Here is a 56,295-nt window from a genome sequence, read left to right as displayed (position 1 = left end):
TAGAAAGCGTAGCAACTCTATAATCATTACCAGAATGTCCGTACGTCCATTTTAAACATGTTGATTTTTTTACATTTTTAACAACAAATTTGTATGTGACCTAATTATCCGATTGGTCTGATTTTTGGTATACTGATTCCTAGGACAACAAAGTACAATATTATAAGCGAAGCAACTCTATAATCAAGTCCTAAAAATGTAAGTATGTCTATAATCATTATCCTGTATCAAGCAGTTTTTCAACAAATTTACTTACAATTTTGCTTTGACTCTTATACATTCGCATTCTGATTATTCAGTTCTGACATTATACAAGTGTTAATGTCCATTTGTCCTTCCATTTCAGAGCTTCGCTTTTATGGATGTTGTCATCCTTGTTTCATATACATTTTTGTATCTTAGTTAGCTACTGCATAAGAGTTTATTTTTTTCTGTAATTTTTTCTGTTATAAAGCCTGTGTCACTATCTAATATTATTTTCCTTGTTTTCCTGTTGTTGTTTTTTAATTGTTATTCTTCTTAAACAAATAAAAACAGTTTTTGTGTTAAAAGGTTTCCAAAAGAATGTTTTGTGTATTTTTTTCTTAGAGATATATTAGAAGGCAAATAAATAGGCAAGGCTTTACTGTAACCGAAGCATCTGTGTAAGCAAGGTTTTTTGTTGTCCAGCCGCTGAAAAGCATCTTTATCAAAATAGTAATCAGCCAACAAATCAAAATCAAAGCTAGCAGGACGACTAGATATTAGTTAACTTTAACAACAACTATTCAAGCGAAGCTCTGCTATCGAAGGACATACTTGAAGAGTGTCTGAACTTAATAAACAGAACATTAGTTATGTAACTGAACAAAGTGTCTCAAAAATCAGCCAAGTTACGTCATGACGAATTATCCATCTCTTTTTAGGGGTTTTCTTTCCTACTTCTCCTCTCATCTCTCTCATTTTTATGAAGTTACATGGCTGATTTTTGAGACACTGTCCAGTTACATAGTTTTTTGGTTTAAACAAAATTGTAAATACATCTGTTGCAAAATTACATGTTTTAAATGAAAGTATGGAGTTTGTGGAAACTATTATAGAGCTGCTTTCTAAATCGTACCTAACTGTTATAGAAATATTCCTGTAAAGTTTAAAACCGGTAGGACAATTCTAACATTTCTAAATTAACGTATTGAACTAACCGATATGGACGGACGGACCAACCCTTATTACAGAGATACTCGCTTATAAAAAGCCACTAATACTTGAGATTTCTCGCCAGTTTTTGTGGACTTTACCAATAATAACATTAAAGTTAATTAAATTGTAGAAGCCTGAATTCTAAATTTGTGTTGTTCCACACTTTGTTTGTTTGTTTATTTCATTTACTTGGACACAACTTAATTATTTATCAAATATTTTTGGATACAATTTCCCTTATTAATTCATTTGGACCGTCTCTGTAATAACAAGGTTCATTATGACCACAAGCAGTGAAAACTAGGGTTGGACCGGATAATTTTTTGGCCGGATACCGGATATCCGGCTGATTTCAAACGCCGGATATCCGGTTATCCGGCCAAAATACCGGATATCCGGCCTGATAACCGGCCAAATTACCAGATACTAAAGTAGCAAAAAAAAATTTCTTCAGAAATCTCATATAAATTTACATAAAGTTAAACGCGTTCAGAAAAAATGTTCTTCTAGCTCCAATAATAAGAAAATTATAGCCATTTGAAATTTTAAAGTGCAGAGATTTTTGGTGTAAAGTATAAAAAATTATAGAGCCGAATAGTTTCAATATCCGGTATCCGGCCGGATATTGAAAATGGCCGGATATCCGGCCACACCGGATATCCGGCCCAACCCTAGTGAAAACAAATTTAACTAAAACAAAAAGGGATTTAAAAGGAAAGTAAGAGTAAAATACTGTAGAGTAATCCTTATACAAAAGTAACATGATGTCTATTTGTCTGTGTGTTTGTGTGTCTGTGTGTTTGTACCGAAGGATCTCGCTAATCGCTGAACTGATCGGGTTCTCCTTAACAGGGTAGCTTCTCATAGGTCCCGGGAGGGTTTATAACTATTTTGGGGGAGGGTACCACCACCCTCCCAAGAGAAATCGCACCTTGAAAAAAATTACCCTACCCAAAAAAAAAGAATTTTTTTCAATTTTTTTAACTAAAAATGAAAAAGTTTACCCCTCCCCCCCCCCCCAATATTTTTTTTTACTTTTTCTTTTCAAATCTAAAATAATAAATTCGGTTATCAAATTCGACTCTCCCATCCTTAAAGTGAGACTTGCAGCTTGCTAAAATAACTATACCTCCCATCCACCCCCTTAACTCATCCACTCTCCTCCTACTGGATTAACGAAATGATCAATAAATAAGGTTCATGTTAACAACCTAAATTGACGACAAAATTTCAATATATCCACGTACATTATATATCCACTAGCGGCTACGCCCCTAGAGGCCTCTAGGGGCACTTGAGGAGGAAAGAGTCGAATGTAATAATTCAATTTCTTATTTTAGATTTTAAAAGAAAAATTTTAAAAAAAAATTTTTTGGGGGGGGCGAAAAATTTCAAATCTATTATATTCATTAAAATTCTTTCCAATTTTTATAGCTTAATATCCATTGAGAGAATAGTAGTGGGGAAGAAAGCTGATAAAAGGGGTCGTTGTAACAGCACAAAATAAAAACACTTTAACAACGTATAAATGTATGCATGGACAGGCGTACGGACATACCATGATTTTGGTGTTGCTGCACTTCAACTTTTATAAGCACTTCTTTTATTACTGTTCATAGTTCTTTCTAATGTCAGCCAAACGCACTGATTCCAGAGAAAATTTTACTTGTCTAGGAATAGAACATTTATACAAAATTTTGTAAAAAAAGGGTGTGCAGTGCATGAGTTAAAAGTTGGATAGTATATGTTTTTTTTATTTAAACTTAAAATTGACCTTCTTCTGTTTGTTTAACTGCATTGACAATTATTATTTAGTTAGGTAAACCAAATAGATTTTGTTTATGTGTATAAAACAAAATTAATCTTTGATAAAATTTTAATTGCTCATGTTTGCTTGTCATTGATTTTTTAATTAAAATTAAGCAGAGAACATTTACATTTTACATTAAAAAAAAATAAATCTACAAATTCAAGAATTGTTTTTTTGTGTATTATTCTGTAAAAAAATGTTGATATATGTTTTAAGTTATTGAGATGTTACGCATGTAGAGACCAAACAATTAGAAGCATATGTCTCTGTATGTGCTCAGGGCTCTGCTGCAGCCATGCCTCATCCGCGACTATGCCTCAAATTTCAACCCGTTTGGATGCTTTAAAGACTTTTAGAACAGACGGATTGCCCTATTTAAGTTAAGTTTAGACTTCCAGCCGATTTATAAAATTGTAAAAGGTTGATTTCCCTGACGCTTACAGGCGGCTGACGCACGGCTGCCAAGCCATGTCTTTACTTTAGTCTAGTCGGTATGCAAAATATCAGAAATAGCCGAATAGGAAAATTCTTTGAAAAAATAAATAGATTTTCTTTAGAAAATAACTTTTTATCATAAACAGGACATTATATTAGCACTATCAATAACTTTATATTTTAGAGGTGGACTAACAATACCATCCCCTCGCTTTCTATGAAAAATACTTTATACTAATTTAGGTTGCTAACATGGACATCATTTATTGGTCAGTTCTTTCATCAAGTAGAAGGGGAGGGGATGTGCGTGAGGGTCGTTATATTAGCCAGCTGCAAGTTTTACCTTTTTGTAGTACATGATAATCTGGTGTAATATTCAAGTAATAATAAATACATTGAGAATTATTATTCTCGTATTCATTCGAATCCGGTGGATAGGAACCGGTTCTCATGAATACGAAAAAACTATGTCTAGCATCGTATTATATCCAGTTTTCTACGAATATAGAAATGTACAATCATAAAATTAAAACCAGTTTTTTTAGCCGGTGCCTCCGGCAACTCGGGGCTAAAAAAACTAGTTTTAATCTTATAATTGTACATTCTATATCCGCGGAAAGCCGTTTATAATACGATGCGAGAAATAACTATTATTTCTTCTTTATGATTATCCTTTTATTTTATGATAAGACATGCAACAGATTGATGCTATTAAATTAATGAGTAAATTATGCTGGGATGCGAAATACAAGCAGTATATAATGTATATACCAGTGTCGCCCTAACCGATTAATATCCGGTGAATTAGAGTCGGTTCTCAGCCATATTGAAAAATTATGTATAGTATCGCATTAGATAGTTTTCTATCAATATAAGAATGTACAAACATAAGATTAAAGCCAGTTTTTAAGCGCCGAGATGCCAAAGGTACTTTTATATCCAGTAGCTGTTTAAAAAACGATGCGATTAATAACTATTACAGTATATTTTATGTCACCAATTAAATTAGAGTGATACATTTAAATATGATGATAGTCTACAATATTTGAGCCGCAATGAAGCTTAAATATTATAACTGTTGAAGGTATTAAATTGATTAAACAAGTACAAATGTCGCAAAAAATTGCATGAAAATCTGAAAGTTATTTTTATTAAAGATATTAAATGTTTTTCTCTCTTAAAGTAGCCTAAAACTACCCCAATGCATTTACAAAATTCCCAAGAAATACAGTTCTATGGAAAATCTATTTCTCTTGGGAGGGTGATGGTACACTCCCCCATAATAGTTATAAACCTTATCCAGAACCTATGACAAGCCACAGTGTAAAGGAGAACCATATCGGTTCTGTGGTTATCGAGATCATTCGGTACAAACAAACAGATACAAACACACTGATCCTGCTACTTTTATTCCTCAAATTAGTTTTTTTGTTCAAAATAGAAATATCTACCTGCCATTTTACTTAAAGTAATTGATACCTTTCACAAATAATTATTAATTTTTAAAATTGATTTTCAGCCTTGAATAGTCACAGCATTTAAAAAACAGAATATAATAGTAAATGATTAAATTTAAAACGTTAAAACCAAGAGTAGAGCAGATATTATTGACAAAAATATTTTCCATATTCCAATATTTCCAGTACGCTGCAATTTTTTTTAGCAAGACGGAGCTTTTTAACCAATTTTGGAATATTAGCCGCCTGCCCTCAGTTTGACTATTCGCAGCGGAATCGCTAACTCTCTAGCTATCGCCGAATTTTCAATGTTTGTTTTAGCAATCTGGAATACAACCCCTTATGTAAATAGATGACTTCTTCTCGAACGTTTATTTTTAGGTTGCTTAAACGCCAGACAGGTTGAAGAATTGTAGAATTTCTAAGCTTCTCAAAAAAAGGGGAAAAGTTAAATTATAATTGCATGATTTGTGATATTGAAATTCAGAAGGGTTAATCAGTTTTGTTGAGGATCAATTGAAGGCATTCTTTATATGAACGGTTTTTTTTATGAGGTTTTGTGTACATATAACTGTAAAGCGTTGTCAAATGTCCATGTACAGTTAAATGTATGGGAGGTATTGGGTTCGAATCTCGGCTCAGCAGGGCGACAAAACTAAAGAAGTTACATGGTTCCTACTGCTGCAATATCATATATGTATATGGCATAAATAGTTAGAGTAGAGAGAATGCCTTGGCCCCAAAAAGGAGTAACTCAGTAAGGTTTCATGGAATTACTGGGTTGGATTTAAGTGAAACTAACAAGAACAATTCAATCCTTAAAAGTAAATCCGCAAAAAAAACTTTGCTTTTGGAGTAATTCTGAATATATTGTATAAAACATTAGTTCCAAACTTTGGTAATCGTTTTGTTAATTTTGAACATGAAACCCAAATGTCGCATGACAGAGGTTTACAATTAACGTCAAACCCACAATCAAACATACACAAACAAAATAAAACTCCTACGACACAGAAATCAAAGTTATACAGGATTTAGAAATTTGAATTAAATGATCGTGAATAGGATAACCACAACTATATATAAACAATAATTTGATCTAAACATCTTAAATAAAGGTTATTTGATTTTGAAATACTTTTAATGTTTATATCTAAACATATAAATAATTCGCTATTTTAGTATTTAGAAATAACCAATAATAAAAACATTAGGACAAGTATATCACGAAAAAAAATCGTCATGTTAAAGATGAATTATAGAGTTGCTATACTTTCCTAATTGTTCCTCATACAGAAAATATCAAGCAAATATAAGAAAAATAGGTCCATATTACTGTCACAAAAAGACAGACTTCGCTACTAAAAATTTTAATTAGCACATACAATAAATATTGTAAATTAGATTCGTATGTGTGATACGAAAGTTTAATTCAAAAGTTGAGTGAATTAACATGAACATTTGGTTAATAGTAATAATTACCACAATTTAATTCAATAATTAATTTGAAAACCAGGATTTTTAAAATTTAGGAATTGAGTTATTATTAAAACATGAATTTCAAGTGTTTAAAAACATAGACGATTACATCTATTGTTATTGAGTCAACACTGAGTAAGAGATATGGAATGAGGATTAATTCCTTATATAAAAGTAAAAGGATGTCTATCTGTACTGAAGCTGTACTGAAAAGAGGTATATGGATAAAGATAGAGAGAGAAAGTATTTGGAAAAAGAAAAGATAGGATATTGATATTGTTTAAATTAAAAAATTTACATAATGACAGACACGGCCATTTAAACAGTAATTTCACTCACAAACAAAGACAGAAATAAAATGCATAATATTGAAAAAAAAGTACAATAAACTGCAATATAAAAATATGAAATATCGTTGTTTATTCATGATACAACTGTATAAATGGCTCAGCAACGTCATCATTTTATTTCGAACACAGTAATAGTGTCTGACTGATTATGAAGTAACAAAAAAAATTAGCCAATGAGAGGCCACTATAAATTTTACCATTGGTCAATAACGGCCTCTCATTAGCTAATTTTTTTTGTTACGTCATAATCAGTCAGACACTATTACCGAGTTCTTAATTTTACATACAAATTTGTTGGCTTTTTATTGCTGCGTTATTTAATGACAAAATTGTCCCACTTATTTAATGTTTCTGCCACTATTATTTACTTTATCCTTGTCTACACACTAATTAATTGTTAAACTAAAAACAAAATTTCAACCATCTGAGTCTGTCAGGAATATTTTGAAGGAAACATAACTTTCTTGGCTGAGATTTAATATACAGGTGATTGTGGTGATTCCTCAGACAAAAAAGTATCTAGCCTATAATTTTTGTCATTTGTCTTTGTTAATGCTAAGGGTTACCCTTTTAGTTCTTTGTTTTGTATCATTCTTAATGCTTTTTTTTCATTTATTTATGTTGTTGTTTTCTATTACAGATGCGATTGATAATGTTTTTCCTTTGAAATATATTTCGTTATGAAGAAGCAATAGGAGTTACTAATTTTTAAATGTTATGATTGAGATACATTTATAACTGCTAAAAGTGCTTGGATCTACTGCAGTTCACGGTAAAATATTGCTGGTAAGCAATATTTCCAAAAATCTATGAATTTTAAAGGCTGCTAGCTGCCAAACGGCTGAACGTACAGATAATACCCGCACACCATTTTAAGCGGCATAAGAAGGCCTACAAATAATCTGGAATAGCAAAGATTCAATAATGCACAGGGAAAGATTTACTGAAGAAAAAACGCGTAAAATAGGTCTTTTTCGCGCATTTCTCTGCACTGCGAGATAATTATGCATTATTGATTTATGGCTATTCCAGATTATTTGTAGGCCTTCTTATGCCGCTTAAAACAGTGTGCGGGCATGATCTGTATGTTCAGCCGTTTGGCAGCTAGTAGCCTTTAAAATTCATAGATTTATGGAAATATTGCTTACCAGCAATATTTTACCGTGAACTGCAGTAGATCCAAGTGCTTTGTTTGATTTTGTCATCTTATTTTTTTTAACACCTACTTCTATTAATCAAAATATGAAACAAAACAAGGAAATCTATAATTACAAGAAAAAATCACACAAATAAAAAAAAAATTTAAATTCTTTTTCATTTGCTAACAAACATAAAACATAAGATATGATGAAAATACCGGCGTACGTAACGCAAATTTATTAAAGTTCACCTAAATTATTTAATTTTTAAGATTTTATGTTATTTGAAGCCATGCTGGAAAACATTTTCTCGTATTCATTCGAATCCGGTGGATAGGAACCGGTTCTCATCCATACGAAAAAACTATGTCTAGCATCGTATTATATTCAGCTTTCTACGAATATAGAAATGTACAATCATAAGATTAAAACTAGTTTTTTTAGCCGATGCCTTCGGCACCTCGGGGCTAAAAAAAACTAGTTTTAATCTCATAATTGTACTTTCTATATCCGCAGAAAGCCGTTTATAATACGATGCAAGAAATAACTATTCTCGTATTCATTCGAATCCGGTGGATAGGAACCGGTTCTCATCCATACGAAAAAACTATGTCTAGCATCGTATTATATTTAGCTTTCTACGAATATAGAAATGTACAATCATAGGATTAAAACCAGTTTTTTAGCGGGTGCCTTCGGCACCTCGGGGCTAAAAAAAAACTAGTTTTAATCTCATAATTGTACATTCTATATCCGCGGAAAGCCGTTTATAATACGATGCGAGAAATAACTATTAATTCATCAGTTTTTGGGTTTATTTTCACACAGAAATAAAGAAAAGCTTTCTTAAAAACTAAACTAATTAATATAGAAATAAGTTTGAATAACATTTGTACACTTTTTACTTCCTCAGGGAGGGAGGGGACATTGGACTATTTATTACACTAGTCCCCAAAGTTTTATGATAACGTATTTAACTTTGGGGACTTTTATTGAATATGATTGGTTGTTTCATTAAGTTAGGTGTTCAAACGTTTCAACCGCCAATTGCAATCACCTACAATAGAGATCATTTTGTGTGTCATCAAGGGGGATGAAAGTCAATTTATCGGCCATTGTCTTATCCCTTTAGATCCTTGATGTTTTACCGACATATTTCTTTTGACATGAGTTTGTTTGTTCAGGCTAATGTAATCTAAAAATCTAACATTTCACAGTAAAGGGCAATTTTCTGGCTAATGTAATGCGTTTCATAAATTATTAACAGATAAAAGATAAGCAAGAGTAATTTCGAAATGAAAAAGGATTTTCTATTTATCTATAATAGAAAAGGCTAGCATGTTTATCCGTCTATGTTATGATCTTTTAGTCTATCTATCCATCTCAGAAAACGCTTACGTCTTGCTTTTAAAAATTTTAGAAAATTCTCCAAATAACTTAAAAATTCCACTAATATAGTAATACTTGTGGTCAAAAGAAGACCCTTAGTTTTCACTATTTTAATCTGATATTTATTTAAAGGGAAAGTTTCAACAGATTATTTCTTTTCTTTTTTTGAAAATGAAACAAGTCTTTTTTAAATTTTATTCAAAGATAAATTTTAACATCGCTAATGACTTGTAATCAAATCTAAGAATTGATTTATGTCTGAAATACACAACGATGCTGTTATATGACGCTGTAATATAGGCCTAGATATTTTACATATGTACATACACATAAACTAGGCACATCAGAGTGCTGGCAAACCGTAGATTCTCTGCAGGGAGCCCTCCCGGTTCCCTCCGCTGTATCCCACCGGAGCTCCGGAGCTTGGTTTCCCGCATTTTTTTTCCGGGAATCACAAATAGAGAGGGGGGGGGGCTCGGAAATAGGAAGAGGGGCACTAAATAGTTATCAGTTTACTGCTGCGATCAAGTGAATGAAAATGGGTGTATGGAAATTTTTACTAATGTGACAATGCTTTTGTTGCGTGATTCCTCTGAATATTAAGACCATTGTAAAAGTGAATAAATTAGTCTATATATTATTATATTTGTATACTTTTAAGCTATGATATATGTTTAAAATTATCATTTTAATTTTAAATGATTAGGATTTTGATGCTCATGAATAGTCAAAAAGGGTGACTAAATTGTATAATAATGATAATGCATGATAATTAATAGGTTTTTATTAAAATCTAAGAAACCAATGACAATATAATATAAAGTTTTCCTCTGACTAACTTAATTAAATTAGATACCTTGCCCTTTGTCAAAAAAATCTTTCAAATATCATTAAAGCTAGTAAAAAGTGGCTGACTCAGATTATGACGTAAAAAAAAATAACCAATGAGAGGCCAGTATACACTGTAATTGACCAATGGTAAAATTTATAGTAACCTCTCATTGGTTAATTTTTTTTACGTCATAATCTGAGCCTCTTTTACTAACTTCATATTTCATATTTATAGTATTAATTTATGTTAGTTAGATATAAACAAAGCGTTTGATGAAGAATATATTTTAAAATTTAACAGAAACAGTATTTAATTTGTCTCAATACGTTAAACAATCTAAATTTAATTAATTTTCTCTAACAAATACACAAATTAAATAAAAATTGTCTTTTTTCTGAAAGGCTGGAAAGTTTTTATGATTTAACTTTTTAATATTTTTATCTCAAATGAAATAAATACAAGAGGTAGATTCTTTTTTAAAAGTAGGGCCGCTGCTTAGCTGCCTCACGAAAACTGCTTTTGTAAAAAAACATAGAAGTGTTACCTATTAACTAAGATTTTATATAATTTTGTAGATTTTTTATGTGATTTTGTAGGATTTTTCACAAAGGCATTTTTGGTGAGGCAGCGACCCTAATTTTTTAAAGAATCCACTTCAGTTGTTTACGAAATCTAACAATACTACAGGCAAACATAATAACAATATTTTTTAAATATTATTCCATATTAATTTAATATAATTTAATGTATATTTGATTGATGAATAGTAAACTATTATTTGGTATCCTATAGGTAAAAAAATACAGCAATTAGGATTAGCATTACCTCAACAAGCCTTTAATTGTACGACCTTTTTCTGGAAGTCTTAACAGAGCATTAACAGTGTTTTGGGCAAAGGCATTCTCCATACTCTAACAATTGATGTCGCGCACCTGATATAGTAGAAGTAGTTACAGCACGGTGTTATGCTGAGATTCTAACCTATCACCTCCCCGACAGTAAGCCGACACTTACGCTAATGCCGCGGTAATGAGGATAGGATGGGGATGTAATATATATTGTTTGATGAATGGAAGTCAATCAGCAAAATATTACTTGAAAGAAAACAAGAGCCTCACCCTTTATTATAAGCGTAGCTTAATTCAGTTTTATATATATAATTATCATAATTCCATATTATAAGATCAACTCTTTTTAAAACCTGACCAAGGAAAACTATTCAGCAATAACGTTTACGAGATCTTGTTTGACATGCATTGGCAAAAATACCGCCATTTTCGTATTTTAATTGTAAGGTTAACCATTGAATGACAACGTTTAATTAGATTTGCCTCATTACTATAAATTGTAAAAATTACTTATGAAAATATAAGAAAATGGGCAAAAATTGTTTTCTTTAACAAGCTGTTTTTTTTTTTAAAAGGAAGTATAAAAACAAATATTCCAATATTGAAGGAAGTAAATGCCTAAAAAGTTTGAAAAGGTCAGTTTTTATCATAAATCTATGTGATTTTAAAAGATTGGTTTCAAAAGAAAAGTTGGTTTTGCACCCAATGATAAATTGTCCGAACCTTTGGTAATTTCGACTAATTTCCCAGTCAAAAGGATATAAATACCCCGCCCCCCCCCCTCCTTGCAAGTTATTTCGTAAAAGTGTAACATAAAAGTCATAATTACTCGAAATACAAAGCATTGTTCCGTCTGTCAATGAACGATAATTATGTAAATAGACTACTTATTTTTTGATTTCTAGAATTGCTTGAAATAAAAAAAAGCATTTAAAAGGAAACCAAATTGTTTTCTCATTTTTAATTTTTTTGTTTGTTTTATCGGAGGCCATAATAAACAAATTACAAATATAAAAAAATCATAGTATGGAGGGGGTAGGATATGAGGTCCATTTAAAAATGCAGGTAAATTTCTGCAATTTCTCCATCTTTAGCATCAAATATTCACTCTCAGATAGAAGATAAAAAACGCAAAAAAATCCTTGTAATCAAAAAAGGATTAACGTAGTAAATTAAGATAAAAAATTGCATATTTTGTTCATAATTCATTTTGGTAGTTAATTGGGTTTCTAGATAGATAGGGAGTGATAGGTCATTGGCATTTTAATAATCTTTGAACAAATTAAAAAACAAGGAAAAGATAATTTATCATTCCCTGTTCTTGTTCTATCTATTCTAGTGTTTTTACAGAAAAAATGTAGTAAACATTTTAGGGATTATATTTTCTTCACTGCAAAATCCGTTGATTTCCAATGCCCATGCCTTTTCATGCTTTTAGCTTTTTGTTGTTGCAAAGCTACTCTTAAATCAAAATGCCTTTCTCTAAGCAAATTAAAAAAGAGTATAAAATTTGTTCAGTCCGTTGGTCGACACAACCCAATCTGTCCCGAACTTGTATCACTTTGAAAAGTGCGATTCCAGTTACGTCATATATGTTTTTGGAAAGAAAAAGGGAAGGGGGAAAGAAAATCTCTTCAAAAAGGATGGGAGAAAAGGGAAGATATTTTCTTCCCCCCTTCCCTTTTTATATGACGTCACAGGAATTGCACTTTTCAAAAGTGATACAAAATCGGGACAGATTGGGTTGTGTCCGTTGGTCTATATGACATGCCACAAAAGAAGAAATAAATGTATTTTTAGAAAGGTTTCGTGTTTTTTTTCTTTTAGAGGGCAAAAAAAACATTTACTCTGTGACAAACTTTGTCCGTTTGTCCAGCCACGCTTTTGTGCAACACTTCTGACGGATGTTGCCATCATTCTAGCGCAAGGCAAATATTAATGTTTTACTATTCCGAACATTTAAGTTGATGGGAATAAAATCATTTTTAAAAAATACAACGAATGATGAAAGAAGACATACAAAAATAATAATTTCGCTTGAATTCTTTAATATTACATGTTATTATTTCAACGTTTATTACTTTAACCTTGAATTTTCAAATGCTATTTATCATTTAAATCTAATACTCTTTAATTTTTATTAAACTTCAGTGGTGCGCTACATATGGAATAAAGAGAGGGGTAGGTTTCTGGTAAAATCCGTAAAGGTTATGTGTTATAAGTAAAAAACAGTAGTAGAACGATTAAAATTTAAGTTAACTTTAAAAAAAAAAATTTTGTCTATAGTTCTTTTTAATAAGAAATACACATATTTAGTGAATATTATCGTTCTACTACTATTTTTAAGCCTTAAAACACACCTTTACGGATTCTATCAGAAACCTATCCCTCTCTTTACTGATTGAAACATATAATGCTTAACAGACCTAGTTATTGGAATATTGGAATATAAAATTGAAATTCCTACTTACTTTATAAAAGAGTAGTTACTCTAATACTGGGGTATGTCTGTTTACTGCTTGGTCTCCGACCTTTGATAAAAGAATTATATAAAGTTAGAATTTATAATTTAGTCTACATTAGAATTTTTGTGTGACATTAACTTTAACAATTTTAAATATAAATTTTCAATATTCTTTCAGTACTATATGTTCTTAACTGTTCTTATTTAGAAAGTGATGTTATTTTTCTTTATTGTTTCGCTTGTTTGACTATTTCTTTTCTTTTTTACCTTATCTTTGGCCTTGAATGGGAAATAAAATAATTAGAAATTCAAAGTTGAAATCTTATTAAGATTTCTTTCTTGAATCTAATTCAACATTTTTTCAAGTTTTTGAATATCTGAAAAGTTTTCGTAGACTGATCTTAGACATACAGGGATTGTCAAATGAATAATTGATCTACAGTAAAAAAAACTTTTATTTTGAGATAAACAGATGCTTTGTTAAAACGAAAACAATTAATCCTTTTAAATATCTCAAAAATAATTATTTTTTATTTAGTTGATTGTAAAAAAAACCCAGCTTTTCTTTAGTTGCTGATTGATATACGTTAAACAAGAGACTACAAGCTTTAGGGGAATGGGAGGTTTTAACGTCCCCCCCCCCCCCCCCACCCACTGGAATAGGTTTAAAAGGCGTCGGTCTTAAGTAGGTTACTAATATAAGGAAATAAAAACGCTTCAACTTCAGATAGGAAAAAAACATTTACGATGCAATCTTTTTGTTGCTTAGTTAAAGGTTACTATATTTTAATACTGTTAAATTTTTACTTTTAGTATAATTTTTTTGTTTGACAATTTATCCTTTTATTTGAGTCTGATCTTTGTAAAATATTTTACTAGTGTCTAACACAAAAATAGAAAATACTCTTAAAAGTCAGATTTAAAAAAAAGAAAAACTGTAATAGAATTTTTTGGAAACAAATCCTAAATAAAAATCTAAATTTAATATTTAAATACTAAATTGAGTTAGAATTCTATTAGACTATTTATAAATAGAAGCTGCGCCTCTAGCACACAGGGTCTCTGTATTTTAAGAGTAGGTAAGAGCAGAAAAATAGCCTTAAACCATCTGAAAACGTTATTCTAAAAATGAAATATCCTAAAACCACCTATGGATTTATGTGAAACTTCCCTAAAAAGGAGAACTCAATCAATTAAGAAGTTATCGAAATCGTAAGCAACAGACAAAAATTTCTTCTAAATTTTTTGTTTCACAAATTTATTAAAGTCTAAACATTTGATTAATATTTCTATAATTAGATACTTAATCTATTGATTGTTAAAATAAATTTAAATACCTAATTTATCTTCTATTTCATGATTTTCTGTGGTGTCTGATTGAATCGAATTTCGAAATGTTTTCGCATAATTCACAAATTTGCATAAAACAGATGAAACTCATTTATTCTATTTAGAAAAGGATATTAGGTTGAGTTTCATATTTGGAAAGTGGTAATACAGACTTTTGCTACTTTTAAAAAAAGCAACAAAAAAATAATGATAATACTTCATTTTATATACTAAAAAACACGATAACGTTTTATTTAAGCTATTTGATGGATTAGGTAGATTATTTCCTAAAAATTAAGAGGACAGGTGCAAATATGAAATGTTAGTTAAGACATGTGCATATGAAAAAATGAAATATTGAAATTCAAGAACTTTTCACAAAGGCACAAATAAATGTAATTTGAGTGTATATTAGAAGTCGTTAAAGTAATCAGCTTTTACGAACATTGAAGGTAGTTAAGTAATACACAGGATCTAAACAGCTGGCATCATAGTCTATGTTTGTAACCAAAATTTTATTTAATAAATAATGAAAATAAGATATTTAGGATTAATTTCTATCAAGGGTAATTGGGTTAATTTATGTAATATTTAAAAAAAACACCCCGCTATGATTATCCATCCAAGAGTGCTTATCCTCTTTGCAAGTACGTCCAAGGGGGCGGGAGTAAAGTGGGGATTACCCACCCCCCATTTTTACTACTAAATATTTAATAGTATTTAAATTACCCACCCACAAAAATTTTACCCTGGGGGTAATTTTTTTGGGGGAGGTAAACAAAATTTATCCCTGCCAACAGATTTCATGGGGGGTAATTACCCTCCTCAAGCAAATTTTACCCCCGGGGTAAAACTTTTGGGGGTAAGAAAAAGTGTGTGGGTGGGTGTTCCTTTTGCACTATAAGAGAAATACCAAATACCATATTATTTACATAATGTAAGTCACATAAAGGATCTAAATAAAATTGATGTCTTTACATTTTATAAGACATACTAATAAACCTAAAATTGCATTTTTTTTTCTCTTGGATTTCTCATTATTTAAAAAAATATAGCTAAGGCTCGCTTTTTGATGTCTAATGAATACTATCAAAAAGAAGGAAATTTAATGATTGAATTTGAAATAATTTATGCAATCGTAATTTGCATAATAGAGTAATTAAGGTAATACTAGTTATAAAAATTGTCTAATTAATCATAGAGTGTTTTAGCAGTAATGGTATTCTTAAGTCTAGATTATAATATCCGACAAATGTTTGTATCGTTCGACAAATACGTTAAAAGACTAGTCTTTTTATTGTTGGGTTTACAAACTCAAAAAATTGCATATGATTAAACCTAACTTAGCTTTTATACTACCGATTGTAAATAAATTTGTTCTTTTTTGTTGTTTGTTATGATGACATATAAAAAGGCGATAACTGTATTAGAAAACTGAAAAATTGTACATTTCAAACAAGTACCTAAAACTACAGGAATATATACTAGGGGGGCCCGGATTCAGCAAATTAATTCAATTTGAAATTGCTAAAAGTTATGATATTTTTGTGGCGTTATATTGGCATAAAACTTGTTTTGTGTAGTAACTAATGGGAAGTGGGTAAAAGAAGGAAGTGGGTTTTAAATAAATTTTTACTTAGATTTGTTTGTCATGGTTATGGTCCCTTGTCCCTGTATATACCTAGAACACTGTATTTAGCCAACTCTTTCCCTAAACAACTTCTGGTTAAGCTTAGCCATGCAGCGGGTGGAAATCCTTTTTCCAAGTGTATAGACCTCTAATTATTCTGCCCTACTAATGAATTCTCTTGAATTAGTTACAGAAACCAGGAGGGAATAATTATTCTCTGAAAAAAGGTCTGTAGAGCAGACGCAAATTCTTCACATTTTTGTGGTGCCATCAAAATATAGTTTTGTTAAAGAAAGGGTCGATTTTAAATTTGAGACAGTGTCGCCATAAATATTCTAGCAATGTTGTTGAGAATCAATGTATTATTATTTGGATGTTGCACCAGATTTTCATGTATTATAATAAATTGATGATCGCAACTGGCTAAAATACCCCCATCCAACTCTTTACCACATCCCCTCCCTTTTAACTAGATAAATGAACTGGCTATATGAAAACAATAAATGGATCCATATTAGCAAGTGAAATTTACGATAATTTTCCCCTATATATCCTATTTCAATTAGGTCAGTTATGACGACTTTTTTACAAGTAAATCTTTGAAATTGTATGACAGCTTTTTGCTGAATTGTTCTATGTGTAAGATATATTAAAGTCTCTTAACTATCTTTTTTAACAGAAGTAGAACAATGCTCCACACTTTTTATGTATTTTATTCCTTAGAATATTTTTCCCAGCCCTTGAGGAAAACCTTCATTTGAACATAATTATCATGAGATTAAATTATTTGGCTACATTTACCTTTAAAAATGTATTTCATTTCATTTTTGGACGTATAAAAAGAATTCACTTTTTAATTAACTTTTTACCATTTTCCTACACCACTATGTTTAAAGGTACCCGTTGCATTAGCGTTAATGAATGCATGTTGCTCGCTGTCGGGGAGGTCTGGCCCGTGACACTAATTTTGAGAGGATATATGCGGAAATGCCTTGGCATTGAAACAGGCGCAACTCTTTACAGTTAACTAGCGTAAAAATTTTAATATTATAGCTTAGATTTTTAAAAATTAATTAAAAGTAAAATAATTGTCATATCGTATAGTGCACTGGATTAAATTCAATTTCAAACATTGATTTATATTGGTGTTTGATATAATGCATTTATTTTCATAACTACTCATAAAAATGAAGAAAAACAAGTTAATTTTTCCCTTATGAAAAAAATTCCTCCATACCCTACTTTCTAAATTAATGTGTAATTCAGAAATAAATGGTTAGTGAATTAGTTTTATAAATAAAAACATGGATATAAACATCAGGGCTCGGCAGGTTTGCTGCATTCAAATATGCAATTCCTACCGCTGCGCGGCATATATAAGACAACTAAAAAGCCTCAGCAACTGCCACAGTCTTGCGGAAGATTAAATCGCAGAATTCCATAGCTTTAAATAGTCTGATTCATCCTTAGATGAGCTGCCATTCTGCCATCCACAGCAACTTTCATCTAACAATCATTCTTAGGTTAGCCACCGGTAGCTTCGACTACTCTCATCCACACGCAGCCGCAACCTAAAACTTTCAATTTTGCTGCCTAATTCTAAAATTCATTGAGTGTGCTAAGCATGGCTCTGTAGCCGCAAGTCAGACGCGTGTAAGCCTCAGTAAAACCACGAAACTTTTAAATTCAGCTGAATGTCTAAACCTTTTCCTAAACAGACAATTCATATTTATTCAGAATTATATGTTTTGCACACAAGCGAGTTTAAATTTGAGACTTATGAGTGTTTTAGGCTGATGCTAAGGTCTTTGTTACCGCTATAGAGTAGTTACTTCTGAATATCTCGACATTATGCATTAAAAACCTTTAAATAAAGTAGGAAAAATATGAAATAATATTATCAATAGTAAATATTAATAATAATGTCACAAAACTAATTGTTTGATTTGATTAAAAAATGGAACACATATCTATTCCCTTATAGATTCGAAACCGATTTATATCCGCTGGATTAGAACAGGTTCTCAGCCCTTCTGAAAAATAATGTAAAATTAACACCTGTTTTGTTAGACCCGAGGGGCCAACAAAACTGGTTTTAATCTTTGAATTTTTGTTTTAATATCCGCGGAAAGCTGTCTATAATACGATGCATTAATGAATAAATAACTATTCCCGACAAGGAATTCATTTCTTCAACCACAAAACTCATTTAGAATTGAGGGCTGGGTGTAGTGGGTAGGTGTATTTTTCAATTAGTATCTTTATAAATCATAATTTTTTATTCATTCATATACAATAATATATGCACATACCATTCTAATTATATGTATTCTATTCCAGGACTTCTTGAGTGGTTAAATTTAACTAAATTATCAAGTACAGGGTGATATAAAAATGTTTAGATTTGCTTATTGACTATAAGAAAGATAGTTTCCATTAAGGTGGAAGGGGGTTAAATAGTTATTTTAATTTGAAAAAAAAATTATTTTAAGGGAGGGGTGGTTCATTTTGTAGAAGCGATTTCTCTTGGAAGGATGGTGTTATCCTCCCCCAAATATTTATAAACCTTCCCAGGACCTTTATTTAGAAGCTTCATTGATTCAGCGGTAAGCAAGATACTTTGGTACAGACAGATTCACAGAGATCCTATTGCTTTATAGGATTACAGTTACTTTTTAAGAATGAATAATGATTGCATAACTTGCATAACTGATATTTTCACCAGATTGAAATGTTCCTGTCAAAATTGGCATGCTTCTCAATAATTGAATGAATATTGACAATTTGAGCTTTTCAAACACAGTCAGGAACAAATAATTCATTTTGTTTCACAATACATTGTTTAGAAACATGTTTCCAGTATGGTTTGATAACTGATTGATAATCGCTGGATTAGAACCAGTTTTCAGTCATACTAAAAAATCATGTATGGCATAGTTTTATAGATAATTTTCTACAAATAATCAAATGAAAAATCATAATATTAATAACAGTTTTGTTATCCCAGACCTTTGGCTCCTGAGGGCTAACTTATCTGGTATAAATCTTATAATCTTTATTTTCATATCCACAAAATACTGTCTATAATACAATGCAATAAATAACTATTAATGGTTTTTTACTGTCCATGTATGACAGAGTCAGCCTTGAGCTTAATATTTACTTAACTACCTAGCAGTTCTTTCCGTTACCCAATAACTGGGTGGGAGCTTAACTTTATTTACATAATATTCATGCATAGAGGTATAAAGGTGTGCTTTTCTGTGTTTGCAAACAGTTTATCACGTACTCTGGGTGCATATAAGCATATTAGCAAGGCTCATTTTGCAATTGTACCTATTTAAAGTACAGCATTGTTTATGTTAATGTGTACTCAACAATTTATATTTATTATATAATTAAGATATTCAAGGTTTTAAAGCTAATAATACACAATAAAAAACAGTAAATGCATGGTTGGGCAATGGCATATACAGAATTAAGTATGGTTTTGAATAAATAAGAAATAGATTATTGGTTCACCACTTCTGGTATTGTAACCCCTCCACACCCCAGCTTAATTAGGGGTTTCAGCTCAATTTAGCCCAAAATGCTTAAATTTTGAGCTATACCTAAAATATACTTTGTAAAGGATAAGTGTCAATATTTTCTATAAAACAGTTTTATAGAAAATACAGTGTGTTTTTTTATGAGAACTTTTTTGAAAGCAATTTTACCCCCCTTATAGTTATCAGAATTTAATGATTAATGGCTTATTTTCTTCGTTTTTCAATGCAAATAATAGAACACCAAAAAAATATTTCAGTTTTTGTTTAAAAAGTACAAAAAAAATCTAAAATTCAAAACTTAGGTGTCAACATCTAAAAATGGTTTTAGCGCATCTTACGCTTAAATATTCAACCTTTTGCAAGAAAGGCTGCTAAACACTTCAAAGTTGAGATATAGAGCTAAAAATGTATACAGATACTATTAGGGACATATACTAGAACATAACAAAGTTTGAAGGTCATATCTCAACCAGGGAGGGAGTACTGGCCCCAACGATTAAGAAAATGCTATTATAAGACTTTGAGGACTGATGCAATAAACAGCCCCATGTCCCCTCCCTCCCTAGCTTCCAATTGTGTTTATACCTAAAACTGAGAACTTTTTAAAAACCCTAATTTTTTTATGATTTTCCAGATTAATTTAATTGACACTGTACATTAATAGATGCACGAATTTAAGGTTTGCAAAAGGTCTCTAGTGTATGTGTGTCAATATTGAACTTTGATCCCACATACCTGTTTGCCCTTTGCTACACATTATTATAAAATTGTATTTTCAAATAATTCCTTGTATAATCATAATATTAATAATAGAATGTCTGCCTGTCAGTTTGTTTGCTTATTGGTAGCTATATAACACTGTGAAGACAGTTATGTAATTTTAAAGTACGTCCACGTCCAGGGGTGCGGGGTTAATGTTTTGGGATTGAAGTTCCACCTAACTTTGAAAAAAAAATATTTTACCCTAACCCCAAAACAAATTACTCCCAAAAATTAATGTAGAATATACGTGGATATTATGACAAGGGAAAATATGTCGTCAATATAGATTGCTAATATTATCCACATTGGTCAGTTCGTATATTCGTGAAGGGGGTCCCGTTATTTTAGCCAGCTGGAATTATCACTTTATTAGATTACATGGAAATCTGGTTGCATCCATGTATTGCTTTAAAATATTCAAATCTGTTTTAAAGATATAAAGATTCTGCCAATTTAGGTGAGACCAAGTAACCAGACGTCAGACTAACCAAAATTATAGCATACCATCGACCTTTAACAATCTTTGTTTACAACTTTTGTAACTAAACACTGGGCTCTACCTGACAACATTTTTAGGATTGTGGTGCCATTATTTTGATGGAAGTAGTTGAACTACTGCTGCACAGTTAATCTACATTGTGCATCTTATGGGGGTCACATCATAGATGTTCCCATAAAACACCGTAAAATAGCAAAAATGGCAAATTTGGTATCTAAGCAAATTAGGTACAATTTCTTTAAAAGTATCATTCAGTGCAATTGAGAAATAGAATAGTTTTAAAAATTAGTTGACGACATATGAAATTGTTCAAACACGTTTTATCACTTTGTATTTTGCGTTAGTGGATGATTTAGATAATAATTAACAAGACTATGGACGTCCAAGCTTCTTTTTTTGTTTTGACGGGGGAGGGAGAGGGTTAAAACTCCTAATAGGGTGTTAAATGGGCATGAGAAAATTTGCATGAGGAGGGGTAAAGAATTTTTACAAAAACTATTCATTGACAACATAAACCTAAATATTTCTACTTTCTGATTCGCTCTTTACATTGTTGGTTTAAGCGTGTTAACATACTTTTTGCAGGTATGTGGTCGCATTCTTTGAAAAGAAGTTTAAAACAATTCATTTTTTCAAAATTTATTTTATAGAATGGTGCTTCCGAAACCCTTTTGATGCAATTATAGGATTTGGTAACACAGAATTATAAATTTTAAATGAATTAAGATTATGTGTAAAATGCAAATAGGTTGCATTTCAAGGCAGAATGCGAGAGGCGAAGCCTCTAAATTAATTAGAAAAACAAGGTGTTTGTTTGTTTACTAAGATATTATGAACTGCTGAAACTATCGTTTTACAATTCAGGCAAGATTTTTAGAGTGTTCTAGAAAAGGTATAAAACTATTTGGTGGAGGTAATGTTATACTGGTTACTGGGTAGGTTTAGGGCACTGCAGCTGTAGGCCCAGCAGGGATAGACCCTCGCCCAATTTTCAATTCATTTAAATATTAATGGGGGGGATGGTTATGACTCTTAAAACGAAGCTATAAATCTAAGATTTAAAAAAACAAACAAATAAATCTAGAAATTATTTCAGATATACTATTTTTTTATTTTCTTCTTAAAATAATGAGTAAAATTATTAAATGGTGACTTTCAATTATACAATTATACTGTTATTTGTTAAAATGTGTCTTTTTTTGTCAAATTTTCACGCTTCATCTTTGGTTAGCATTTAGGTGAGTTAACTTTTCTTCAACTCTTTTTCTAAACTTTATTATCTAGACCACTAGACTAGCTATTGAACATCCTAGAGTCTGGAGCTCTATATTCAAAGAGGCGCTGGGGAGAGCAGAAATTAGCCTAAAACCACCCTATGACTTAAAATAATATTGCCTAATACCACATAGGGATATACACATGTCAACTTACAAAAAATGAATACTCAATCAGTTCTTAATTAAAATAGAAAGAAATCTCCATCCTATTCTTATGTGTAATTAATATCTCAATATTCACTGAACCGACTAGTTACTACATTTAAGGTAAGCTTCACATTGGTCGTCCTGTGATAGTTTTAGCCTATTTATTTTCACTTTTAAGACTTGTAATGGTTTTAAGCCATTTTTCTGGCCTCTAGATGCTAGGGCCGTAGACGTTAGTGTTTTATAAAATAAGAAAAAATTAAAGTTACCTGTCTTTAAAAAGTACACCTATCACTGGCTTTAAAAGTATCCTTTTATCTAAAGAAAGGTAAAGAATTGTAGGTGCCTGTACTTTTCTTAGAAAATAAGATCAGCAGTAAATAACTTTGCACAATGTCATGGGTTTCCATCAGCTTCAAGAACCTGGAATCACACTAAAGTTAAAACTAATGATTGTTTAATGATGTGCTGTGACACTGAAGTATTTGAAGGCCACGGGATCTGTATTTTCTTTTGGCAGGAATGACATGGTGGTAATTTGATAAGGAAAAGAAGGTGCATCCTTGTGAATCCATTCACCCGGGTGTACAGGTACAATGGATTTATTATTACTTGGATTTTATACCATATTATTATTATTATCATGTACTCTAATAAATAGAAACTTCTAGCTGGCTAAAATAACAATCCAACCCATCTAAATGCTCCCCTCCAACTGGATGAACAAATTGACCAATAAGTGATATCTATAGCAGCCTAAATTATCAAAGAATTTTGCCCTGTCATAATATCCACTTTCTGTATCCATTATAGGTACTCAGCATGGTCAAAAAGTACAATTAAACAAAGAATTATAATAAAATGTTAAAACATAGTACAGAAAAAAAATTTACTTTTATGTTTTAATTTAGTTCATACGTCATAAGATTTATTGGTAAACAAAAAACTATTTCAAAATATTTATTTTTTCCAGATCTAAGTTGTTAACATCTTGTTTGATATGTACAGTCAATAGAGTCATCTGTGATTGTTTTGAGTGTCGCTTTTATGCATATTGTATTCCTTGGTTATTTTCCCGTTAATTTATGCTGTATTCTTACAAATTGTATGTAATTTATGACCTCATGGTAATTTTTAATATGTTATGAAAGACTTTTTTATTAATTTTTTCCACGTAATGTTAAGAACATTATATAAAATACAAATTTTGAAGTAAGCTTCTCTAGAGGCTGCTGCATAGCTGGCCGCACAGCCCATCTACGCATACATTACGCAGTCGTAGAGTCATTGAAAAATAAATGCTTGATTGTTTCTTTGAAAAACAATCTCATTCCTCTAAGCTTTTAGCAGTGTCTACTGAATGCGCATTCTTTACTTGATCCAAAAATAATATAAGAAATTGCACTCAGCCCTCTTTCTTACATTAAAACAAGGACACTACCATTAAAAGAGAAATAATAGAAAATTGTAAAAAATATACATACACTTAAAGCCTTTTTTTTGTAAGATCAATAACCTTTTTTTAGGATGACCTATAATTAAAAAGTTTGTCTTATTATTAACATGCTTCATATACTGCTAGTGAATACGCCCTTCCAAAATAGTTATAAAGCTTTCCTGAGCACATACAAAAAGCTTTAAATTATTTTTAGGATATGAAATTATGTTTTTAGTATGTACATACATATCCACCCTAATTACAAAGTAGCTTTGCTACTAAAAGTTTATGGTATACTTCATACTGTCTGAAGGCGAAGCTACTCTTAAACTCACTTTATATCTAAAGATACTTATTTCTATATTGTTTCAGACATGAAATGGAATAAAATGAGCTTCCTGAATCAAATGTTGATTTTAATTCTTGCAGGTAATATTGTTATGCATGTTTCACAATGTTTTTAAATCAATAATACATGAATGGGTAATGGTATAGAATATACGTGGATATTATGACTGGGGGAAAATTGTCATCCATTTAGGTTGCTAACATGGAACTAATTTTTTGTCAGTTCGTTCATCCAGTAGGAGTTGAGGGGATGGTGTATAGGGGTTGAAAGAGTGAATCTTTATTTTAGCCCTTTGAGTGTTACACTTTATTAGAAAACATGAAAATCTTGTGTAAGATCCAAGTATTAATATATTAATTAATATAAGCTTTCACTAGAAAAGATTTGATGCTCTTCTATTAACTTGCCATTGATTTTAGGTTTTTGTTATTTGTTTTTCTCATTATTTTTGAAAGCAAAGCTTCTCAATAATTAGGTTTAGCATGCTATTTTATGTAACAGTTTGTTAAATTAAGAAATCGTAGCAACTCTATAATTATTATTATAAAGTCCGTAGGCATGCTTGTATGCCTGTTTTGGAGATTTTAATCCCTTTGAGAAAAAAAACCATTTGGCAATATTTAATTTATAAAATAAAAGTTTACCATTACACAATAATATATTCTTAAATATCTAAATATTTTCCCTTAATAAATAGATAGAAAAAAACTAAAATATTGTAAATGAAGAAAATACTGTACAATAATTTAGCTGGATCCTATAATAAGATTTATATTAGAAACAAGGATGGAAACATCCTTATAAAAAAAGAGAGAAAGAACATTGGACAAAAATATAATCACGAAACTCTTTTATATAAATTTATATTTTTGTCTTTTACAGCATTAAAGACGGACCAACGGACCGAGTAAATTATGTACTGGCTGCTTACTTGTTTTGGAAATATTGACAAACGTAATCAATCATCCATATTCGATAAGAGCCGAGAAAATCAAGTTTACCTAAGAATTTTAAATAGACGGACATTTCGAATTGTAAAGTAGCTTCGATGCTGATAATGATTATTGCATTTAATTGTTTTCATTTCATTTGTTCAACCAGCAATCTAAGAATAGTTATTTCTCGTATCGTATTATAAACGGCTTTCCGCGGATATAGAATGTACAATTATAAGATTAAAACTAGTTTTTTTAGCCCCGTGGTGCCGAAGGCACCGGCTAAAAAAACTAGTTTTAATCTTATGATTGTACATTTCTATATTCGTAGAAAACTGGATATAATACGATGCTAGACATAGTTTTTTCGTATGGATGAGAACCGGTTCCTATCCACCGGATTCGAGTGAATACGAGAAAGATTATTAAAGCACACTAATTTTACTTTTCTGGCCTTTTTAGTAGCTCATCTACTCCGTAACTAAATTATTTCCGTCCAACTATGTATTATACAGTCAGTCAATTTACATGGCCATGTGCAGTTTCTCTAGATTTTCGAAAAATTGCAGTATAAATACCAGGGACATCTAAGCTTTTTATTTTGAAGGGGGTAATATGAGGAGTTTTGAGGGGGGTAATCTAATGCATTTTTTTGAGTGGTTTATAAGAGTTTTCAGGAGGGCATACGCTTCCAGAAGAGTTAATCTAACATTTGCTACCAGTGAAAAATTATTGGTTAACTTTGATGTGTGTCCCTTAATATTTTCTTTATTTTACTTTTATTTCTGCATGCTGTTCTTACTTAATCTAAAGAATCGTAAACAGCCTTTGTTTAAAAGTTTCCTTTTCAGGCCTTGTAACAGTGGTAGGAAAAACGGACCACTCTGTGAAGCCTGGTGGCCAGCTGGAGACCCGACGGTTGATGGTCCAGGCCGACGTGGAGGCTGGCGGCTCAGGAACTGTAAACCTTCGGCACAGCCGTCGATATGTTAGCGGAAAGGACACTCCCAAAGGACTGTACACTGGACCTTATTTTTCACCTGGACTTGTTTCTAACTACACAGCTTCTGTTGGAGAAACAATTAGGCTCAATTGTAAAGTTTATCAGGTAAAGATTTACCTATATTTGGCCGTAATTTGCCGCCGAAGTCGTGATTTTTTGCGATTTTTTCCGTTTCGGAGGTTTTAATGGACATTTAGGGGGGGGGGGGGAGGAGATGTCCAATCAAGTTGATGAATAAAATACTTTTTTAGACAATTGTATGGGCTAAATTTCATGTAAAGTAAAAATTTTTGTGTCAAACCGGTTTTGCTCTAGCTGAATTTCAATTTTGCGCAGATTAAACCCAGTTTTGCTATCCTCAGGCTCGAGGGGCCGAAGGACCGGAAACAAAACTGGTGTTTATTTACGCTTTTATTATAATATTAGTATAAAATGTCTGTAATTCGATGTTAGCTATTATTTTTCAGTAAGGCTGAGAACCGGTTCTATTCCGGTGAATTTTAATCGGTTTCGAAGCCTTACTGGAAATGGTTTCATTTCATTTATATTTTTCATTTGTCTTTTTATACAAGGAAAGAAACAAATAATGTAATATAAATTGAATAAAAATACAAATAAAAAAGTCAAAGTTATCAATAGACATACATTGTATTTGATGTTTTAAATTTTAATTGACTTTATAGAATAATTTTCTGGTACAATAAACAATAAATTTTTAGAATTGATACCCAAAGAATCTACTTCAATTACAAGTGTACGTTTAATAATTTGGTATTTCTTGGTATTTACTTCTAAAGTGAGATCAGGTAGCTAAATTGACATAAAATAAACTGCAATGAAAGCTAAAATTTCCGATAGATAGTTTGAAAATACTCTGATAAAATTTTAAAATATAGGGCTTCAGTATGATTAGGGTCAGTCCACCTGTCCGTTACAGATACTCATTAGTTAGTCTACAGTATCTACGCAGCATATATCTAAGCAATTACTCTTCTTATTATGTATGATAGATAAAAACAGGAAGGGAGGGGACATTGGGCTGTTTATTACACTAGTTCTCAATGTTTTTCTTAATCAAAGGCTTAACTTTGGGACTTTTATTGGATTTTAATGGTTCATTAAGTTGAGTGTCCTTACTTTTCAACCATTATTTGTACATAAGCTACAAAAGAAATAATTTTGTGAATCATCATTGGGGATGTACATCAGTTAATTGGTCATTGTCTTACATCGAGATCCTTAGTTCAAAATCTTAATGATTTGAAATTTACTAATTTTTACTGTATTGCAGCTAACTTTTGTTTTTGAACAAATAAGTAAAGTTATCTAATATATTCACTAATTCTACATATAGAAAAAATAGAACATTTAATTATGCTTTTGGTTGACTTCATCAATTCTAAATCAAATATTTTTTTCAACATAGTATTTTAATGTCATATTCTATTTTCAATTGATTTTATAGAATATCTATCTATCTATCTAACTATCAAAGTTGATGGACATAGTGAAGCCTGGGTAAGATCACGTGACTCTACTATCCTATCTATCTATCTATCTAGGTTGGTGGACAGAGTGTAGCCTGGGTAAGATCACGTGACTCTACTATCCTATCTATCTATCTATCTAGGTTGGTGGACATAGTGTAGCCTGGGTAAGATCACGTGACTCTACTATCCTATCTATCTATCTATCTAGGTTGATGGACAGAGTGTAGCCTGGGTGAGATCACGTGACTCTACTATCCTATCTATCTAGGTTGATGGACATAGTGTAGCCTGGCTAAGATCACGTGACTCTATTTACCTATCTATCTAATATCTAGGTTGATGGACATAGTGTAGCCTGGGTGAGATCACGTGACTCTACTATCCTATCTATCTAGGTTGATGGACATAGTGTAGCCTGGCTAAGATCACGTGACTCTATTTACCTATCTATCTAATATCTAGGTTGATGGACATAGTGTAGCCTGGGTGAGATCACGTGACTCTACTATCCTATCTATCTAGGTTGATGGACATAGTGTAGCCTGGCTAAGATCACGTGACTCTATTTACCTATCTATCTAATATCTAGGTTGATGGACATAGTGTAGCCTGGGTGAGATCACGTGACTCTACTATCCTATCTATCTAGGTTGATGGACATAGTGTAGCCTGGCTAAGATCACGTGACTCTATTTACCTATCTATCTAATATCTAGGTTGATGGACATAGTGTAGCCTGGGTGAGATCACGTGACTCTACTATCCTATCTATCTAGGTTGATGGACATAGTGTAGCCTGGCTAAGATCACGTGACTCTATTTACCTATCTATCTAATATCTAGGTTGATGGACATAGTGTAGCCTGGGTAAGATCATGTGACTCGACTATCCTATCTATCTAGGTTGATGGACAGAGTGTAGCCTGGGTAAGATCACGTGACTCTACTATCCTATCTATCTATCTACCTATATATCTAGGTTGATGGACAGAGTGTTGCCTGGGTGAGATCACATGACTCAACTATCCTATCAGTTGATGAGATAGTGTTTGTCTCGAACCCGAGATTTGTGGTCAATCAGAACAAACAGAGGGGAGAATGGACACTTATAGGTAAACAATCCTAAGTACTAAGCTTTTTTGTCGGTAGCGAAGGATATAGCTAATCGCTGCCTGAACGGACGTAGTTCTCCTTTACAGTGATGCGTCTGGGTATCGTTTTAGGCTATTTTTCTGTTCTTCCATATCACTTCGAATATAGAGCCCCTAGATGCTAGAAATAACAATTATAGAAATTTAAACTTCGATCGTTTTGAATCTTGGCCCAGAACTCGTCATAGCTAAAGACGTTACAAGTTATACAAGAGTTTATCTTTTAAAATAATTCCCCATAACAATAAATAGAACAAACTACCTAACTTTTTCTAAAACACAAAAATTGTTTTATCTTTTCTTCCATCAAGAACTCAATGGCTTGATTTATTTTACAAAATATTTAAATTTTAATCTGATATTGAAGAATTGAAATTATAGAATTGAAAATACATTTGCATGTGAAACAAACAAATATTACAGTACACAGTTGTTCATTCAATGTATTATTTTAACAAGGAAGACAACAACCATAAGTAGGAAATTTAAAAAAAGACGTGGATTTACTAACAGACATAGTGAGTTATAGAGCAGATGTTTAGTGACGAAAATAAAAGGAGGGGATAATAAGAGAAAGAAATTATAGAGTAGTTCCGCTACAAAAAGAAATTTTTGGATATTTTTAAAAAATGCTGCAAGATTTTCTCAATCCACTCGTTGTTGGATGGTTGATAGGTTGGGATCTATGCAAAACACCGCGTCGTAACCAAGAACATTGAAAGTTATTCCTACGTCAGGTGCGCGACATAAGTAACTTGATTAGAGGGAAGTCTTAGCCTTTAACATGCTAAGCACAAAACAGGTGCAACTCTTTACCATACACAGTTAGTACTTTCAAATGTCCAAAGGTTGTGCAATCAAAGATACAGTTTTCTAAAAGGGCGTTTGACTATATCATCATGCACATAAATTAAGCAAGATTTTGTTCAGAGATGCAACAAAATAAAATCTCTTGGTGTATCCTCATGTAGTCTGTTGTTTTAGCAGAACAAAGCCTGGACACGCAGTATAACATATTCTTGTGTCGGCCAAGTATTGAATAAATTCATGTTACGTGTTTCCACGCAAATTCATGCACAATTTTCATATAAAGACACAAAAAATAAAGAAAGCAAAATTGTACAAGCAGCGGCAGCCTTAGCATGTTGGGCTCTGTATTAAACTGGGTAAAAAGAGACAGAAAAAAAGCCTAAAACTATCCAAAGACTTAGATATGAAAAAAATAGCCTAAACTCACACACGACCCTATATGAAGCTATCCTAAAAAGAAGGAACTGAATTATTTCAGTATTAGTATTAAGAAGCTTTACGAAGTGTCTCAAAAAATCAGCCGTGTGACGTCATAAAAATGATTTATTATCCATCCTTTTTTAGGGAGGTTTTTCTTCCCACTTCTCCTCTCATCCCTTATTTTTATGACGTCACACGGCTGATCTTTTGAGACACTTTGTGAAGCTTCCCTTTCATAAGTTCTATTATTCTATTTTGCTAAATTATAATTTAGTAGGCAAAGCATAAACACTGAAAATCAAATTTTGATTAAATATTGGAATTTAAAATGTTAGGTTGAACTTTGAAAGGTCTAGCGTAGCCGCTGAATACTAAAACTTATTACAGAATAACATTTTACATTTTATACATTTTGTGTTTGAAAATAAAAGATAAATTGTAAATTTTTATAGCTTTTAATGGTTTTTGCATTGAATATTTAACCAATATCTGTGAATGCTAACTAAGGCAGGTACAGCACTTATTTCTGGGGAACTTTCTCAGATATTAAACAATTACATTTAATACCTATCCTTGCGACAAATTTTACTTCACAGAAATGTAGTTTTGGTAGAAATTTTGTTTTTGAGGGGGGGGAGATAACATTATTTTCATTTGCCCCTAAGTTAGGTTGAAGTTCCCCACTTCACTTATTTGTTTTCCACTCCCCTAAAAAAAGCTCAAAACCACCCTATGACCAGTAGCTATATTTCTAGCTATATTTCAAAGTAGAGCCTCAATCTGTCCAGTGTTTACCAGGATCTTAAGCTACAGACATGGATAGACATCGTTCTACTTAGTATTATAGATAACAAACTAAAACAATAAGATAAACACAAATCGGGTATAGTCCCTTATGTGACAACGCCTCTTAAGGGGCGTTTCGTCGTATTTTCACAATACCTTTTGATAGGTTATCTTTAGGTTAGGTTACGTTAGGCGATTGCCCCGCAGGGTTATGCAATTGGCCCTGCAGGGTTAGAGCCCCACCGCAGGGGCTAGAAATAGGAGAAAAGCTTCTGTGAAAATATGACGAAACACCCCCTAAGAGGCGTTGCCACGAAAAGGACTGTATCCCAAAAATCAACAAAAATGTTTGAATTTCAGTGAAGGAGATCCGAAAAGAAGATGATGGTGTGTATGAATGTCAAATATCTACAGTCAACAAACTCAGCCATTTCATCAATCTAAAGGTAAACAAGCCCTATAACGTTTATTGATGTGTGGATGTTATACATAATTTACTAGCTGCTACGCCCCTAATATTTAGGGGCTATACCTTCGTAAAGGCAGAGGATCTAGGGAAATAGCTTAAAACCATCCCAAGACTTAAATCTGAAAATAGAATGGTCTGAAGAAGTTACAGGTTCTATATGAAGCTTGCCTAAAAATGATATCTCAATTAGTTCAGCAGTTATTGAGATTTTGAGCCACAGGCAAAATAAATTACTTTATATTATAGGATATCATTTAACATAGAATGAATAACATTTGTTAAATTTATACGGAGTGAGAATGTAATTTAAGATCAAATAATCTTATAGCAACATGCTTAGGTAAGAAGTGAGTCAGTGAGTCAATCAGTAAGGGAAGAGGATACCTAAAGAGAAGCTAACATTTAAAAAAAAAGATAGCTAGCATTTTAAGGACTTTAAATTGGAAGAGTATAGAGGTGCCGAAATTATCGAAAAAAAGCCAAGACTTAGGTTTTAAGTAAAAATTTCCTCTGAATAAATCTAAATTAAATTAGATTTTTTTGTAGTTGATATTCCTATCTATAATACAAAGTAGAACGATGTCTGTCCGTCTGTCCGTCCGTCTGACTGTCAGTCCGTCCGTCCGTCCCTTAAGATCTCGGTAACCACTGAACCGATCGGATTCTACTCTTCAGGGAATATACCTACTGGTCCTGTGGTGGTTTTAAGCTATTTTCTTGGGAGGTAGGACACCCCCCCCCCAAAAAAATCAAAAAATCCCACCCCCCCCTTTTTTTTCCCTTGAAGATTTCCTTGGTCCTTTTACGTATTTCGCCAAAAAAAAATTTTTTATCACCTCTTGGGGCAAAGCCCCTAGAGGCTAGGGGCGAATCCGCTAGTATAATATAAAGTAGTAAGCCTTTTTTGTCTGTCCAGAAGGATCTTGCTAACTGCTGAACCGATATTGTTCTCCTTTACAGTGAAGCTTCTTATGGGTCCTGGGAAGGGTTTAAACTATTTTTGGGGCGTGTGTTTTCACCCCAATCCTCCCAAAAAAAAATTTTTTTACTCTTTTGAAACTCAAATTTAAAATGGGATGAGGAAGACTTTTCCCCCTCATATCTTAAGTGCCCCTAGAGGCTTCTAGGGGGCGTAGCCGCTAGTATACAAGATTCTAATAAGGATACATTTTTCGTTGTATTTTCAGAAATACAGCGTATAGTGTCCCTTAAAAAATGACGACATACAATACAATGACCAATGTTAGGCCAGAATACATTGTAATTGACATATGGTGAATTGTATACTGGCCTATCATTGGTCATTTGTATTGTGTGACGTAATTTTTATTGGACACTATACGCTGTTTCGTATTTTTCATGTTTAAATTTATAAAATCCGTTAATAAAAAAAAGATATGTCCTGTGTACTGACTATTTAGAGTAGCTGCTGTTGTGAAAATAACACTGTGTGTTAATATGCTAATTCTAGATTCTGGATTAAATTTAATGAAAATGTAAGACACTTCCTGCTATGTATTTCAAACCCAATATTGGATATCTATTTTCAACATGTCCATGCAATGTTGCTAAATAGTTTTTGTTTAAAAAAATCTATTTGGAAAGTTAGGCTTTTTTTCCATTTCTAAACAGCGTAAAGTGCCGCCAAAAAATGATGTAATACAATACAAGTTACCAATGAGAGGCCAGTATAAATCTTACATTTGGTCAATTAAAATTCATATTGGCCAAGCATTGATACTTTTTATTGTATGACGTCATTTTTTTCGGAGGCACTTTAAGCTGTTTCTTCATTTCTTAATGAGAGAGAGAATGGGTTATGACTGATTATTAATCTAAACAATTTTCATTTCTACAATATTCACTTACTGGGGTTGGAATAAATAATAATTCATTGTCCTATGCCTGGTGTATACCATACTCTTTCTGGAACAGCCCTTTTTTATTGTTGTTTGTCAATTTTGGATTAGTTCGAGCATTGATTTTATGTGGCACTCAATCCTCCAGTTACTTTCTTCTACTAGTTTTTAATTTTGTATGTAGTTTTGTATACACACCCTTATACTCATCATTCTATCTGCACCTTTGCTTTACAGTTACACAAACAAGGTATTCATATAATTCAGTGGAAGTTGTTTAAATTACCAGCTAAAATACACTGGTATGTTTTAGGTTAACTTCTAATCCAGTTAAAGTCCCACTGGCCCTTGTTAAACACATACCTTATAAAAGATCTTTTTAAAAGCGAAGCTTTTCTATAATTAGGGTCGGTCCGTCCTACCGTACGTCCGTCCGTAACGGATAGCTTTTTTTTGTTAATTTAGGCATGTTAGAATTGTCCTATCGATTTCAAACTTTGCATGGTGATTCCTGTAGTAGTTAGGTACGATTTAGAAAGCGTAGCAACTCTATAATCATTACCAGAATGTCCGTACGTCCATTTTAAACAAATTGATTTTTTAACTTTTGTAACAACAAATTTTTATGTCATCTAATTATCCGATTGATATGATCTTTGGTATACTGATCCTGGGATAACAAAGTACAATATTATAAGCGAAGCAACTCTATAATCAAGTCCTAAAAAATGTAAGTATGTCCATAAACATTATCCAGTATCAAGCAGTTTTTCATCAAATTTCAACAAATACATTTATATTCTGATTGTTCAGTCCTCATGCTATACAAGTGTTAATGACCGTTTGTCCTACCGTTTCAGTGCTTCGCTTTTATGGATGTTGTCATCCTTGTTTGGACATTAGTTTAATGCTTGATTTTGTTTTATTCTTGAATATATATTTTTTTTATTGATTGATATAAACTTTCATTGTTTTATACCATTTATATGACATATGTTTAAAGTGGTCAGACTTGATAAAAGGTCGACTTATTTAAACACAAATTTACCGGATTTTTTTATATTTAAAATAATTTTCTTTTTATTTGAAGATTTTTAAATTTAGCTTTCCTGTAAAATGATAATGTTGCTGTTCAGCAGGGAATTTCCAAAACAGATTTCTAAAGCTGGCAAAGTTGAATGGTAATAGTAAACATTCCAGAGTTTAGATATTTCAAATACATTTGAAATATCATCCTTGAGATCAATGCTTTCAATAATAAGCCTATATATTTATACCCCTACTTTTCTTCCTGTTACAATTATTACTGGGAATATATTTCTGGATTTTTTTATTTTATCTTCTTCAGACTAAAATGTGTATTTTTTTATCTCTTTTACAATGTGACTAATGGATGAATTTGGATTATGATATATGCGTTTAGTTTAACTTCCAGAATATACTTGTATAAAAATATAATTTGCATATCTATAAAGATTGTGTTCTGAATGGATATTATTACAGGGGAAAAATTGTCGTCAACTTTGGTTGCTAACATGGCCATAATTTATTAGTTATTTCGTTTATCCAGTAGAATGGGATAGGGTGGGGTAAAGGGGTATCGATATTTTAACCAGCTACAATTTTTAAAAGTGAAGCTTTTCTATAATTAGGGTCGATCCGTCCGTCCGTATGGAACGGACAGCTTTATTCGTTAATTTAGGCACCCGGGGGTAAATTTTAGGGGGGATAAACAAAATTTACCCCTGCCAACAGATACATGGATGATCCAAACAATAAAAAAAAAACATTATAATCTAAATGTTATAAATAATCTAAATCCTATTAAAAGTATGTACTATGAAGCCAAGTCTGTATAAACATAGACATACATATATATATATATACCTGGGTTCAGTATTAGTATTTCCCACCTAATCCTAAGAGTGCTATTAAGGTAAAAATGCGGTACTTTCCTCAAAACTTCTACGGACCTAAACATACCCTCTTTACCGGCTAGTAAAAAATAAAAGAAGTTAAGATGGAGGGGGGGGGGGGGTTCGGATGGGGTAGAAAAATCACTTATTTGAATTTTCGATAAGGTTTTGAAACGAAGGAGGAAGGGTGAATGATAAGGCAAGGTTTTGATTGCAGCCGTATTCTATGTAACTCTTACCTTAATCACAACTTAACCTAACCAAACTAATTTCCGTTGCTTCATTTACCTACCCCTTCCAACCACCAAACCTCAATTTCTTTTAATTTTTTTAAAGATAGGCCGGGGGGGGGGGGGATTTTGTGCTGGACTTGATGCTGACAGTGAAAGAAAATGCTGAACATTGCCAAATATATTGAGCATACAAATTATAATTTCACATTTACACCTTCCCTCCCCCCCATACACACATAAACACATACAAACCTTGATTAAATTACAAGGTGTCCCAAAAGAAAATACATAAAACATTTTTATGTATAATTCAAACTTATTTTCTTTGTAAGACAGGATAATCATAATAAACTTTTATTTCTCATAATTTATTTCTAATAAGTTGACATGCATTTTATGTGCATTAGATTCAACATCTTAATAAAAAGGACAATTATTACATCTCTGATTTTGCAATCAGAACATTTTTACATCCTTAAATGAATAATTTAAAAGGATGACAACATCTATTAAAGCGAAGCTCTGATACAGTAGAACAAACAAACATTAAAACTTGTAAAGTGTTAGAACTGAATATAAATGTAAAAGGCTAAACAAAAGTTTTAGTAATTTTGTTGCAAAACTGTTTAAATACAGAATAGTGTTTAAGGACATACTTACATTTTTAGAACTTAATTGAAATCAATTAAATAAAATAATCATATCAGGTAAAAATAGTCGTTAAAAGTGTTTTAAATGGACGTACGGACATTCTGGTATCGATTATAGAGTTGCTTAACTTTCTAAATCAAATAAATAAACATGCTAAGTTTGAAATCGATATGACAATTCTGACATGCCTAAATTAACGATATGGCGGACGGACTGACACTAATTCAGAAAAGCTTTGCTTTTTATAAAGAAAAAAATAGGTATGATATGATGTATATAAATAATTCAAAAAGAAAAAGAAAATAACTTTTATAACAACCTGTAGTTATTTAAATCTTAAGTTTAATTTCACAAAGTTGGCATTCAAATGTATTTTATTATTGTTTATCATTCTAATTGTTTTAAGGAAATAATTAATAAGCAGTGGTTGCGCAATTCTAGCTATTTATCGCATCAAATTCCGGTTATATTGAAATAAAAATTATAAGGTTTAACCAGTATTGTTGATGCTATACATGGTTTTTCAGTGTGGATAAGAACTTGTACTAATCCAGTGGATATTAATTGGTTTCGAAGCCTTACTGAAAAAGATTTAAAAAATTGGACTCCCTTAATATATAACGTCGTAAAAATGTTTTATGATCGTGAGAGTGGAATATCAAGTTTCTATATAAACATAAAAAAACCATAATTTTAAAATAAAAAAATAAGATATTATACAATCATAAAACTAAAGTACGTATAATAGTAAAGTAATTACAGAACAAAGTCTCGTAGAACATGTTTTTCTTGTTTCAAATAAAATATTCAATATTTGATTTATTCCCCCTCAAAAACCACCACCTACAAATATGCACTTTTAAACGGAGAATTTTGGGGAAAGATTATCTAACGGCCATTGTCATATCCACGAATCCATTCTCGGACCTGGAAAATTGTGAAACTCAGACATCCGTGAAATAACTACATACAACAGTTAGGGAGTTGAATCCATTTTTATAGAAGCAGAAATATAATCTATGATTATGGTTTGGACCCTCCAAAACTGTAATCTACCTTTCTACTTTCCCCTCTCTTGGTGAAGATATCTTCAACGCCGATACGATTTTTGAAATATAAGATTCCACTTTTGTCTCTCTTGTTGAAGATATCTTCACCAAGAGAGGCAAAAGTGGAATCTTAAATTTCAAAAATTGTATCGGCGTTGAAGATATCTTCACCAAGAGAGGGGAAAGTGGAATCTTACATTTCAAAAATCGTATCGGCGTTGAAGATATCTTCACCAAGAGAGGCAAAAGTGGAATCTTAAATTTCAAAAATCGTATTGGCGTTGAAGATATCTTCACCAAGAGAGGGGAGAGTGGAAAGGTAGATTACAGTTTTAGAGGGTCCAAACCATAATCATAGATTATATTTCTGCTTTTTATAAAAATGGATTCAACTCCCTAACTGTACAACTTCAAATTCATAAATATGTTTTTTTGGGTATAGTCCCTTTCGTAACATCGCACCTTATGGCGCGATTTTTCGAATTTTTCACAGTAGCTTTTCTCCTATTTCTAGCCCCTGCGGGGCCAATTACCTACCCTATGGGGCAATCACCTTACCCAATATAACCTAACCTAACCTAACCTAAAATGACCTATAAAAAGCCATTTCAAAAATACGACTCGCCCCTTATGGGGCAATGTTACGAAAGGGACTATTCCCGTGTTTTTTTTTAGAATTATCCTTATTTTGCTTCTCTAGTTCATATTGCATATTAATTCGTATTTCAATTCAAGGCTTCTAAATAAAAATAATACAAGATAATATAAAATCGTCAAGTTCATATGAATTTTTTTTTAATTATTCATATTTATTTCATATTGCAAATTCATTCGCATTTAAATGTTCAAGGCTTCTAAATAAAAATAATACAAGTTAAATAATATGCATTTTTTCCAAAACTTTATTTAGAATTAGTTGAAATCTATAAATGTAATTCTGTTGTTGATAAGAGCAGCTGAATTTTCTATTGTTTGGTGTTTGTCATTTTTAAAGTTAACACATTGATATTTTTACAATAAAAAAAACTTCCTAAAATTTGAATTTAGGTGCCTAAATTTCGGTCCTGTTTGAACCTTAAGATAAGTGTTTTACGGCCTACTTATTGTACCTAAATATCACATTTTCATGTAATCAAATAGTCTATTACTTCAAAAGGAAAATCTGTTTATTTTCTTAATTGTAGTAACAAGGAAAACATATGGTTGCCCTTAATCTCAGGAATATAAAGCAGATAGATGGATATTCCACAATGTGCCTAAAAACAAAAAAAGTTCATGATAAGAATAATTGAAAAGCACCTTAGAAATAAGTTTTTAATAAGGTTTAATAGTTTTCATAAAAGATTTTTATTTTTTAATAACTTATTTTTTACTGTATTGCACTAAAGCAAAGCATTTAAAAGGAATAAAGAAATAAACATGATAACTTTTCACCATATAATGCATAAAAGCAAAGTTGTTTCAAATTTATATATAATAGAAAGTGAAATAAACTTTGCTTTTTTAAGGCAGCTTACTATTAATCTTTTCCCTATACACATCTATTCTAAAAGTGTTTTTTTTTTCATTTAGACTTTATCTTACCTATAACAAATTTGTTTTGCAACCTAATGTGAAATATATAGAGATAGATGGATGAATTTTCATGCTGGGTGATTTGCAAAAGTGTTTAGAAAGTGCAAACAAAGTTTATCCTGGGAGTTTACAGACTCATTAGCAAACTCAACTACATTAATTAGGTTAGCCATACCCTCATTGCAAAAAAGAATATTTAATAGCTACGAATGCCTTTTTTATGTTTCTAGGTTTTTGTGGAGTATGTTTGGGTAGGTTGACTAAAATTGGCTAAAATTGCAAAAAAATCTGTAATAAAAAATATTTTATTCAATTACAATACAATAGCCGTGGTAAAAACAAATTATATTTCATTTGTATAAAAACTGTTTGATAGTAATAAATACCCATCAACGTATACAAAAGTAATATATACTTAAGTAAACCTGTACATTTGCATTGCCTGGGTAATATTTTTACGAAGTCGGAAAAGAGTAGGAACTAATTAATTAAACTGATTAATGTCCGCTGAATTAGAACCGGTTTTCAGCCATATTGAAAAATCATGAATATCATGGTATTACAGACAATTTTCTACGAAAGATAATATAAAAATCATAAATTTGATACCAGTTTTCATTCAAAACATAAGAAATATAATCATTTGAAGTTTATACCCAATAATACACAACTGGAAGGCCGCTAAAGCAAACCTTTGAAAAAGTGGCTTTTTGTTAATTTAATTTCTCAGCGATTAAAAAGAATGTACAAACAAATCCTCTAGTATCCTTTGAAGTATGTACAAAAATACTTTCATTCATATTTGCGACCTGATTCCAATTTCATTTTCTCATAATTAATAAAAAAGTTTTATGATTATATATATTATGAGGGTAAAAACTTGCATTCAAAAATTTAATTGCAAATTTATACTGGTTGTAGAGATATGATTATAATGAAAAGATAAGCAGTAAAACAGTCAAAGTAAAGTACCTGAGCCTGCAAAAATATATGACAAGGAGATATTTTGAAATACTTTCATCCTGGAGTTTTATTTTTACCCAATTACTATTAAATTTGAATGCTTTAGACCCTTTTTTACCAAACAAGGCTCTACAATCATTGTTTCATTGTTCATAGTATAATGTTAATGGAACCACACATAGCATACTATATCATGTTCAGGTTATGAATTGAATATGAAGAATAGAGCTACCTATTTGACCAATATCCTTTTTTCAGGTTCTAGAGCCTAAAGTGATGATAGAGGGAGGACCTGATGTGTTCACCCAACAAGGGTCAACAGTCACACTCAACTGTAACATTACTGGTACAAACATTGTTCCGGCTGTTAAATGGTAAGACAATCTTAATTTCATGAAATGCATACATCAACATATAATAGTGTAAGGATGTCTGTTTATATGGCATAATATTTCTATAACAGTTAGACTATTAATATTCTATTTACTTCCAATGGGTCTTGGGATTGTTTATTTATATTTTGAGGAAGAGTAATCTAATACTCCTATAAGACAAGATCGAAGTAATATAGATTTTAATTAAAAACAGATATGAAAGTGGGAGATCCTTCCAACTCCGCTTGTGGTAAACTAATAAAAACTTATGAAATTAAATGCCCGAAAAAATTAAATGAAACAATAAAAACCCGTTTTGAGCAACATTTTTAAAAACATTTATTAAGTTGCAAATTTAGAAATACAGGGAAAAGGAAAATCCCCCACAGATTTAAATATAATTGTATGCACAGCGTTCTTGAATTTTAAACAGTTTGAATTAAGTTTCGCATTTGATGAAAACTTTACACAAAATTGTCTTCGTTCCGGTAAGTATTTTTCTACTCTACTAATGTAAACAAACAAGAGAACATCGATTCCTATTAAGACACAAAGGAATGTTTAATACATTTTGATCTAGTGTAGTTCACGATAAAAATAAAACTTTTGTGCACATTTAAGAGAATAACTGTATGTTATTGACTAATACCCATTTCAAATTATTTGTAGGCCTTCGTTTGTCAGTTAAAAATTTGTGCGAGCATAATCTATACGTTCCACCGTTCGGCCGTTAGTAGCCTTTAGAGACCATATTTTTATAACCATAAGATAATCGTTACCAGGAACAATTTTGAAACTGCACTAGATCCACATATTTTACTATATTTTAGTTAAGTTTATCACTAATCATTTCTTTGATTTGGTTATCTATATTTTTAGTTGAAAGTTCTTATAGTGTTAAACTCGACAAAAAGAATCGTATGCCTGTTTTAATTAATAGATTCTTTGATAACTTTTTCTATAAACTACAAAGTTATTATTCCAGCAATGATTTGTTATAATTTTATTGTAGGTTGACTTCATTTTAAAAGCTAAAATTATCTAATATATTGTTTTAAGATGATTAGAAAGTTTTTTACCCTGAGAGAAACGCTGATTAAATTTGTAAAATATTTGATAGAGAAGGGGAACAAAGTTTCTTAATCAATCTTTGTTTTATATTAGAAAGGTTAGATAATCCAAAATCTTTGCTGTGTATATTATTTGATGAGTTTATTCAATACAAGCGAATGCGCCCCTAGAATCAAGAGCCATTCTATAAAAATTAAGATATCAAGGGACCTATGTAAACCCTCCTTACAAAGGAGAACTCAATTGGTCAAGTGGTCAGCGAGCTATAACTTACTGACTACAACATCATTGGATTATCTTAAAGGAATTATAATGTTTTAATTTAATTTTTTAGGGAGTTTCGCGGGGAGGAGGTTCTGCCCGGAGAAAATATTGATCTAAATATTTACAAACATAAAGATACAACTGTGTCGCAGCTCACTCTACATAAAGTAAATAAGAACAGGTATGTATTTGTGGTAGAGTAGCTTCTTTATAATCGGGGTATTTACCGTACGTGTATTAGGCTGTTTCCTAAAGATAATTGTAAACTCTGAAGTACTACTACTATATAAAAAGACTTTATATTATATTTATTGATCAAGACACTACAGCATGTGCACAATATAGAAACTACAGTTTCTACGCAGAAATACTACAAAAAATCTACTTGATAGGACACTACAGACTTTAAACAGTTTTTTTACACACTTTAAACTATACAGTTTCTACGAAGTATAAAATCTCACAAAGACCAACCTCCTTTATTTTTACACAATCACTTTTAAATATATTTCTTTATTGTATTCCATCATATTTGTTTTTAAAATAGATTTATTACCCTAGATGGCCAATATGACACAATAATTCGTCATACTAAAATAAGAATTTACAGTAGACGATATATTTTGTTTATATTTAGTCCGATATAATACATTCACATAATATGAGCAATAGAACTTTGGGACGATTATAGTTTCCCCAAGCCAAGCTGACCAATAATCTAGTCAATATGATCCTACGATTTTCTAATTGTTCAGTCAATGGAAATGCGATTTAGTCTTTTAAAATATATTGTTTTCAATTTTAAATGTTGTCTGTTTGTTATTGGTTTGCTTAACTCATGGAATAATTGATCTTGTATAACATCATAAAATTGGGTTCAAGCGTTCTTTCTATCAATATTTCAATAATTTCTGGAAAATTTTGAATATTTAAACGTTTTGATATTTTTGACAGCTTTCTTCTTTAATCATAAAAAGATCTATCCCTTTATTATTTACAATATTTTATTGCTTATGTAAAATAAAAATGCAATTATGATGATTATCTGTCCGTCTGTCTATTTGTTCTACTTATATAGTATGAGTTTTTTGGTGCTTTAATTTGCGAATAAAAAGTATATATTGTATTTGATTTTCAAAAGAAATATATCACCAAATATGCACAAATATGAATGTAAAATAAATTTATTAACATTATATAATTCAACTATTAAAACTTAATAACCAACTTCTTTAATGAATTATTTTTTTATTTAAAGTAAAGCTTTTAATAATTTGGTCAGATCTGTTCGTCACCAAAAAAGTTGTAAAAAGATGTTAGAATAAATTTACCTAAATGTTAAAAGTTGTTTTGTCCTATACGTTCTATTAGGAAGCGGGATGTCTGTTTGTCTTGTTGCCAATATTCAAGAAGGATTTTCCGTGGTTTCTGGCTGGTTTTAGGCTAGTTTGTTTTAGTTTAAGCTTCTCAAAGAAAAAACCTCACCACCAACAAATATGTTTTTCTTTAAAACTTGATATGGGGAAAGGGGGGCAATATAGGTTAAAGAATTTGTATAAATTATGTTATGAATATTTTCATCCTTGTTTAGTCATAACAAAGGTGAATGGTATCAATAGAAAATGGTAATCAATTTATTTTGCACTAATTTTGTTCTTAAGTGATTGTGAAGCGTATAAAGTGCCATTAATTTAGCGACAAGGCTTACATTAAAACCATTATAATTGGACAGTTGGGATTTTGAAAGTTTTTACTTTGTATTAAAGAGAAGCTTGCAGGAAATACGCTGCTTTAGACCCAATACCATAAATTTTAAGCCTCCGGCTCAATAACAAAAAAAAGTTAAAGGACTTTAAAATTTCTAACTATATAACCTTTTTTGTTATTGAAGCTGGAGGCTTTGGGTATTGAGTCTAACTATGGCATTCTTTCAGCAGTTAAAACTGTGAACTTCCTACAGGCTTCCCATAACGTAAATCCTTAGTCTGTCTTGCTGTCAAAAAAGTAAAATTTTAGTAAGAATATAGTTTCTAGTCACATTTCTAGTACGTAGTTCATCTCTTTTACTTTAAATATCTTTATACGTTCTTATTTACGTTAACATCACCTTAATATCGTGCACAATTCAGGTTCTGATAACTATTTAGAATTAAGTTTTTTTTTCTAAAACCTTGAAAATTTTTATGTGGAAATCCTAACTTTTTTCTTGTTTAATGTCTTTATTATTACTTTTACTATTCGCTATTATATTACTTAGTTTAGTGATAAAGTTTCTTTAAAACAAAGAACAGAACAAAAGAGACAGGTTTCGAAATAATTTGATGCAAAAAATTACACAGCAAATAAAAGGAAAGAAAATATAAGCTATTTAAATATTAATCTATAAAAATAGCATGGCAAAATATGATTTTATCTATCTAAATTTGCCAATTTATATTTTTCATTAACATTTGTATATACTGCTGAAGATTGCAATTTTTAATATAATTTGTTACGCACAGTAAGAAAATTATATACGAAGAATAGAAATAAATTAAACAGTGTGTAGGTTCAGGATTGCAAGGGATATTATATCTGAAGATAATACAAAAGTTATCATCTATAATACAAAGTAGTACGATGTGTGTCTGTCTGTCTGTCCGTCCGTCCGTCTGAAGCTTAAGATCTCGGTAACCACTGAACCGATTGGATTCTACTCTTCAGGGTATATACCTATTGGTCCCCCGGTGGTTTTAAGCTGTTTTCTTGGAGGGGGGGGGGGGGTGGGACACCCCCAACCCCCCAAAAAACAAAAAAATCCCCTCCCAATTTTTTTTTTTACAAATTTTACGAATTTTACGAATTTTACGAAATTTACGAATTTTACAAAATTTACGAATTTTACGAATTTTGCGAATTTAATCGCAAAATGTTTTCCTGCTGGGTAGGTGCGAAAATTTGTGATCCGTTCTGCTGGGTAAGTAATAGAAGATGTAATTATACCTCTTGGGGCAAAGCCCCTAGAGGCTAGGGGCGAAACCACTAGTAGAATATAAAGTAGTAAGGTTTTCTTTGCCTGAATCTTAAAGTTTCCATGATTAATGAAGCGATTGCGTTCTCCAATTCGCATATATATCAGAATGGTTTTAGGCTATTTTATTTTAAGATTTAAGTCTTAGGATGGTTTAAGGATATTTTTTCAATCTTTGAATACAGAGCCCCTAGATTCTAGAGGCGCGGCCACTTGTGTATCATACAACAGTTAATTAATTTCCCTTATTTTATTTAAAGTTTTCATATAAGTTGGAAATATTTTTCTTGTGTTGCCTTTTCCATCGAATTCTGGTTTTGTAGCCACAGAGCCGCTGTGTCAAAAAGAGTTTTTCCATTCATAACTTTTCAATACACACTTTATATACACACAAAGTTGCAAACATGTAGGAAAAGAGAGGATTAAGGAAAAAAAAATACAGTAAAATGGGCATTTAAAGATTCTAAATGTAATGAAATGTTTATGTACTAGCAAATGCGCCCCTAACATTTAAGGGCTTTGTATCTGAAAACAAAAGTTGAAAAAATAGCCAATAGTTGTTCTAGGACCTATATAAAGCTCTCTTAATATAGAGAACCCAATCGGTTTAGTGGAGAGAGAGATTAAAGAACACAAAATATTGTAACGTTTAAGAGGAGAAAAAATATTCGACAATTGAAATTTTTTTCATTATATTTTAAATTTGAATGAAGATATTTTGTTCAAAGTTCATTAAAATCAACAGTATATATTACATGTTGTTAAGAAATAACGTTATTTTTATGTTAACATAAAAAATAAAACCTGACCCTTCAATAATTATGAACATTCAAGGAAAAGCTATAGAGTTTTTTTTTTAGGATTGGAAATTATTCCTGTGTCCCAGAATCAATCCAGCCTGCATCCATAAACCTGCATGTTATTTTAGAAGGTAAATTGTTAGTAGCTACGCTACACTACAAGTGTTTCTTAGTCTCTAATGGTTAGGGAGGGAGGGGACATTGGGCTGTTTTATTACCGCTTTATCTTCTTCATTGGCTCAGAAACTTTTACTTTTACTGAAATTGGATTAGCTATTTTTGTTCTAACTTTTCAACTAATGCTTTTAATTACAGAAGTGGTTATTTTGTTTATCATTGTAGTGGATTTATATGAATTTATTATCGATTGTCTTAACACTTAAGATCCCTGTGATACAAATTTTTTATAAATATAAAAGGGAATAAGAATTTATCCATCAACCTATCACTAAATCCCTGATGAAACTAAATAACCAGGAAAATAAAGTTTATAAGTGAAATTAAATTAGTTCATGAAATAAGTGGTTTAACTTATTTATGAATATTCAGAGGCTAATTCTTAAAAGAAGTTAATTTGCATATATTTTATAATTATGAAATGGTAGATAACTTTTTTTTAAAGTTGTTTTATCTTTTAGAAGTCTTTTGAATTTATTTAACAGAATAGTTTTGTACCTTGTTGGTAAAACCGTTTAATACCAGTACAACATTTTTTTCTAAAAGTCTTAGCAAAATGAAAAAAGAAAGTTTTCCAGATTTTTAAAATTTCATAATTTTCCTGATTATTTCCTAAACTTTAATGTCCTTTTTAAAAGCGAAGCTTTTCTATAATTAGGATCGGTCCGTCCGTACGTCCGTACGTCCGTCCATCCGTACGTCCGTAACGGATAGCTTTTTCCGTTAATTTAGGCATGTTAGAATTGTCCTATCGATTTCAAATTTTGCATGGTGATTCCTTTAGTAATTAGGTACGATTTAGAAAGCGTAGCAACTCTATAATCATTACTAAAATGTCCGTACGTCCATTTTAAACATGTTGATTTTTTTTACTTTTTTAACAACAAATTTTATGTGATCTAATCATCGGATTGATCTGATTTTTGGTATATTGATTCCTGGGACAACAAAGTATAATGTATTAAGCGAAGCAACTCTATAATCAAATCCTAAAAATGTAAGTATGTCCATAAAAATTTTCCTGTATCAAGCAGTTTTTCAACAAATTTACTTACAATTTTGCTTTGACTCTTATAAATTTATATTATGATAATTAAGTTCTAACACTATACAAGTGTTAATGTCCGTTTGTCCTACCGTTTCAGTGCTTCGCTTTTATTGATGTTGTCATCCTTGTTGTGTGTTTTCCTCGAAAGTTATCTGAATTCATAGTTGAACTCTTTTAATGTTTATTCATTAGATAATCATCTATTATCATATATACTCGTCCTTGTTTTTAAGAAGTTGCCTCATGTTTCCTGTTTTAGACCCGAACGAGGAATTGCTGACAAGTTCTGGTAATTATGCTAATCTTTCAGGTAAGCAAAATCTTCTTGGTAGCGCATCTACATTGTAATATTTTTGTTTAAACATTAAAGTTGGAAGGTTGAGTAAATTTTACGTTCTTTTGAAGGTTTCCATATATGTTCTTTTAAAAATTATAGATAATCTTGAAAGGACGTAAATTGTTTACTTTGTATTATTTTTTTAAAACCTAACATTTTAAAAAATTATTTTGCTCATTTATTTTGGTTGAAGGTTCTACGTTATGATAGATAGTAGAATAATTTTTTGTCTGAAGCTAAAGACCTCGAAAAATACTGGTCCAAATTGGTTGTACTTTCAGAGTAGCTTCATAAGAAATTTAGGGTGTTTTTAAGCTGTTTTACATGAATTACACCCCTTCCCCCTAGAGACTTAAGTCGAAGCCTGATTTCTAATTAATTTGGCCGTAGTAAGAAATTCCTCAGCATGCGTGAATCTGAAAAATGTATTGATTATAGTGAGGAATAGTTATTTCTCGTATCGTATTATAAACGGCTTTCCGCGGATATAGAATGTACAATTGTAAGATTAAAACTAGTTTTTTTAGCCCCGTGGTGCCGAAGGCACCGGCTAAAAAAACTGGTTTTAATCTTATGATTGTACATTTCTATATTCGTAGAAAACTGGATATAATACGATGCTAGACATAGTTTTTTCGTATGGATGAGAACCGGTTCCTATCCACCGGATTCGAATGAATATGAGAAAAAATTTTATTTCTCTCTCTTACTGAACCATTGAAAATAAAATTGAGTAAAGAGCAAAGTTTTTTATCATTTATCATTTAATTTAAAACTGTCTCTGGTCTAACACAGAGAATTTTCCACACCAACAGTTTGGAACTAATGTTTCCAGACAAACTAAGAATATCAGGATAAGTAAATTTATAAAATAAAACATTTTTCATAATTTTACAGGAAAAAAAATATTTCTTTTCTCCCAAGTTAAAATGATAATTTTAACCTTCCATTATTTGATTTTTCCAGATATAGCATTAAAACTACAATATAAGATAAATTTTTGATAAGAAATTAACCTTCTAGCTATAAAATAAATTATTACAGCCATTTAAAGTTTGAAAGAAAAACAGGAATATAAGCCAAAGGATGCTAGAAAAATGGCTACTAGAAGCAAAAAAAAACAACTCTATATATTTTGGACTAAAATTCCTTATAAAAAAGAGGAACTTAAACTTTTTAATTGATCCCTCTTACGGTTATGATAATTTCTTCAATTAAATATTTTACTTGAAATACTATAAATAGTACAAAAATATTAATATCAAACATGATATTTTTGTAGCTGAAATGTTTCCTCTAAAAAAATTTTGTGTTTACCTATCCTATTACTGCAGAGAGTCAGGGAGTAAGGGAGGGGACAATGGATCGAATATTTAATTTTTAGGAGTCTCAGACTTTGGGGACTGGCTTAAAGGGAATGTGCAAGAATTTAGCAGTTTCTGACTGAGTTTGGGGACTTGCGCATGAAATGCCGCTACTCGTTATGTATGTTTTGAATATTGCAGACGGGGAGATGGGATAAGGGAAGTGGGGGCAAGGGAAATAAACACTCGTTGTGTTAGTTTGGAATGTAGCAGACGGGGAGAAGGGAGGTGGGGGCAAGGGGCAAGGGAAATAAACAGAATAAAAAGGGGCAGTCATATTATTGCTAGCAGCTGGCCGGGTCCAATAATCTTTTAATATAAAAATCACACCAAAAAAAATCAAAAAGTTGTGATTTCACTTTACATGACGCTATGGAAATCTATTATTCAATTAACAATCCCTTTATAATTTCCTACAAATATATTGGATTAAACTGGATTTCATGCCCTTTCTTTGATAACTCTTATATTGAATTAATTGCCCATTGTCCCCTCCCTTACTCCCTGGCAGAGAGTATATTGCCCATACACTCATTTTTTTTAGACATTACAAAAAAAAACATGAAAATTGAAAGGATTATTCTTGAAAGTTTTTAAAAATTAGTTAAAGGGACAAACTTACTGAAATGTGTAAATTACTTAAAAATTTGTCTTAAGAGCATTTTTTTCTTTAAAATCATTTTGAGTATCTTGTTAGAATAAATGCAAGTTGGTTCTGTATAGTCTCTCAGTAATATGTATTTTACATCAAGAATGCAAAAAGCACAAAAGAAATAAAGTAGGGACTTTGAAAGTATTTTGGTAAATTTTGATAATCTGCAGGATAGAAAAATTGAAAATCCTTATACTAAAGTAACAGGAAGTCTGTGTGTTTGTGTGTTTGTACCGAAGGATCTCGCTTACCGCTGAACCGAACGGGTTCTCCTTAACAGGGTAGCTTCTCATAAATCCCGGGAAGGTTTATAACTATTTTGGGGGAGGGTACCACCACCCTATCAGGAAAAATCGCCCCTAGAAAAAAATTACCCCTCCCGAAAAAGAGACTTAAACAAAACATAAACCAATTATTTCTGTAATTAGATATTTTAAATAAAAAAAACATTCAAAGTGCCACTAGAGGCCTCTAGGGGCGTAGGCGCTAGTGTTTAATAAGAGTAGACATAATGTACAGGTATTTACACATTTCGCAATCAATGAGCGTTCGCAAATATTTTTTTTCTTCAAAACCGAGTAAATATTTACATTTAACTGATTACACTTTAATTCTTTCCAAATATTATTTTTATCATTAAGTTATTTTGGAGAACAAATTTTGTGAATGGTTTTAAACTTTGATAATATTAATGTACAAGTTTATTAGGATATGATTTAAAATTCAAGAAAAGACAAATCAACTCAACTTTTCTTTCTACCTGGTTCTAGTGGCGTGAACCTTTTCCGTTTGCTAGAAAATTATTTTCTGCTGATTTAAAGCGACTTGGCTGTGTTAATATTTCCGACGCTATTGTCTGATATTCAAAGACCCAATTGAAAGTCGGCACAAAGTCCCCGCCCCGTGGACAAACAGTTATTAAACACATGTCCCTCCAATTTTTTACTTTAATCTTAAACTATTTTATCTTTAATAATTTTAATTTTTATTTAGGTCTCCTTGTTCTGATGGCGATTTTTCTACAACAATAGAAAAATAAGTGACTTTTATAAGAATTCAAGACAGTGACAAACGATAGTGATTATTATTTATTCTTTAAGAAAACAGTTGTTTATAGTACATAGAACTTTTATTACTATGGACTCAAGTAAACATATATGTCCATAAAATAAATGTTAATACAAGTTAATAAACTAGTTAATGTGAGCATTTGATTGCAGATTTTAAGTTTTACATAATTATTTTATTAAAAATTAATTTTCAAAAAACTTGTAAAAAAACATTTCTACATAATTTTTATGAAAATTGTAAAATATCTTGATGTCATGTTAAATTAAACCCTTTGGATTTAGTGATGTCAAAAGTTGTAATAAAAATGATTTATTTTTCCTTTATCAAACTAAATAGATTAATATTTTCTTAAAACAAATATTACTTTATTGTTAGTTATTTAATTATTGTCAAAATGCTAAAAATTTGGCATTTATATTGTAATTTTGTTAGTTTTAAACTTGGCTCAATTTGTGTAATTTTTGTACGGAAAATGTTTTTTTTTGTAAAAATTTAATTCTAATTTAAAAAGGACAAGAATTTTTTACATTGTAAAATTAAAGTTATTAAGAAATGGGAACTTTACATTAATGAAGGGGAACTACACTTGCATCGAGGGATAAGTAAATAAATTACTTTAAAATACTTATACTTCATTACTTCAGCAATGGATGTATTATTACTAGGATCTTACACTAGATTTTCATGTTCTCTAATAAAGTGAAACACGCAGTGGGCCTAAAATTACGGTTCTCGCTTTATACTCCGTTTACCTCATTCCCTCCCCTCTTACTGGATGAACATATTGACCAATAAAGGAGTTCCATGTTAGCACGCTAAATTGAAGACACGTTTTTCCATAATAATGTTCACGTATATTCTACAACCATTGAAACAGCTGCACTTCTGAACTAAATAATAAGAATAAATAAGAATTATATTTATGTAATATGTAAGAAATTATTAGAAGAGGTCAATTTTTACAAACTTTAAAGGCTGCTATTTTTAGCACATTCAATAACAAACAAAATATTTTACTTGGATATTTATCTTTTTTAGCCAATAATAATGCATCCTAAAATGAATCTAGATTATTAACAAGGTAATATGTGTGAGAAAGAGGGGAATTTTTGCGTATTTTCCTTAAAGCTGTGTGTAACCGTTTCGTCAAATGTGCTTATTTGCAACAATTTGACTTAATAAGTGCATTTGACAAAACGGTTACACTTAACTTTACGGAAAATACACGAAAAAAATGACCCCCTTTTGGGGTAAAACTGTTAAAGTATTAAAGTTGTAATTGTTCTGTTGTAATACAAATTTCTGTAGTAAACAAGTATGACAACATCCTTAAAGCGAAGCACTGAAACGGTAGGACAAACGGACATTAACACTTGTATGGTGTCAGAATTGAATAATCAGAATATAAATGTATAAGAGTCAAAGCAAAATTGTAAGTAAATATGTTAAAAATATTGCTTGATACAGGATAATGTTTATGGACATACTTACATTTTTAGGACTTGATTATAGAGTTGCTTCGCTAATAACATTATACTCTGTTGTCCCAGGAATCAATATACCAAAATTCAGATCAATCGGATGATCAGATCACATAACAATTTGTTGTTAAAAAAGTATAAAACTCAACATGTTTAAAATGGACGTACGGAAATTTTGGTAATAATTATAGAGTTGCTACGCTTTCTAAATCATACCATAACCATAACCACTAAAGGAATCACCATGTAAAGTTTGAAATCGATAGGACAATTCTAACATGCCTAAATTAACGAAAAAAGGCTATCCGTTACAAACGTACGGACGGACAGGCCCTAATTATAGAAAAGATTCGCTTTTTAAAATGTAATAAAATAAGGTACTGTCGATAGCATTTATCCCTTTAATTTACTGCCAAAGTTTTCACTTATGTTCTAGGAAAACCGGCTAGTATATAATATGTCAACTATGACCACTTTTATTTGATGCTGAAAAGTCGACACATAATCATACCATAAAGGTCAACAAAATGCTTTCTGGTTTTACAAGGAATTTGGGGATTAAACACTAAGTTTGTTAATAAAAAATACTAAAAATATTATACAATACAAATTTAATGGCTGAATTAAATTTTTCCCTTTTTTTAAAGTTAGAAAAAATACACAAATTAAAATTGTGAGGAAATTTATTTTTAAGTTGTATATTTAGTTTATTTAAGATGTTTTATTATAGATTTATTAATGTTGTAGTTCTTATCATAAATTTTATAATAAATGTTTAAGCGTTATTCTTTTTTTAAATTCTTATAATCATCATATGGATTATTATAGACCATTATTATAGACCGTTAGAAACGTTAAGGGGGTATAGCTATGACGAACATTAGATTTATTAGGTGATTAATATTTACTCGGATGCAATGTTAATGTAGATAGACTGTTTTGTTGTTGTAAATATTCTGCTCACAAACTCACTCGTAACGTGGGTATGTCTGTAAAGTTCAATGTGGACATCAAATTTCCATAATGGAAATGTTGCTTTCTCTTCTGCTTGAAGGCTCATTTTTTGGACAAGATTTCAATGATCATTTTGCAACTACTCTTTCGATCACTTGGTCGGTCTGACTGCTCTAGAATTCTTTGTGTTTATATATATCTATTGATTTTTGCTTTTATCAGCTGTTATCAAAGATACGATTCATTATCTACTCTACAACTCATTATGTCTGTCTGTTATGTATTTGAGATGGATTTTTTGATTAGAAAATAAAATTGTTCTCAGTTGCTATGATTTTCATGAATATTGATTATCTTTTCAATTTTCTAGTTTCCCTTTTATGAGCTTCTCTACTTATGGATGTTGTAAACCTTGTTATATTATTACTTTTTCGGTTTTGAATTTTTAATTGGTGTTTTCTCCCAAATGGCCTATCAAGCAATATTAATATGATGATAAATTAAAAATAAAAGAGCATTTCTTACGCATATTCCATACAAGGCATAACTGGTGGTGCCCCATATCTCCCAGTCATTTTTTCTATTTATTTCAAAATAAGGGAAGGGGGATTATATGCTCGACTAGGCACTTTTAATGAAAACGTCTTTAATTTTTCCGCAACTAACCTACTGTAATAATCAATATTCAAATTCTCTGCAAGAATTGAATGCCTTTTTCAATAAAAGTAGAACATAAATTCCTAGGTATAAATCTGGAATTTGTAATAAGAGTGTTGACTCCCTATACATGCACAACTTCAAAGCGGATCAAGGAATTCCAAGAAATACCTCCGGTGAAGATATATGTACAGGGTGGGGAACTTTGGACACCTTGATAAAAGTTGTGGGTACAAAAAAATGACGGCATAATGGCCTACCAATGGAAAATTAAAATGTATACTACCATTGATAATTTAGTCTATGTATTGGCCTATCCTTGGTCATTTGTATTGTATAACGCCTTTTTATAGGCACTATAAAAATCTTTTAGATCATCTGTTTCATTGAAAAAATGATTTCTCTGGATTTTGGATGGCTCCTGTGGCTTAAAAAGGCAGAAAATTTTGTAACATAAAACTAAAATGATAGGCAACAAACCATTCAGGGGTTATATATGATCCCACTCCCCTCTAATTTAGGGTTAATCCTTAGAAAGTACCTAGACAGTAGATTGTAGGATTATTTCTTAATAAACCTAACTCGTCTAAAGTTCCCTTCCAGGAAGATCCCTTTAAAGTTGAAAAAAGAATTGTACCTTGCTTGCTAAGTTGCTGCTGCTTCAGAATATTAAAATTTTACTTGCACTTTGCTCAACATTTCTTTCTCTACTTCAACAATGATTTCATTTAAATTCTTCAATTTTCCGTATATTCTAATTTAAAGAAAGAGCGATTAATAACGAATATTAATCCTAAAATATTGAACGTGAGGGAGGTTGCTCTTAATCTTTGAGACTCTATTAGACAAAGGAAACTATGTAATATGCTGTTAATTTATTGTTATTATCATAAATTTTATTATTAGATAAAAATAATAAAATGTATCATATTAAAAATACAAAAATTAATAAAACAAATTAATGGCATTATCTATTGTGTTTTCATTGACTCACTCCTGTTGGCCTCTTCTTGGTCAGCAGTCATTTCAGAGTCAGTTAGTTGATGAACCTTGGCAGCCTAGAAGATGTATCTACCTGTCTTCTGGGTTTTGGCTGGAGTGCTCCCCCAAGAAAAGGCTCGCCTGCAGGTACTGATTGAACAGGTTTGTTTAGCATGTCATAAAGATGCAAAAGTCTTTTGAAGACCACAACATTAAGAAGGATTTAAGGTAAGGTTCTTGTATGAACAAATTTCCCTTGAACTATTTCAAAGAAAAGTTATTAGTTTACTGACATCTTGGATCAGTTTGTCTATCTGCTGGTCCGATACTATCGTCATTTTATTTTCCATTTCATTTCAGGAACCTTTATGTAACATTTTTATCAACAAACCTTTCTGTGTGTATCCTTGACTATTTGTCTGTGTGTCTGTTTGTACCAAAGGATCTCGCTAACCGCTGAACCCATCGGGTTCTCCTTAACAGGGTAGGTTCTCACAGGTCATTGGAAGGTTTATAACTATTTTAAAGGGAGGGTACCAAAACCCTTTAAAGAGAAATCGCCCCTAGAACAAATTATTTACTTTTTTTTACTTCTTTTAAAATCTAAAATAAGAAATTGGGTTATCAAATTCGATTACCCTCTCCTCAAGTGCCCCTAGAGGCCTCTAAGGGCGTAGCCGCTACTATTTAAAGAAAGTACGAATATTTTTTTAACTTTATTCAAGAATTTGTATCTTTATACAGCCCAATGAAGTTTAAATCCTTCTTGACCTTTTAATTGCAGAACCTTTGTCTTCTTGTCTTTGTTATAAGAAAATTATTCATTACCTACTTGTGTCTTATTTCAATTTATGGAAAATTATCTGGTGTCACTTTTTAATTGTAGAATGTTTGTCCCCCTCCAATACAAGGAAGTTAGAATCATTTTTTACTTGTATGACCTTTTATTGGTTCTGTAACGACAATTCTTTGATAAAAAATGAAGTTTTTCTTGGGTATTGCCGCTGGTGCCAAGAATATCTGTCCACCATCAGGGAAGGAGGGGACAATGTACTATTATTTTTCTAATAACCAAAGTTTTTAAGACACGTTCTATCATACTTTTTAAAAAAAACTAAATTTGGGTACTTTTACAAAATGGTGATAAATTCGCCTTGTCTAAAATTTCCACTTAAAAAATAATACATGTAAAGGTGTAATTTTGTTTATTTAAATTGAGGGTGAACATTTATTTATTGTTTGTTATCTTATCCCTTTAGACCCCTTGTCCGCCATTCATACAGATATTCATAGATTACAGAATAGTTAGCTAATTTTGATCCTGTTTCAATTAAAAACAATTCTTGACAGCTAAAACTAAATAATAACCAAAATTCTATATTAAATTTGTTATTTTAAACAGTTTCTTAAATTGAACTATTGAAGTACGCCATATCTACAGGGTGTTTTTTAAGTTAAAAGTATTGCTTAATTTAACCCACTTGCCATTGACAGAAATTAATAATCTACATCTTAATTTCTTCATTGATGTGGGACATTTTGTATGAGAAAAAAATATTTGGCGATTTTCAACTAATTCTGCCTTAAAAACCGGTTTTTCTAAAATACCTATTTTGGAAGATTTTTGGATCATGACTAATTTAAAGGGTCTATATTCATATGATCTATCCAGATATCCAGAAATAGAACGATGGATAATTAATTTATGTACATCTCCAATGATTACCCTTCTGTACATTAAAAATATTAATTAAAAAGTTTATACAGTGATAGTTTGAACCAAACTATCAAATATAATAAAAAAAGGCCCTAATTAGCACCTCTGGGCTAACAACACTGCTTAAAATGTTATAATTTTTAATTTTAATATCCGCAGAAAGCTGTATATATTCTCAAACAAAAATGCATTTGAATGAATGATAATTATAAATTTAGTTGCGCAACTTATCCTTAAACATTACTGTACTGAACCAAAAACATGAAAATAAATGAAGAAAATTGTTGCGGGTCATTTTCTCCCATATCCCTTGCCAATAAATTTTAAAAAGCAAACCTTCTCTATTTGTCACTATGACTGTCTGCGCTTGGCTGCCAGTTAAGATAGAGGGCTGTAATTGTTTTTCATGATAACTTTAAGAATCAGCTTTTTAGCTTAAACTGTTAAAATTTGTTTACCAGAAAAAAAATGCCTTGGCCCAAAATAGGCGCAACTCGCTACCATGCACAGTTAGGACTTCTCAGACAAAGGTCGTGCATCTCAGAGATTTGGTTGTCTGATGAGTGAATGGGCGCTTTACACCGCAATCATAAGTATTGTAAGTATGTTTCAAGGTGCGTTGAGAGAGGTCTAGTACCCGAAGCGACACCTGTCCTACCCCCCTAG

General features: G+C 31.2%; 1 protein-coding gene across 1 annotated transcript; it reads left to right on the top strand.

The window, feature by feature from the left end:
* The first annotated feature begins 24,388 nt into the window (after positions 1–24,388).
* LOC145312698 (zwei Ig domain protein zig-8-like) lies at positions 24,389–49,970 on the top strand. Its single transcript, XM_080151958.1, has 9 exons — positions 24,389–24,441; positions 26,148–26,404; positions 28,769–28,901; positions 31,317–31,402; positions 39,930–40,045; positions 41,451–41,561; positions 45,251–45,321; positions 46,675–46,725; positions 49,762–49,970. Exons 1-9 carry the CDS (start codon positions 24,402–24,404, stop codon positions 49,797–49,799), a joined length of 903 nt encoding a protein of 300 aa, XP_080008084.1. The 5' UTR covers positions 24,389–24,401; the 3' UTR covers positions 49,800–49,970.
* The last annotated feature ends 6,325 nt before the right edge of the window (positions 49,971–56,295 follow it).

The sequence above is a fragment of the Acartia tonsa genome, chromosome 2 (assembly GCF_053477335.1).
Source record: "Acartia tonsa isolate MP-2025a chromosome 2, ASM5347733v1, whole genome shotgun sequence".
Lineage (NCBI taxonomy): Eukaryota > Metazoa > Arthropoda > Copepoda > Calanoida > Acartiidae > Acartia > Acartia tonsa.
This window is presented reverse-complemented; position numbering and strand designations above follow the sequence as displayed.

What these genes read in the sequence shown, in the direction of transcription:
- LOC145312698 (XM_080151958.1), top strand. Translation starts at nt 24,402, where the DNA reads ATGAGCTTCCTGAATCAAATGTTGATTTTAATTCTTGCAG. An exon ending in GCCATTTCATCAATCTAAAG is followed by an intron (nt 31,403 to 39,929) that starts GTAAACAAGCCC and finishes TCCTTTTTTCAG; the next exon opens with GTTCTAGAGCCTAAAGTGAT. An exon ending in CATAAAGTAAATAAGAACAG is followed by an intron (nt 41,562 to 45,250) that starts GTATGTATTTGT and finishes TTTTTTTTTTAG; the next exon opens with GATTGGAAATTATTCCTGTG.